Source organism: Peromyscus maniculatus, chromosome X, assembly GCF_049852395.1.
Source record: "Peromyscus maniculatus bairdii isolate BWxNUB_F1_BW_parent chromosome X, HU_Pman_BW_mat_3.1, whole genome shotgun sequence".
NCBI lineage: Eukaryota > Metazoa > Chordata > Mammalia > Rodentia > Cricetidae > Peromyscus > Peromyscus maniculatus.
In genome coordinates this window covers 27,206,773-27,274,259 of record NC_134875.1, presented here as the reverse complement: position 1 = coordinate 27,274,259, position 67,487 = coordinate 27,206,773, and the positions used below count along the sequence as shown (strand labels likewise).

At 41.1% G+C, this 67,487-nt stretch overlaps 1 protein-coding gene across 3 annotated transcripts; it reads right to left on the bottom strand.

Moving 5' to 3' along the window:
* Positions 1-7,049: 7,049 nt before the first annotated feature.
* Zdhhc9 (zDHHC palmitoyltransferase 9) lies at positions 7,050-43,610 on the bottom strand. 3 transcript variants are annotated; one of them, XM_015988555.3, is made up of 11 exons: positions 42,922-43,610; positions 42,485-42,552; positions 40,995-41,274; positions 29,477-29,637; positions 25,555-25,713; positions 17,446-17,583; positions 16,517-16,565; positions 15,682-15,784; positions 13,559-13,662; positions 13,094-13,190; positions 7,050-8,688 (listed from the first exon to the last, which is right to left on the bottom strand). In XM_015988555.3, exons 3-11 carry the CDS (start codon positions 41,159-41,161, stop codon positions 8,572-8,574), a joined length of 1,095 nt encoding a protein of 364 aa, XP_015844041.1. In that variant the 5' UTR covers positions 41,162-41,274; positions 42,485-42,552; positions 42,922-43,610; the 3' UTR covers positions 7,050-8,571. The 3 variants fall into 3 exon arrangements, with proteins under 3 accessions (XP_015844041.1, XP_006995040.1, XP_076418510.1); XM_006994978.4 differs by lacking the exon at positions 42,485-42,552 and having other exon boundaries at positions 42,922-43,136; XM_076562395.1 differs by lacking the exons at positions 17,446-17,583; positions 42,485-42,552 and having other exon boundaries at positions 7,524-8,688; positions 42,922-43,126.
* Between the last annotated feature and the right edge of the window lie 23,877 nt (positions 43,611-67,487).

The window sequence follows — 67,487 nt, the reverse complement described above, 5'->3', positions numbered from 1 at the left end:
TTCCACATTACATCAAGAAAGTGAGGATATGGGGCCTCGTGTGGGCACATGCCTTTAATCCCAGTACTCAGGAGGCAGAGGCTGTGAGTTTGAAGCCAGCCTGGTCTACATAGTGAGTTCCAGGACAACCAGAGCTACATGGTGAGACCCTCTCTCACAAAATAAAAACAAAAACAAAAATAGAAAGTGGAGATAGCAGTATTAGCCTCATGATACTAGTATACGTACTTAACAATGAATAGTGCACCTGCATATCCCTATTTTGTACCACTCTGCCACCTCCATTTCATTTCCTTCAAGGTCTATCTTCCCCTAGCCCCTAGTAAATATGGTGAGCATGAACAATGTTAAAAAGATTTCAAGATCTGGCATCACCACTCACTAGTTACTTGACTTCAGGTAAGTTACATATACACTGCCTTCCTTATAAATGGGAATAGTGGCCTATTAATAGAAGTGGTCTAATAGTACATTTAGAGAACTAAACACAATAACGCATACTAAATTTTTGGCATACAATGTCAGTAAGTTACAATTCTTTGACCTTTTTATGATGTCCAGAGTACTGAGTTCAAGAATAGGCCCAGAAACCGTGTTAATACACGCTTGTCTGTAGACGGACATTCTCACCTGCCATAGCCTAGACTCAAGCTGATCCTCAAATACCTAGGAGATGTTGGGTTTCAAGGGTCGATTGAGGGTGCCGACTCTGATTACCACGGAGGCTGGTGATGGAGATAAGGTCCCTCTAAGGAGTCTAGAGCAGCTAGGGCAGCCCTGAGCTCTGTCCAGTTTGTAGATTTTCAGCCCTAGGCACAAGACTCCTGTCTGCTAAAAGCTAGATGACAGGGTACATCTGGCCAGCTACGGTCCAATTCAAGGGGACAGGCACATTTTTCTTCTTCCCATCAGAGGAAGCAGCTCTTGGCACTGGCACATACCAGCTAAACTACCTCCCTTCTCCCAGACTCCATATCTCATTAACACTACCTAAGACCACTCTAGGCAGGTTCTGACCAGCTGCCCACAGACCCTCACCATTCTCTTTCCCACCTGCCCTCAACCCCCATGGCAATGTGGGTCAACATATGGCAAAGGCCCCAGTCCCTGCTGGTAACCTTCCAACTTCTCACTCACTCTCTAAACATCCCACTCAGACTTTTCACAGGCGCGGAGGCCATATTTGGAGCACAGAACCCAAGGACATTGAATTACAAGACGGGGGTGGGGGAAGCACACTGATAGACCCAGAGTCCCATTATTCCAGCAGGGCCCAACACCTTCCTCCCTCCCAATTCAGGAAATTCAGGATGAGGTATGAGGTTTCCAAGCTGGGAAAAAAAGTGGTTCTCCCAGCTCTCTCTCTCACAATAGAACCTACCTTCACTTCTCACACAACAGTGGCCACATTACATTATTATTTAGCCAAGAACACAATCAAGTGGGAAGGAACTGCCTCCCCTCTGGACTTAGCCAAGACTCCTCCTCCAGGAAGTACTTAAATAAGTGGAATTCTATAGTACTTGATATGTAGGCTTCACCTTTTCCTATAACTTCATAGTGACCAATATAGCATTTGTATACCATTACCTCTGGGACCTGCTAGGGATAGCGTCAGAAAGCCAGAATGAGCCCAAGGCAATGGCCCTCACAAAGGCACAGCCAACTTGATTGTGGGAACTGGCAAGGCAATTTCCTGACTTTCAATACTAAAGAAACCTCACCACCAGTTCAACCTAAGTGCAGGGGTCTGGAGAAAAATCGAACAGATTTAACTTTTAAACAAAAACCAGTAACCACCCCCTTGTCAACCTGACCCCTAAAATGGAGAAAGCATCAATCCTATACACTCCAAATGACAATCCTAAAAACCATTGCTGTGTGTCGAGACGCTTAAGAGAGAATGAGGTCAGCAATGGAGTTTCTCCTGTTAACCCTAGAACCTTCCTGATGCTATGACCCTTTAATACAGCTCCTTGTGTTGTGGTGACCCCAACCATAAGATTATTTTCGTTGCTACTTTATAGCTGTAATTTTGCTACTTTTATGAATCATAACGTAAATATCTGATATGCAGGATATCTGATATGTGATCCCTGTGAAAGGATCGTTCCACCCCAGAGGGATCATGACTCACAGGTTTAAGAACCATTGCCCTAGCACAGACCACACAATACTCAGAAATTACTTTTTAAATGTGAAAACCAATCAAAGGCTTATTTCATTCAAATGCCAGTTGTAGTAATCCAAACTCCTTCTGTTAATACCCACTTAACATAGAGGGAGTGGGTTATACTAGAAAACTCGCTGGATTTTGAAATCAGCACATCTTCCTTTTGGTCTTGGCTTTACTGGTAACTCTTTATGGGACTTTGCATAAGTCTTTGTACTTAATTTGGAGAGAGAAAGATCAAGAATATGAGAGCACCAGCAAGTAGCATGGCCCATGTCATCAATAGACTCCTCTCAGCTATGTTGTTCAACAGAGCCTGCATTTTATGAAAAATAATCATCATGTGTCTTATTTGAACACAAAACTCTAACTCTTTCATCCAAGTTGGAATAGACAAATAACTAGTGGTAGATAGACAAATAGATGGGCAGTAGCTCTCAGAAAAGACTGGGAAGATGGGCATCAAACAGTGGGGGCTAGATTTAAAGTATACCTTTTGTAGAGGACCTGAGTTCAGCTCCCAGCACTCATGTGAGTTGGCTCACAACTCTCTATAATGCCAAATCCAAGAGATCTGACACCTTCTTCTGACCTTTGCAAGCATTGTACATATGTGGGACATACTCATAAGCAAACATATATATACATGCATAATTAAAATATAAAAATAAGTGTGGTGGTATTCTAATTGTACTGAAATGTGATTTTGATTGTATGTTAATAATTAAAGTTGCCCGAGGGTCAGAGCTATTAGAGCCATAGCAAGAGTGTGGCGGTGGTGGCACACGCATTTTATCCCAGAACTTGGTAGAAGAGCTAGGTAGATCTCTGTGTGTTCAGGGATACAGCCAGCATTGGAGACATATGCCTTTAAGACTTGGGGGGCTGTACACACAGACAGTGACGAGGCAGTCATGTGTTTGGGTTTACAACCAATGAGAAGGCAGAACAAAAAGACTATGAAAAGACGTACACACAGGAAGTAGCTCTCTTTTGGAGAGCTAGGACCACCGCAGGAGGAAGGGTGAGATTTTAGCTCTGAGCTCTGACCTCTCAGCTTTCTCTTTTACATTGCTTCTGTGTTTCTTATTTAATAAGACGGTTGGTTACATCTACAAATAAGTATAAAAAAGAAAGCAAAGGAATATGGAGTGTCAAGGAGGTAACTCTAGCCTGTATTCTGGAATTGTAAAACCATTTCTAAATCAAGGGTCCTATCATTTCCAAACCCATGAGGGAGTGGGACCCCAACCTCTGATTTATTTATTTATCAGAAAATGACCTGGTACCAAAAGAACATGGACCACAAACAGATAATTCACAGAAGAACTACAAATGTCCATTAATATAGAGTAGATAAAAATTGCAGAAAATGTCTAATCTCACTATTAACCAAGCAAGCCTATGACACTGAGATTTACACTCTCAAATTACTGTGCTGACTGTGAATGACATGGATTGAAGGAAGCTTTCTGATACACTTCTAGCACCCTTTCCATGTAACAATTTGGCCAAGAGCTTGTAAAAGAGCATTTTCTGTGACTCAATATTTCTGCTTCTAAAAAGATATGGGCATATCTGTGATTACAGCCTTATATATTTCTAGAAACAGAACTTTTGAGTCACTGAGTGCTCTTTCACAACCCACAGCATTCAAATATTCAGTGCACTGTATTATGGAATATTGGCACACAAAAGTCTCTATTTAGTATGCTTAGTATAGATAGATGCAGGATGTTCTTGTTTTGAGATAGGGTCTCACTGTGTAGCCCTGGTTGGCCTAGAACTCACTCACTCTGTAGACCAGGTTGGCCTCAAACTCACAGAGATTCACCTGCCTCTGCCTCTGCCTCTGGAGTGCTGAAGTTACTGCACCACCACACCAGGCACAGATGAAGTTTTTAAGAATATCTTAAATCTAAGGTTATTTTTATCTGTGAATGTGGAACACACAAAAAAAGAGCCTACTGTACTAGCTATACTATAAAGGGAAAAACTAAAAGAAAGTAATTTATAAGATAATGCGTGTTAATAGAAATACTTGGGAATGTTTATGCTAAGACATAAAGTACAAGATCTATCCTACTATCTGTAGAATCAGTGTTGAATGCCATATAAACATTCGCTCACACAGGTAAGTTGTGCTGGCAACTTCAATACCCAAGAATGGCAATAGAGACAAGAAAAGCTAATAGTAAGTTTCCAAACAAAGAAAATACTACCTTTCCACAATCTACATAGTTGCTGCATTCCTGGAAACTCCATCCATGTATATTCACACTATAAGATTATTTTGCATTTATTTATGAAATTATTAGGACCGGTGATTATACCATTTTTGTTTCACCTGTATTCATGTTCTACAGGACATGTGAATGTTCTTCAGATGTATGTGTATACTTCTTATTCCCCTTTCATATTTACCTAAAACATGCAATTCACCAACACTCTTTCTTGTGTGTTGGGCTTGCATCCTTTAAAATTAATGAGATTCAGAGTTTGAGCCTTTGAGGCTATTTTTAAAGCCTATCGCCTGAGAACAGCAAGAGATTCCTAGAATGTATTCTCAAAAGTAACACAAATGCCTTTTGAATTACTGGGAACGTGATTCTTCTTTAGTAGCACCATAAGAAAAAAAATTATTATCTTAGGGGGAAAAGCTATTTACTGTGATCTCTTGGTGATTTTCTAGCCTGGCCCCAGCCTCGAGAGTATAAAATGAACTGAGTTGGAAGAAAGGACTAACAGGGCCAGGCTACAGGGAGTGTGAAGGAGGCTAAGTTGCTAGGTTACCACTTAAGCCAATCTAAGTGGTCCCAGAGGGGTACCAGATACCGGACAGGCATCTCTCTTTCTCTTTCTTTCTTTCTTTCTTTCTTTCTTTCTTTCTTTCTTTCTTTCTTTCTTTCTTTCTTTCTTTCTTTCTTTCTTTCTTTCTTTCTTTCTTTCTTTCTTTCTTCTCTCTCTCTCTCTCTCTCTCTCTCTCTCTCTCTCTCTCCCTCCCTCCCTCCCTCCCTCCCTCCCTCCCTCCCTCCCTCCCTCCCTCCCTCCCTCCCTCCAAGTTGAGGGCTCTCTCAAAGGAAAAGGGGAAGTTTCAAAGGTGAGGGAGGGGCCCAATCACTCACACTAGGCACAAGTAAAGAAATGAGGCAGAAGCACAAAGAAACAGACAGCCCTATATTTCTAAAACCATTCAAGTCTCCTTCATTAATTGGCTTCCCCCCAAAAGAAAGATTTCTTTATTAAGAAATACCAGAGATTGAAAAACCCCAACACATACACATTTGTAGGCTCACACAAAAGTGCAGAGATTTACATATTAAATTGCATTTAAGTTAGAAAATAGATTTAAAAACAAAATATTTTCCCCCAAACAAGGTAAAGAGATTTGGTCAGTAGGAAAAGGGGCCTTAGGGGTAAGGGCAGGATGGTCAGGATAGGAAGAATGGAGTTTAGCTGCTATAGAATTAGAACCCACCTCTAATCCAACCCCACTCCTGGGGAAAAATGGAAAAGGAACAATAATGATCTCAGCTAGGGCCAAGAGGTCCCCAGAGCCAAAAGGACATAAATTTCCCCTTCCCTCATAGGTCTTGGATCAACGCCAACCATCCTGGCCTGGGGAAGTGGGGTGGGTGCATAGGAAGTGTAAGGAATGGAGAGGAAGGGGAGAGTTGGAGAGAGTGTCAGCCATTGAAAACATCAAACAATATAAGGCCTCTTTCCCCAGAGAAAGATCAAGTCTTCAATCTCTCCTCTGATCAGAGCTCAGACTAGGGACAGTCCCAGCTGGTATAAGGTATGAATGGGACAGGTCTTCAGGCCAAGGTCTTAAGTACAGAAGACGTATAAAAAAAAAAAGGAGAAAGAGGGCAAGGGGTGTGAGGGAGCAGATTTAAACAAACAAACAACAAAACAAACAAAACCATTTTGTACTGGAGATAAGAGATTTCCATTTTGATCCTTCCCACCAGAAAGAGAGCGCTCTTCTGACTGACCTAAGGGGCAGCAGAAGAGCAGCTGAGGTAAGTTGAGGGAGGAAAGAAACTCATTCTGGCCCAAGAGTGGAGATGGGCTGAGTAGGGACTAGTAAGGGAGTCCCATGAGGGACGGGTTGATTGGAAAAAAACACTAACAAAAAACCGTGGAACTTCCACACTCTCCATGATTGCCCTAGTTTTGAACTAACTGAAGCCAAACTGTAAGAACAAAAGTGAGAGAGCCATTTAAAAAGTGGGAAAGGAGAAGCAGAGAGAAGAGGAATCTGAGTCCAGCTCTCTGCCAATGACTCTCTCTCCCCAGGAAAATTATTTTCAAATCCTGCAACAACCAACACAGAAAGACACAGAGAAACCTGGGAGCAGCCACATTTCACTAATTACAATTACCTGGAAAGAGTGAGATAGGAGTCTTGATTATAGACCATTTGAAAAGAAACGCATGCCATCACTTGTGAAAGATCACTAAAGGAATATTTCCAAGGGGAGGCCCTGGTCAGCCTGCGGCAAAAACCAAGACTCACTTGCAGATAACAGTGTCCATCTACTTAAAACAATAGCCCCATGAAGAACATGTTCTCTTAGTAAGTGTAATCCCTCTACTCTCCCAGTCGTGTTCACACTGTATATTGCTTGGAAGTCCTGTCTTCAGAGTCCAGAATAAGATCAACTTCAGCCCAGAATTAAATGGATCAACGGAGAGGTTGAATTTGAGAGGTATCTATCTCTTCAACCCAAGGGTACCCTGGAAAATGGAAGTATGGGTAGTAACAAGCAACCCCTTCTACCCCCCCACCCACCCCCTGACCCAACACACAAACACATTCACAACCCCATGGTGGTTCTTGAAATGGAAGGGGAAGGAGGAGGCAGGCAGCTTGCATTAGACACAGTTTAATCGCCTTCAAATAGATTAAAAGTTGTGGTTCACACCCCTCCCTGTCCCCATAAGTCGTCCAGACAAGACCCTGGCTTAGAAAGAGAAAAACACAGGTGCTCTAGGAAATATAGCCACATATAATACATAGATCTTCTTCCCTGAAATAGTGCAGGTCCTGAGCAGAGCTGCCTGGGGGGTCACAGTCCACCCCCAGGATGAAGTGGCTCCGGGACTCTGCCGGTGGAAGTGCTGGAAGAGCAGGGCTCGGACGAAGCCCTGGTGTGGTTACCATTGCCAGAGGTGGGCTGAGGCCTTGGAGTGGAATACCCGGGAGGGCAGCAGTGCTGGGCTTTCCCTCACTCAGCCAAGGCTTAATGGAAGTACTGTTTAGCCTTTTTGTTTGCTTTTTTTTTCTCTTTTTTGTTTTTTTTTTGAGGGGATGAAGATGGAGAGGAGAGGAGAGGAGAGGAGAGGAGAGGAGAGGAGAGGAGAGGAGAGGAGAGGAGAGGAGGGGAGAGGAGAGGAGAGCCTCTCTGTGCCTTGGCTTCCCCATTTGTGCATTCAGGGCCTCTGCAGGCCTTACACAAGAAGTCTGAGGGGTAGTGTTTTAAGTGAGCACTCAGGCTTCCTCTGAGGAAAAGGAACTACCAAAGTGCAGACTTTTATTACTGCTGTTCCCACTCCCAATGGAAGCAGGAGTCAAAGGAAGAAAATTAAAATGGGCTCATGAGAAAAGAGGGGAGATGAGACAGAGAGTGTGAGGAGCTATGCTGTTGGCATCTCATCAATGCTTATTGGGAATAGCACAGGCATTGAAGTTTCCGGAGTCTATGAGAAATGTCAATTGTTATCTCTACTATGACTACTTACATATATCACCTAATGGGGAGAGCGATCTCGGATGTTAGAGAATGGATGGGGGAGGGGTGGGAGGAGAAGCTACACAAATAAATACAAGTGGAAGGTACCTGCCCTATTCCTAAAAGGATTGGCTGGCAATGCTGGCCCTTTGTAGCCAGGAAAATCCTCCAACCTCACTCTCCAATCCTCATTAGTTCTGAAGGAGTCAAGAGCCTAGTTAGGATTCCCTGGCCAGAGGTCTCTGTGATTGCCTCTGGACTCAGGACATGCAGCAGCTGGAAAGGACTTGAGTCAGTCTTGAGAATCTTTACCCAAGAATGAAACTAGTGACCCCCAGCAGGAGAGCTAGGATCTGGAGGGAAGAGAAGGGGAGTCCAAGGACACCTTGTGGCTGAGACAATGGAAAACAAGTGCCATGTCCCAAGAGACCCATTTGTCCAGTTGCCAGAGGTAACTGGCATCTTCTGCCACTGTCATAAGTCCATAAATTTTAAAAAAAGTTTCCAGCAAGAAAACGCCAGTGTGCAATTCGGTGACTAAAGACCAAAGGAAAATAGTAATAAGGACAGCTTATTTGTTCTCTGTCTCAGGTTGATCTTTCCCCTGAAATCTCCCATAGCCCTAATGAAACACAAATAAAAGTCTCTTCCATAGACAGGCTACTTCTCAGCTTCAGTTGCCTCCTGTGGTGGCTCTGGGGGCTCTGGAGGTGGCATCTCTTCCGGGGTGCTGCTGTCTTCCGGCATCTCAGTAGAGTTCATATGTTCTGTTGAGGCCTGAGAAGTAAAAGATACCAGATTCAACACAAAGCTCTCTCAAAAATCTAAATGCAGATAATTCAAAGGCATTGAATTCTTCCTGTGACAACCTGTGACAACAGTGACACTAAAGATATGCATCCATGGTCACCAAACGCAGCCCAAGACCATCGATCTCCTCAGCAGAATGCACCTGCAGCTTATTACAGGTCTATCCTTAACTGTTACAGACAGATGTTTCCACTATTATAAATGCTGATAATAATATATACCATAAATAATTATGTGCAAGCACACCCACCACAATATAATATTATACTGTGCTTGTCTAACAGGGTCTGACCCACCAGTTTTGAATCCTGTTTCTCCTAACAGAAAATGCGTTGTAATAGTAAGCTGAAACCTATGAAAGTGGTTTCAAATGATCCATATGATTTCAAACATCTCCTACGTGAGTCTAAAATAATCCTCTCCTATATTCAACTGAGAACCACTAACCTATACATTGTTATTATTTGGGACCAGACTCATCAGAAAAATGATATTCAAGATGATGACAATAACATGTAAACTTGCTTGCTGTCCTTTAAAAAGCAAATGAAAGATTTAGGGGAGAAGAGAATAATAATTTTAAGTATGTACATAAAATAAGTTTCTATTCTGAAACAGAGTTTAAATCTAAAAATCTATTAGAATGAAAACATGTTTGCTTAGATTTCAGAATATTAGACTGATATACAAAGTATGTTTCTCTACACCCTACTGAGCAATGCAAAAATGAAATTAGGAAATCAACTTCATTTACATTAATGTCAAAAAGAACAAAATATTTATGTAACAAGAGATTCATTTTAAACTATAGCATCAAAGAAAACCAAAATGAACAAAAAGACAGCCCATGCTTTTTGGTAAGGGTTCCCTTCCTCCCTGGCAGAAAGCTACTGTCCCACTATATCATGACATGGCAGCGGGGATAACAGTCGAGGAGACAGAACTGTTCTCTCTCTCTCTCTCTCTCTCTCTCTCTCTCTCTCTCTCTCTCTCTCTCTCTCTCTCTCTCTCCCTCCCTCCCTCCCTCCCTCCCTCCCTCCCTCCCTCCCTCCCTCCCTCTCTCTCTCTCTCTCTCTCTCTCTCTCTCTCTCTCTCTCTGTGTGTGTCTCAATCTCTCCCCTCTGTGTGTATATGTGCATCTGGGTATGCATGTGTTGCAAATACCCTACCACTGAGCTCCATCTCCAGCAAAAGATAGCCATGTTAATGGCTCAGAAAACTTGTGTTACGGTGGTAATATTCCTCAAACTGATCTACAGAGTCAATGTAATCTCTATCGAAATTCCAGTTGTTTTCTTCATAGAAACTAATAAGCTTTAAGAGAATCCTAAGGCCCATCCAGGTTTCAAGGAACCAAGAATAGCCAAAACAAACATGAAAAAGAATAAAGTTGAAGGAATAGTATTGCTTGTTTTAAAAACTTTTCAGTGCTAAAGCACCAGAGATAGTGTACTATAGGCCTAGGAACAGACATATTGATCAATAGAATCCAGAAATGAACTCACATCACACATCTCAGTCAACTGATTTTCAGCAAGAGCGTCAAAATAATGGGGGAAATGAAACAATCTTTCAACAAATGGTAGAAAGATAACTGGATATCCACAGACAAAAATAAATAAATAAATAAATAAATAAATAAAATGTGTACTCCCTACCTCTTCCCATGTATAAAAATTACCCTACAATGGATCAAAAATATAAATGTAAAAGTTCAAACTATAGGGTTGGGCAGTGGTGGCACACACCTTTAATCCCAGCACTCGAGAGGCAAAGCCAGGCAGATCTCTGTGAGTTCGAGGCCAGCCTGGTCTACAGAGTGAGTTCCAGGACAGGCACCAAAACCACACAGAGAAACCCTGTCTTGAAAAAAAAAACACAAAAAAAGTTCAAACTATAAAACTCTCAGAAGAAGCAGAGGAATAAATCTTCACAACCATGGACTAGATAACAGTTTCTCAGATATGGCACCAAAAACACGAGCAATAAAAGAAAAGAAAGAGAAACTGATATATATATAACGATTTAGAAGTACAGAGATAGCTCAGTGGTAAAAAGCCTTCTGTGTAAATATGAAGACCCGAGTTTGATCCTTAGAACTCGGGGCGGGGGGGGGGGGGGGGGGGGGAAGCCAAGAATGGTGACAAGCACCTCTGATCCCAGCACTGGGGAGGCAGAGACAGGAGGATCACTGGAGTTGGATGCGGGCTATCTAAAACTCTAAAAACAAACAAACAAAACCACAAGCCAAACATATGAACAAGCCATCAAAAAAGAAAGCTGGAAAGCACTTAAGGAACAGTAAGTTATCCTCAGACCCTCTGTCCACCTACGCACATGAAGTGGGGAGTGGGAAGGAGGGATGGAGGGAGGAAGCGAAGAAGGGAGTGGGGAGAGAGAGAGAGCATGCACAAACAAAAGATTTGAATAAACATTCCCTTGTGAAGATATACAAATGACTAATACCTATATGGAAAGATGTATGCGTCATTAGTCATCAGGGAAATGCAAATGAAAGCCACAATGAGATAACACTTCACATCTACAGAGGTTAAAATAGAAACGATCAGATAACCTATCAGATAATGCTAGTGGAAATGAAAAATGGTGCAACCACTTTAGAAAGCATCTCAGCAGCATCCCAAAAGATGTAAATGTTTTATTTATATAATTGAGTTACCACTTCTCTCAGCAATTTCACTCCTAGGAATACAGCCAAGAAAAATTAAAGCATATGTCCATGCAAAAACTTGCACAGAGATGTTCATAGTAGCATTGCTTAGAATAACCAAAAGGTGGAACCAGGGCTAGTGAGATGACTTAGCAGGTAAGAGCACTTGCCAGGTAAGCCTGATGACTTAAGTTTGATCCCTGGGACCCACAGTGAGAAGAGAGAACTGACTCTAAAAGTTGTCACCTGACCTACACACACACATACCGTGGCACACACATGCCCACACTCACACACATGTACCACATATACACACACCACAGTAATGCTAAATAACATTCTAAAAATAGAAAAAATGTGGAACCAGTGAATAGATAGATACAGTATGGTATAACCATGTGATGTGATATGAGTCAGCCATATAAAGGAATGAAGTACAGCCACATGGAATACAGATGAGCATTAAAAATATTATGCCAAGGCCTGGGGAGCTCATTGGTAGAGTGCTTGCCTAGCATGTATGAGGCCCTGGCTTCCATCCCCAGATCTCACTGCTAAGGTATACAAGGTTTCTTAAGGCAGAGGAGAAGGAAATGCTTTTCTAATTTGTGACAATCATACATGTTAGCATACTATACTAAGGAATTGTACATTTTAAATAGATATGTGCATCGTATCTCAATAAAGCTCTTAAAATAACTTTTAAGAACATGTTTTACAAGATAGATCTTGACCAACATACCTGGGAGAAGGCTCACAATAACTGTATAATATACCAATGTATATCACTAACTCTAACATGGTCCTCTGGCCACATCTTTGCCTCTATAACATTGTATATTTCCTTAATCAAGCTACTCTTCACTCACTGAGCAATGCTCTGTTTTCTTTATTTTTTATTTTTATTTATTATTTATTTATTTATTTATTTATTTTTTGGTTTTCAAAGACAGGGTTTATTTGTGTAGCTTTGGAGCCTGTCCTGGAACTCGCTCTGTAGACCAGGCTGGCCTCGAACTCAGAGATCTGCCTGCCTCTGCCTCCCGAGTGCTGGAATTAAAGGTATGCACCACCACCGCCCGGCTAATGCTCTGTTTTCATACCCCCACATCTCCACCAGACAATAAATTATTTCAAGGTATGACATCATTCAACTTGCTCACTGGTGTAACCCTCAAACTATGAAAGTGGTTGGCCAGCCAGGAATGGTAGTACACGCCTTTAATCCCAGCACTCAAGAGGCAGAAGCAGGCAGATCTCTGTGAGTTTGAAGCCAGCCTGTGCACCAAAACTACACAGAGAAACCCTGTCTCAGGGGAAAAAAAAAGAAAGTGGTTGGCACAGTATGTATCAAAAGAATTAATAAATCTTTGTTTGTTTGTTTTGAGACAGGGTTTCTCCGTGTAGTTTTGGTGCCTGTTCTGGCTCTCGTTCTGTAGACCAGGCTGGCCTCGAACTCACAGAGATCTGCCTGGCTCTGCCTCCCCAGTGCTGGGATTAAAGGCGTGTGCCACCGCTGCCCGGCTCAATTAATCTTAATCTAGGTCAAGGGCACAAAGATCTGGAGGCACCATCAGGGCAAAGCAGAGACAGGGAATCTGGGGAGATTAAGGATACAAAAGCACACAGTTATATTTTGAAGTTGTAGAGGCAGCCTACATGGTTCCTATCACCAACACAGCACAAGTCTGCAATACTCACTGGACTCTGTGGCAAGAGGCTACTGCTGGTCTCTTGAGTACTTGGAGGTCGACTTCCATTTTCTTCCAGTGGCAAAATACCCCTTCGATCCAGCACACTGACAGAGACAGGAGAATGAATCAAGGACTTGGCAATCACTGTTCTACCAGCTCAGTCCCCACTGAACCTTGTTATGTACATTAGAAAGCACAAACATACCTTTGGCAATCTGTCCTGACCCTAGCACACATCTATCTTCCATTTACTCTTCCACAAACTAGAGGATGTCACATTAACCAGGGAACAAACAAATGAAATAATCAGCCATGGTTTATGGCCCACGGAGATATGGGGCCATGTAACAATTCCCAGGAAGACCTATTTGATATCAAGAAGCTCCATTCAGAAGAATGCAGCAGAGCAGGCAAGAGGATGAGTGTGAGTAGTTCATCTTAGGAGCCCAGGGCATTTTTGTTACTTGAGTACCTGGGGGGCAAGGGGCCACAAAGCACTTCACAGCAGTTCTTCACAATGTTGCCATGACTGTAGGGATTCTGCACACGATTCTTCCCTGTCCATGATCCTTTGATCTGCAAGATAAAGGCCAGGGCTTACATTAAAAAGCTATGTTGGAGAAATACATGCAGCATGGGATGATGAAAACTGTTCAAGAGGTGGATAATGGCAATAATTGCACAAAAACATGAATACACTAAATGTCACTGAACTGTACATTTAGAAAAGTTTAAGATGTTGGGCATAGTATATGTGCTGCCGAAGCAAGGAAGAGGGAGATCTGTGTTTGGTATGTAAAATGAATAAAAAATTTCTTAATAAAAGAAAAGATGTTGGGCATAATTTCACATACTCTGTAATCTCAGAACTTGGGAGGCCAAGGATGGAAGAGTCTGGGTGCTAGGCCAACCTAGTCTACATAGTAATCTCAAAATCCCACAAAAATAAATTAATAAAAAATTTTAAATTCAGCCGGGCGGTGGTGGCGCACGCCTTTAATCCCAGCACTCGGGAGGCAGAGCCAGGCGGATCTGTGTGAGTTCGAGGCCAGCCTGGGCTACCAAGTGAGCTCCAGGAAAGGTGCAAAGCTACACAGAGAAACCCTGTCTCGAAAAACCAAAAAAAAAAAAATTTAAATTGTTAAAACGGTATGTATGCTTTATGCTGTATATATTTTTTTTCCAAAATTAATGACAAAAATAGGGGCCAGGGAGATTACTCAGTGGCTGAAGGCACTTGCCACCAAGCTTGATGGTCTGAGTCAGCAGGACTCACATGATAGAAGGAGAGAACCAAGTTTTCCTCTGAAATCACACAAGTGAAGTCATTCATGTACATACATGCTAATTAAATTTTGTTTTAAAAAGAAATAGTTGGACATGAAGACTGTTCATAAGAGGAAGAAAAAGACAAATGAACATGTACTATTTTTATTTTAAAATACAGTGTATCTTCAAACTCACAGAGACTGTGATAGCACATACAAGACCTGCACTGGTTCAAACCAGACCAAATCCCAGCACAAAGAAGAGGAAATGGACACAAAGTCCTACCACTAACCAAGAAGTTATTTGCAATTGATAGCTGCTGGGAAAGGAAGTCAGCTTTCCCCAGTGAGTGTCACTGGATATAACAACCATACTCCAAGGCAGGCTCCATGCCCAGGAGTAGCTGGCCAACACAAAACAGACTTTTTGTTTAGTGCTCTTTTTGTTTCACTTTGCTTGGGTATTTTCTGTCTTACTTTTTTTTTTTTTTAGTTTGTTTAGAATTTTGCTTTGATATTTTTCTTTCTTTTTAAAAGAGAAAAAGAACATGAAGCCAGGTGGGTAGGGAGGTAGGGGAGATCTGGAAGGAGTTAAGGGAGGAGAAAGAATATGATCAAAATATATTGTTATGAAAAATTTTATATAAAAATCAAATTAAAAATACAGTGTATATGCAAACAAATAAGATCAAATCTAGACAAGCTTAGAAGACTATAAATCATACCATTAACAAAAGTGATATCTAGAAAGTAAAGTTACAGGGATTTCTTTATTTGTTCAACTATATATTTCTCTCTCATTATCCATAATGAATGTGAATTGGTAATTCATTAAAAGTAAATATTTATTTGGTGCAATTGCCCTTCTCTATTCCAAATTTAGAAGCATCAATAGCCTTTTTTATTATTTGCTTGTTTTTAAGACAAGATCTAGCTATGTAGCTCAAGCTGGTCTCTTTGTCACTATGTAGCCCAGAGTAACCTTCAACTTGAGATCTTTCTGTCTGAGTCTCTCTAGCAAGCGTTGAGATTATAAAAGTGCTCCATCGCACTAGAACTTCAACTAGCCTTTAAGGACCTAAAAACAGTTAAAAGATGCCATGCCTATCCAACTTTTCAACCTCTTCCTAATGTTCTACAGGCATTCGGCTCCAAACAAAGCTGTCAGCCTGCTCTTCTACACCTTTATTTAACAACCTCCCAAGCTAGGTTTCTTTTCCACTTGTCTCAACCTTCTGGGTCCTGGAGACATGGTTTCCTAGCAGGGAACTAGAGAATGGGCATGGAGAGAAGAGTGATCTATAGCACGATGAGAAAGTTGACTCACGTCTTCATTGGTTGTCTGGTTGAGAGCCACCAGGAAAGTGTGAAATCCAGTCAGTCCCACAACAGACCAGAGTGTGAAGAAGCAAATGAGGACTTCCAGAACAGTGAGGTTAGGTTAAGGAATGTGAAGAACTCAGTAGGGCACTTGATGCTTCCGCCCATATTTGTGATATCAATTATATCATTTTTACCTCTTGGAACAAGAATCATGAAAAGCCAAATTATGTGTATATAACCATAGATGAATTCTAAACTTCATTGGATAGGTCCTTTATGAAAGTTAATGCATTTTCTGTTTATTCACTATGAATAAATCTCTAGCACCTCTAGTGTGTAGCATTTGACTGTTTGTCATTGGCTCTTAGAAGAGGACATTTAGGAAGGTGCCAAAGCTAAACAATGTTAGCCACCACTGCTAATGAAAATCCCACAAAAATACACTTTATAAATGAAAAACCAGTGGGATGGAAACAAGATGTGGTTTATCCAAATCTCTTCTAAATCTTCTTTTCAGAGATGTAGCCACTGCAAAAAATAAGCCTTCACTGAAACAGGAGGGCAGGGCTCCCAGCAAATAGCACAAAAGTGTATTGAGATAGACGGTAGCCAACTAGAGGCATTAAGGCTGAGCCAAGCAAGAGGTGAGGGGCAAACGTCCCTTAAAGTCCTGACCATTTTCCATTCTAGTTGCTAACAGGAGGACTACACTTGTTAATTTTAGGCTTTGGCAGTCACTGGTGTCTGAAAAACTAGCTAGCAGGAGAAGTGCGGGAAGAAAACAGGCTGGCAAGCGGTTTAAGGCAGCTTCGCAGGGATAAACTGCCAGGGGAGGATATGTTCCAGGAGTTTCTTTCAATGTCTCCAGGAAGCCAATTTTCAAGGATTCTGTGGAATTGGGAAGAGGAACAGAAAGAAAAATTAGTGACTTTAGTCAAAACTATAAAAAGCCCCTTTAGTATCTCCTCACTTCCTCATCTCCCTGTCCTGTCCTGTCCTCTGGCACAAGAGAAGGTCCCCCTGGGGCAAGGCAGAGTTTCCCCTTCACCTGCAAGCTTGTGACTGAGTTCACATTCCCAACACACTCCAGTGCAGCGCTAAGCACTGGAGCAGAGCTGGGAGAAACCAAGCACTAGGTTCCCTTTCCTTTTCCCAGTTCCCAAATATGGACCTGTAGCGGGTCACTCACAGATGAAAGAAAGCAGAAGTATTCTAGAGAAACCTTCTCACCGATGCCCTCCCTTGTGTGCTGGCCAGCTTGGCGCTCCTCCCTGGTCAAGACCACTTGCTTAGCTCCATACTCTTCCTGTCCTGAGCTACTTTGTGTGTGTGCACATGCAAACATGTGGATGTGTATTTTGCATCTCTGGAGTATACCATGATCCACTAACAGGTAAAAGCTCTTCCACCACCCACCACAGAGCTATATATCCTGCAAGACGGAATGAGAGGCTATGTAGAGGCAAATACATACCCAACCTTTTGTATCACTTCAGAACCTCTCAGTACTCTGGATGTGGCTCAGGAATTATGGCCCCATTCTGACCAGCAGATGGCCAGAGAGAAGGCTAGAATACTCAGTAAATACCTACCAATATGAGCTTTGCTACAGCTCAACAACAGATAACAGTACTCACTTCGACTTGCTCCTGGGGTGTCTTCCTAGTGGCAAAAGTGCCACCAGAAATCCAACTTCCCCTAAGCTGTCCTCAAGCCTTTCCCCCACCCCACTCTCATTCCAGTGACAGGTGCTGCCCTGTATACTCACTGAGGGCCACGTAGACGATGTTAAAGGCAAAGACATAAATTGTAAGGAGGGAGAGAGAAAGAATGAAGAGGTAGAAGTAGCGGTAGTTCCTCTTTCCAACACAATTGCCCACCCAGGGGCAGTGATGGTCGAAGCGCTCTGTGGAAGAAAGAGAGTTCAATGCCAAACTCTAAACAGAAGCAACCCTACCAACCACATAGTACCTAACCCAAAGAACTCAAGGAGCTGCGCATGGTGGTACACACCTTTAATCCCAGCACTCATAGAGGCAGGTGTATCTCTAGGAGTTTGGGGCCAACCCAGTTTACATAGTGTGTTCTAGGACAGTCAGAGTTACATAATACCTGTCTCAAAAAAAGAGCTATATACATACCTGTCTCAAAAGGGGGTGGGGGAGAAATAACTCCAGTTGACATTCTCTACTTTATGAAAACGTTTTCGCCACTAGTTCATTCGACCTTGTGATGGCTCATCTTTGTTGTCAACTTGACAATATTGGAAATCAACTAAAACTCAAGCTGCTTGATGAGCCTGTGAGGAATTCTCTTAATCATATTGTTTGAGGCAGGAAGACCCACTAAACCTGGGCTATACCTTCTAATGGCAGCCTACCAAAAAGGACATGAAGAAGGAAGCTTTTGCTTTTTGCCTGTTTGCCCTCACTCTTGCTGGCAAGTTCATCTATCCTGTTGCTGAGGCATTCCTTCACTGTAACCAGTACATACTTCTTCAGATTCCAAAATAGACTAAAGACCAGAAGTTCTCGAGGAATCCTCTGGGACTCTGGTACCAGATTGGGACTGCTGAGACTTCTAGAGTCATGGACTTAACAACTACTTATTGGATTCTTGGCCTTTTCATCAGGAGACAGACATTGTTGGATTAATCAGACCCTAGCCTCTGTGTGTGTGTGTGTGTGTGTGTGTGTGTGTGTGTGTATTCATTCTATCAGTTATGTCTCCTTAGAGAATCCTGACTGAAGAGATCTTCACAACTACACTGGATATCAGTTAAAAAATATTTTCTCACTTTATAGATCAAGAAACAAAGGCTTTCAACAGTTCAACAGTCAGGTTATTCTGTCAGTTAAGGGCAGAGGCATTTCTTTTTTCAGTAAAAATCTTAGCAGGTGGATTTAGTAAATTCAGAAAATAAATTTGAAAATGAATAGTATGAGTTTTTAACCTGTATTTATTAAAATATAAATCTACAATACACTATTCTTAAAACTGTATGGCACAGTTCAATGTAACAAAAAGAACATAGAAATAGACTCCAGAATATATAGGAATTTACCATCTAATAAACACATCATTATAAAAGGAAGTATGATTTCATGAATAACTGTGAGAGAATAGGCTAATTGGTAGAAAATGAGGTTACATTTTTTCCCTTCTATTTGCCAAAATAAATTCCAGATGGATTAATTGTTACAGGTAAAAACCAATTTGGATCAAAAAATAACTACACAGACCAGATATAGGACTTTCCAACCACATAAGTACTGCAACAAAACATAGAGGACAAAGAAACACAGATTTTACTCGGGAAGCAGAGGCAGGAAGATCTCTGTGAGTTTAAGGCCAGTCTGGTCTACAGAGCAAGCTCTAGGACATTGAAGACTAAACGAGAAACTCTGTGTCATAAAACCAAAAAGTCTCTGCCTTTTCAAAAATGACTTTCCATACATTAAAAATACTAGAGAGCCAGTGAGATGACTCAGTGGCAAAAGGCACTCGCCCTGCAAGCCCAGCAACCTAAGTTAGCTGCCCAGAGCTCATATAAAGATAAGAGTGAATCACAAGCCATGATGTTGTCCTCTGACCTCTACACACACACATGGCATGGCACACATGGCATGGCCCACAAGCCCCACCCACATCAAACAAACACACACAAAACATTCTCTCTCTCCATAATAAAAGGAAAAACTAGAGAGAAAAAACATATATGCCTGATTTTGTGAGAAATCTTTCTAAATTGATATATATATATACTTCCTCAAGGAAAGTACCAAAGGCTACCAGAAATTTATTAAGGGAGAAGTTCTCTTTTGTTTTTGTTTTTGTTTGTTTGTTTGTTTGTTTCAAGACAAGGTTTCTCTGTGTAGCCCTGGCTATCCTGGAACTTGTTTTGTAGACTCAAAGCTTTGCCTGCCTCTGCCTCCCAAGTGTTGGGACTAAAGGCATGCACCACCACCACCCAGCTTTGTTTGTATTTTGTAGACATTATCTCACTATGTAGTCATAGGGTGGGGCCTTAATTCAATAGGACTTGTATCCTATGAAGAGGATGAGACACTAAAAATGTGTGAACATATTTTAGAAAGGTGTGAGAATACAGCAAGGAAGAAGCCATCTGCAAGCCATACAAAAAGGCCTTACCAGAAACTAACCCTTTTGTCACCTCGATCTTGGATTTCCCAGTCTCCAGAACCATGAAATATGAACATTCTGTTGATTAAACAATCAAGTCTATAGGATTTTGTTGTCATAACCCAAGAAAACATCCAAGTATATAGTCAGAAGTTCACTTGCTAGATCATACGCTAATGCCATGTTAAACTTTTGAGGACCTAGCCAAATGTCTTCCACATTGGATACACAATTTTATATTCCTATTAGAAATGGAAGGAGGTTCGATCTTCTCCACATTATTAAGCTTAATATAATTTTCTGAAACAGGGTCTTGCTATGTAGTTCAAGCTGGCCTTGAACACACAATCTTCCTGCCTTAACATCTCAAGTGCTAGGATTACAAGTGTAAACCACCAAAGCTAACTGAGCTCAATAATTTTTATTTCAGTGTTATAATAATAATAATAGCATCTATTTGGAGGAGACTGGCTAAATAAACTAGAATAAAACCTTATGATAGATTATGCCACTAAGATAATTTTAAAGATGTAGAAGAGCTTAAGATATAATTTTAAGAAACAAAAGTAAAGCCCGGCATCACCTTTAATCCCACCCTTGGGAGGCAGACAGGTGTATCTCTGTGAGTTTAGGACACCCTGGTCTACACAGTGAGTTCCAGGCCAGACAGGGATACACAGTGAGACCGTCTAAAACAAAATAAAAATGATAAAAGACAAGCTCAAGATTAGAAGCTCTTATCAGGAGCTACAGAGATGGCTCAGTGATTAAGAGCACTTGCTGCTCTTATGGAGGACCAGGGTTCAATTCCCACCAACCACATGGTGGCTCATAACCATCAGTTACTTCAGTTCCAGGAGATCTAACATCCTCTTCTGACCTCTGCAGGCACCAGGCACACACATGGTGCATAGGTAAGCATTCAGGCAGGCAAATGTACATTAAAACTTAAATATTAAAAAAAAAAAACTCTTATCAAGCTGGAGAGATGGCTTAGTCTGTAAAGTGCTTGCCACACGAGCATGTGGACCTGATCTTGGGTCCCTGGCACTCACATAAAACACTAGACATGAGCAGGAGAGAAGGCTCAGTGATTAATAGCACTTGCTCTCGCAGAGGACCTGGGTCAATTTCCTATTATTACCCATATGGTGACTCACAACCGTCTTTATTTAGCTCTAGTCCTAAGGAAATCCAATGCCTTCTTCTGACTTCCATGAGCTCCAAGCATGCACATGGTGCACATACATGCAGCAAAAACCTCATACATATAAAATATAATAAACAAATCTAAAACAAAACATTAGGCATGGTGGCACATGCTTGTAATCCTAGAGGCAGAGACAGGAGAACCCCTGGGGCTCCTTGGCAAGTGAGTTAAGGAGACTCTATGATCTCCAAGTTCAATGAGAGACCCTGTCTCAAAAGAATAAGTTGGGGAGGGGTCAACAAGATGGTTCAAAGGACAAGTATTTGCTGTGTAAACAAATCAACCTCAGCTGAATCCATGGGACTGACTTAAAGGTAGAAGGAAAGAACCACATTAAATTGTGCTCTGTGGCACATAAGCACACATCACACACACACACACACACACACACACACACACACACACACACACAAATTAAATTAAATTTAAACTAAGCAATTGAGGAAGACATCCAATGTTGACCTTTAGCCTCCAACAGCACATGCACACACACACACACACACACACACACACACACACACACACACAGACACACACACACACACACACACACACACGAACATGTCAACACACATACATACTCAAAAATAAAATAAAATAAAATAAAATAAAATAAAATAAAATAAAATAAAATAAACCTCTTATATGTGGAGCAGCCAGAGAATCAGTGTAGAGAATACTCAGAAAACTAAAAATAAAACTATCATAATAGTCAGCTATACCACTGGGTATAAACCCCAAAGAATCTAATATGTCCTCCACAGAGATGCTTGCACATCAGTGTTTACTGCTGCAGTACTCACAATAGCCAAGATAATGGAACCAATCTAGAAGCTCATCAATTGATAAATAAATATGCTATACATATAACAATCAAATTCTATTCAGCTGTAAAGAAGAATGAAATAAAGTCGTTTTTAGGAAGATGGATGGAACTAGAGATGATTATGCTAAATAAAATAAGCCAGAGTCAGGTAAATGCTACAAGTTTTCTCTCAAATGCAGAATCAAGATTTGTGTGTGTGTGTGTGTGTGTGTGTGTGTGTGTGTGTGTGAGAGAGAGAGAGAGAGAGAGAGAGAGAGAGAGAGAGAGAGAGGCAAGAAGGGAACTAATGGGGAAACAGGAGTTGAACAGGAATTATTGGGGCAAATAAGAGCAAGGTTAAATGATATATGTGAATGAACACATCATAATGAAACCTATTATTTTGTACAATAATTAAAAAAAAGATGGGAGATGTAACCTGTGGTCAAGTGCTTGCCTAACATATGTAAGGACCTGGTTCAACCCCCAGTACCACGAAAATCTAATTCAGAAATTAAAAAACTCTTATATTATGTAATGTCTTATGTTACAATCAAAGGGATTAAAACAAAGACAGCAAAAATAGAGTATGAATTTAAAATTGGCTTTTATTTATATTTTTATACCACCTATATTTTCTAACACATGCATATTATTTTAACTTACTTTTAAACAAAGGGGTTGAGGGCTGAAGAGATGACTCAGTGGTTAAGAGCACCTTCTGCTCTTCCAAAGAACCTGAGTTCAATTCCCAGCACCTATAATAACATCTCACAACCATCTGGAACTCCAGTTCTAGGGGATCCAACGCCCTCTTCTGGCCTATGAATCCCAGGTACACAAGTGGTGCACAGAAATACACACAGGCAAAACACCCATACAAGTAAAGATAACATAAAAATAAATTAAACAGGCTTGGAGGGATAGCTTTATCATAGCATTTTCTGTGCAAGTATGAGGGTTAGACAACCCCCAGACTCACATAAAAAATATGAGACATGGTGGCACATCTTATAATCCCAGCACTAGAGAGGCAGAGACAAGGGTATCCCTGGGGCTCACTCGTCAGCTAGGATAACCTAATTAATTTGGCAAGTCATAGATCCCAGAGAGAGACCCTGTCTCTAAAAACAGGGAGGGATGACACCCAAAGTTGTCCTCTGGTTTACATATGCATGTACAACCACACACACATGAACACACACACACGAACGCCTCTAAAGGGGGTTAGTTTTTGAAGAAGAGTGAGCTATGTACTAACCAAAAATAAGACTAAGAATAGTACATCTCCTTGCTAAAGGATTACAATATATATTTTTTTTGAAAAGAAGAAATGTATAAAGAAAACTGTCATGCTCAAGCGGTTAGCATCATGCCTAGAATTATAGATAGAGCCTCATTTTAAGCAAACTTGCCATATAAAAACATTGAGAAAATGTAAATTTATACAGATCTATGTTTTACCATATTTTTAGTGCTGCTTTCAACTTGGTTATAGAAGCTGCCCCCACCCACCCCTGCAGTGGAAGGAGTCAATGCAGACACTCAGACCTGATCAAAGTGCTGAGAATAAGTGACTGTTGAGCTCAGTCATAAATGAGACATCTATATTGACTCCACTAAGGCTCAGGGAACATCATGGAAGGACAGGAAAGAGCACAAGAGCCGGAGGATTTGGAATGTTGTTTTCTGGACATGACAGGACCACTGTTCTCATGAACGAACAGCTTCTATGGTTACCTACACAGGACCAGGCCAGTTAATAATTCCAGCATGAATGAAGGAGGGGCTCATGAGGCTCCACCTTTAGCTGAGGAGCCGTCAGCAATTGATGGCTGCTGGGGATGGACAGTTGTTTTTTCTTTAGGGGTGTGGTTGCCAGATAATAAATGACCCCATACCCATGCACATGCATGCAGCACTAATTGGACTCAGTGGATTATAAAGAATAAAAAGAAGAGGGAATGAAGTTGTGACAGGCATGTGTTGGGGATTTTGGAGAAGGCCAAGACACTTTTTGTATGTATCATGGAATTGTCAAGAAAAATTAAAATACATTTTTTAAAAAGCATTCAGTTTTAATATTTATCTCTGATTATTAGTAGGCGTGGACATATTTTCACATCAATTAGATAATTAAATTTCCTGTTTTATGAACTGTTCATGTTTCTCAGAAAGCATCAGTGCTTTTCAAAAAAACAACTTGTAAGCTGGTGTAGTGGCATATGCCTTTAATCCTAGCACCTGAGAGGAAGAGACATGCAGATCTCTGTGAGTTCTAGGGCAGCCTGGTTTACGTAGAAAGTTTCAGGGCAACCAGAGCTACAGAGAGAGGCCCTGTCTCAAAAAATCAACTTGTACAATTCTTTTATTATTTTTTTATGTGTATGGGTTTGCCTACATGCATGTCTGCAGCACATGCATGCCTAGTACCCACAGAAGCCAGAAGAGGGTGTCAGATCCCCTGGAACTGAAGTTACAGATGCCATCATATGAGTGCTGGGAATTGAACCCAGGTCCTCTGCAAGAGCAGCCAGGGCTATTAACCATTGAGCCATTTCCAATCCCTTATATGAGTTCTTTTATTTTTTCTTTAGTTTTTCCGAAATAGGACTTCTCTATTTATTCCTGGCTGTCCTGGAATTCTCTTTGAAGACCAGGCTTGCCTCGAACTCACAGATACCCACATACCTCTGCCTCCTAAGCGCTGAGATTAAAGGCATGCACCTTTAAAGGCATCACACCTGACTATATGAGTTCTGTATATTTAAGAATATTAATAAAGAGAGGGAATTCTTCGCGAAACCCTCACATCACACTTTAAATATTGTTTGTAGTCCATTTAAAATTAGTCTTTATTTATAAACTCTAACCCACATATCAATTTGGACCATATAAAAGAATATATATCTCCCCAAACTTTGCCTGAAGAACTGGCTAGCAGGAAGAAAGCAAGGTTCTCAGACATGGTACAGAGCATACAGAATATCAGAATTACATCAGTGATAACAGCAATGTGACCTATATACCTATCAATGAGCACCTTTATTATCTGTGTATTATCTTCCCCAGAGTTCAACACAAAGTAAGAAGTATGTCTAAGACTCATATATGCAGATGGCAACATAGACCTTGTATTCTGCACACCTACACACATACAGTAAGAGCAAAGACATAGAAAAAAAAGATGCAGGCTTGGACATCAGACCCGATCAAGCATCATCTCATGCCAATTACACGAACTTACACAAAGGCACTTCACTGTCTTCATCTGTAAAATGGGGATGATACTGGTTTCTAGGGTTGCTATGAGTCTTAATGAGAGAAAGGACAAGCACTCAGCCCGGGGACTAGTACATAGTGGGAATGCAAAGACCACTTTTGCCATAGGCCTTCCTCAATACTGCCCTCCAGTGGACAATGGTATTCTCCTCCTTTGTAAAGTGGGCCACACCTGACATGGATCCAGGAGAGAAAAATTGAGACTTCCCAAACAGGTATTGCTTCCCATTTAACAAAGAGATTTTTCAGACCAGATCTCCATAAGTAGGCTGAGCTGCTGTTGTGTAGGAGCTTCTTTCCTATCTATATCTACCTTGTTTCTCATCAGAATCTGCCTTCCCATTCCCATTGAATTTTCCCAAGAACTATTGGCCACTCACTGTGAGAGAGAGCCCTTCTTCAACTGAGCTTAGCCCTCACCCCCTTGGTTTACTCACCCACACAGTTGTCACAGATGCTACAGTGGGAGGCCCGGGGAGGTCGGAAGATCTTGCATGTATAACAGTATTTCAGTTTCACAATCTGGTTGTTTATCTGGAAATTCTTAATACGAGGAGGTGGTCGCTGGCCCTGTGGCACCGCACCATTGGTGGCTTCTGTAAGTCAGTAAAACAGCTTTAATTCACTGCTATCCTTTGTTTGAGTCCAAAGTCTCACCATCTCCAAAAGTTATGGAGGCCATGAAAGATCAAGGCTCCTCATTTCCAGGCAGCCCTACCAGACTAGAATTTCAACATCACACAGCTTTCTCCACATGTCTACTAAATGTAATACAATTTTTACAAGCGATGGACATGAAAAAAGGTGTTTCTTCAAGGGTATTGGGTTGGGAGGGCAGGTTAATTACAAATGAAAAACATAAAAAGAAAAATGGCAAGAATCTGAAATGAAAGCATCTAACTTTACTAATAATCAGAGAAATGAAACTAAAATATAATCTAGCATGTTGGTCACACGCCGTTAATCCCAGCATTCAGGAGGCAGAGGCAAGCAGATCTCCATGAGTCCAAGGCCAACCTGATCTATATAACAAGTTCCAGGCCAGCCAGGGCTACACAGTGAGACCCTATGTCAAAGAAAACTATTAAAACACAAAAATAGCCGGGCGGTGGTGGCGCACACCTTTAATCCCAGCACTCTGGAGGCAGAGCCAGGTGGATGTCTGTGAGTTCAAGGCCAGCATGGGCTACAGAGTGAGATCCAGGACAAGCTAAAGCTACACAGAGAAAACCTGCCTCAAAGCCCCCCAAATACTATTTCTACCTATTACAATTAACGAATATTAAAAAGAAGATAAATACCATACCTAGAAAAGGTCAATCTTTTATCTTACCAGTGAACAACACATTCGCAGCTACCATAATTTTAAATGTATACACTCTGTAACCTAGTAATTCTACTAGCAAAATTCAAAGAGAACTACAAAGCATGATTATGCAAGAGTATTTTAATAATTTCCTTTTTAATAGTGAAAACTACCAGCATGGCAGCACATGTCTGCCATCAAAGCACTTAGGAGGTATAAGCAGCAGGATCAGGAATTTGAGGAAAGACTTGGGTACAGAGCACATTAGAGACCAGCCTGGGCTACATGAGACCCTGTCTCAAAAAAAAAAAAAAACAATGTCTAGAGGGGAAGAACACGTTCCAAGTACATTATATACTGACATGAAAGTGTCCTTGTGAAACCTAGTGACATATAGAATTAATATATGCCAATTAAAATAATATTTCAAAGGCCTGGAAAGTTGGCTCCTCAGTTAAGAACATTTGCTTTTTTTGCAGAGGTCTCGGGTTTGGTTCCCAGCACCAAAATGGCGGCTCACAACTGCTTGAAACTCTTGTACCAGGGACCTGATGTCCCCTCATGTGCCTCTATGGGTACTGCATGCACGTGGTGCACTTACATACACACAGGTAAAACATCCACACACATCAAATAAAATAAAAACATCTTTAAAAAATTGTTTCAAAACCAAAAAGGTGGACAGGCTACTGAGACTGCTCAGCAGGCTAAGGCACCTGCCGGAAGCCTAAGGACCTGAGTTTGGTTCCCAGTGAAGGACAGAACTGACTCTCAAAAGTTGTCTTCTGACCTACACACACGCACACACCATGATGCATGCAGTCCCCACCCCAAAATAAATAAATAAATGGAATAAAAACAATAAAAATATGCTAAAATAAATTTTCTTAAAAAGGGGATAAACTGGGGCTGGAAAGACGGCTTAGCAGTTAAAAGCACACTGACTGCTCTTCCAGGGGAACCAGGTTCAATTCCCAGCACCCACATGGTAGCTCACAACTGTCTGGAACTCTAAGATCTGATAACTTCACAAAGACATACATGCAGGCAAAACACCAATGCACACAAAAATAATTTTTTTTTTTTTTTGGAGACAGGGTTTTTCCGTGTAGTTTTGGTGCCTGTCCTGGATCTCTGTAGACCAGGCTGGCCTCGAACTCACAGAGATCCACCTGGCTCTGCCTCCCAAGTGCTGGGATCAAAGGCATGCACCACCGCTGCCTGGATAAAAGTAAATAATTTTTTTAAAGGGGGTAAACCAAAAGTAACTTGCTTATATTAAAACGGCTATATTCATATTAAAAAAATGAAACAAGAATATACTAAAAATAATTCTATGGTAGGTTGTTTTAAATATCTGCTATTTCCCCTAACTGAACTCTTAAGGATCCCTTAATCACTCGGACAAAGGGTATGAGTCCGTAAAGCCACTTGGCCTATTGTCAAACTGCTTCGCAGACAGACCACATGAATTTGCATGCCTATCCATCCACAGCAGACGAGAGCGCTGGGCCCACTGCACCTTTGCCACCAAGTATAGCTCGAAAAACAGAGTATTTTTCAATTCACTTTGATTTTAAAAATATCTGCCATATGGAACATTTTCCCTTTTTTGCCGAGTGGGGTAGGTGCTGTGAAATCAAACAATAACAGTGTGCTACAAGTCCCAAGAAGAGGAGGCTAGCTATTCCGAAGATGATGATGTAAGTGCCAGCATGCCGCTTTAATATCTATTTACATGTGCTTTCCAGTAGGGGGTGTGGGGGCACAGAGTTCATGGCAGAATCCAGGGGAGACATGGGGGTAGAACATGGGGTACTTAAGAGCAAGATAAGGGGGAGGGATGGCGAGTACTGTTTTTTCTCTAGCTGGATTACTCTTTCAGAGCTACTTTCTCATTCACATGCGGATTCTGCCTATGTCAGCAGCCCTCGCCTCTACTTTATGCTTACTATTTCCACTCTCACCTTACCCCATGGAGCTTTAGCTTAGATATGTGCAAACCATTTTTTCTTTAGCTCAACGACAACTGGCTGGGTTTTTCCAAAAATAAACATACTATAAAAGCAGAGGGAAACAGTTCAAATAAACAAACACAAAAGCATGGCCAGCCTTCAGAGCAACATCAAAGACCTAAAGGCTAGCCACAGACTGGCACTCTACTAACACAGAGATTCAGCATTCCAAGTTCTGGGTCACAGAACGGGAGATACAGCTCAGTAGTAAAGTATGTGCCCAGCATGCCCAGGGGACTGGGTTCAACCCCCAGTACCCAGGGGCAAGGAGGTGATAAAACAAGTCCTGGGTCCCTTTTTTTCTGTTCTTATCTTGTTTTTATGTGGACTCAAGCTACTGTCAAAACAAAACTGAGAAACACAGCCACTGCTGCTGAGCTAGTGGGCTCCCACTTGCTCCTAGTACTTGCATCATTGACTTTTTCACAGTAGGAACTCCCAGGATATCCCCTTTCTAGCCCTGGGATGTTCTATTTCAATTCATGAAGCCATCATGGCTCCTGGTGGTGTTACATTTCAGTCTTGGAGCTGCAGTCTGTAAATTCTGAGCCTGAAATTGCTTCCTGTGCTCCTCTGAGTGGTTCCTGGTACCATGGTAGCCCCTTCTCACTTTGTGTGACCCCCCTAAAGCAGGAAATCTTGGTCATGGATCCATGAATGAACTTCAGAAGATCTATGAAATCATATCCAAAGTTGTATGTATATGCAAAAGAGAACATTTTATGGAAAGACAGTTTACAGCTTCCCTCAACAAGCAGATGTCTGATGGCCTCCTCCAAAAATGGAAAAGACACTCTCTTGGCAGCAATTCAGCCAGACCTTGGCAACAAATTCTTTCTTCAATGCAACTCAACATGCAGAAAAAGCAAGTGCATGACTTTACAGGCTTACTGAACCTGTCTTACTGAAGTCATAGGTCATCATTTAGGATCTCAGACAGAAAAAGCTGGAATATTAGTCTGAATCTGTAACTACCATGATGATTCCACTCTCCTACCCAACAGGACCACCCACTGTATCACAACTTGCAAGACTCACCTATTTCCATTTCTATGAAAGCTGCTTCATCTGGTAGTGCTCGAGGAATCACTCCAGGGTCACTGAAACTGGTCCTCAACAGTGTGGCCATCGAGAAAAGAAAGAGCATGGCAGCAAACACAGGGATGGCAGGAGACAGCTGAACAGCCAGGTAGCGACACCTGAAGAAAGGAAGCAATTTTACTTTAATGTAATATATATCCAGTCATTGCAACCATGTCAATCTGGTCTCCACAACTAGAACAGCAGATCTCCAGGGCAAAAGACTATGTTATTTACTTCCTCTGAATATTCCAAACCCTTAAGATGTGATTCTGAACACAGTGTAACCTCAATACATACTTAATAGATTGAGGTCACCTATGGCATATAAAAACAATCTCAAGGGAACTCCCTTATGCCTAAGATAACCCATGCCTCTTATAACTCATGCCTCTTATCAGGCCTCTAGGAACATTTTGTCTGCCTCAGAAAAGGTTGACACTGGCTAGGGACAGAGAAGCAAGAGCCTGGACTTGTAAGCACCATAGGGTACTTTTGCTCTGGGAATATACAGAGCTTTCATATCCACTCATCTGGCATTAGGACTGAGCTTAATGAGGAGGAGAAAAAAATAGGATCAACCAGGAAGCAGGCTCACAGTGGCACACAGAGGGTATCTCAGCATGCTTTAAGACCAGTGAAAAGCTTCCAGGCTGCTGATTGACTCTATAACATCCATTCCTTTTGTCTCCTCAAATAGCTCAGCTAGTGCGTGATGAATGACCATCAGCAATGGAATAAGAAAACTCCTTAACACCACTTCCCAACACCATGTACACTTCTGTCTTTCCTCATAATGCACCTTTTCCTCTCCATATCCCCAATGAACTTATATTTCAGGTCCTAGAAACATCACTGTCATCATGGCAACTACAATTTACCAATACCAGGCACTGTGCTAACTACCTTAAATACCTGATTTCATCCAATTCTCACACCAAAGCTACAAGGTAGGACCCCTTATATTTATTGATAGATGAAGAATTTGAGACTTAAAGAAGTCTCATCTCCTCCTAAAGACCTATGGGAAGCAGCATTCCCCCTTTCCTCCTGCCAATAGCTTCACTGTGAAAGCCTTGCATTATTTCCTAGCTCTTTATCAGTATGTTGATTTTACCTCCCTCAACTAGACTTCTTAAGAGCAACAAACTGGTCTCACAGGACCTTGGGTTCAAATTCTGGTTCTACCAACTCCTGACTAGGTGATAGCTAATATCAGTTTCCCCATCCGTAAAATGGAGACAGTAGTAGTATTTCGGGGGGGGGGGTGTCACTATGTAGACCAAATGCACTAGTATAAAAAGTGCTTAGAAGGATACTTGATGCATAATGGACACTAAATAAATGATCTCTATTAACATTAGCATCTGATTGTATATTTGCTAGATATCCATTCAAGTAAGGGAACAAAGAAGCTATCAATAAATACTTGTTGCTCTGAACTGACTATCAAATCGAATGAATGAGAGTATGTGATGTGCATTATTACTGACCTATTTTTATCCATCTCCTCCCAAGGCACATTTCTCCTTGAAAACAGAGATCATCACTGGAGGCAGACTATAAGTGGATGAGCAAGGAGCAGAGGGAGAGCAGAGAAAGTAAGTGGAGAAAAAAGCTTACTTCATCAGCCTGGAGAGTAAGCAAGCTGCAGTCTATTCAGGGCAAATGTTTAACTCCAGGCTGTATGTTTGCTCTAGTCACAGAACAACCCCCATGAGATACTCCCCTGTCTCCCCTCCACAGTATAGGTGCACAGTGTGTGTGTGTGGGGGGGGGGGTGAACACACTGTTATATTAGGCTAAATAGTATTTATAATGGAAGTGAGCATATGTATTGAACTTGCAAAATGATTTCAGTGCTTTTTGCTCATTTTAAAATATAATTTGTAGTCTTAGTTTTCTTTTAAACAATTTACTTCCTTCTTCTAAAAGTCAAAAGGGCATAGGGGGAGCATGTCAAGAACTGAAGGACCTGGCAAAGGGGTTCAGGGTAACTAAGGGTCAAGCATATTACTAGTTTGTAGACTAGTTTCTTTTCCATTACTCCTTTTGCAGGAACAAATAATCAAAAAGTAAATTCAGGAACAAAAGTCACTACCACTTGCCAGAGACCCAAAGGACACAGAAGAATCATGAATCTATGTTTCATGAGCAAGTCAAGTGCAATCACTACACCAACAGAAAGCAGCTATCTTCCTAGTCATCGATCATCTGTAAGATTGCTCTTCAAAACAAAGAAGCAATGTCTCTAGGACTAACTGCCTTGAGTATAGTCTCCAATCAACACGGAAGAGGGAAATCTCATGGGGCACCACCCATAAACAAAGAACTACAGGCAACTAGGGAATGCTAAGAGCAGGAGAAATAGCCCCCATCCCAGGGAAGAGCCCTCTAATTGCCCAGGGTAGAGTCCTCTAATTGGTTATCTAACACTAAACAGACTGAGCAAGGTGTGTGTGTGTGTGTGTGTGTGTGTGTGTGTGTGTGTGTGTGTGTGTGTGTAACAATTAAATAAAAAGAGGCCATAATTTCTAGAGGGAGCAAGGGGGGCTCATGGGAGGGGTTGGAAATAAGAAAGGGAAGGGGAATGATGTAATTATATTTTTTAAAGCTTTAAAACAGCAGAACTATTTGATTATCTACCAAAAAGGATGTTGTTCCTTTTTTAAGATTTATTTATTTGTATTTTATGTCTATATGTTTTTTTGTATACATGTAGATATATGCACTACGTGCATGCCTGGTGCCCTTGGAGGTCAGAAGAAGGTGTTGGATCCCTGGAACCGGAGTTATAGATGGTTGTGAGCCACTATATGGGTGCTGGGAACCAAACCTAGGTCCTCTTCAAGAGCAGCAACTGATTTTAATCACTGAGCCATCTCACCAACTCCAATTCTTTTTATTTAAGAGAAAAAATATGGAGCTACTAAGACAACCACCAAAGGAAAAAAAATCAAATCAATGCTGGCCTCTGCAAAGAAGGACCAAAGCTTAACTAAGTCCAATTCCAACACCTGCTGTAGACTAGACAAAAGACAACTTCGATTTGAATTGTACTACACCATCAAGGATAAAGGTCTCTGTAGTCTCCATACAGACTATCTTCTGCACCTGCTAAAACAATCCACTCTGTATGTCAACAAGCACACAACAGGCTCATTGTATTATTCTCTTTCCAGAGATGAGGCTAGTGGGAGCCAGTTGTCCCTAGTAAATGGGCGTGGTTAGAAAGGCAGATGGGAGACCAGAAGGCCTTTCTACTCCAAGTAAGAGGAAATGTCAAAACTAAGACTATTGTAAACTACAACCTATGGTGTCTCTCTTCTAAATAAACATGTTTAAATAAAAAACAGCATCCTAAGCAGGGATTGGTGATGTACGCCTGTAGTCGCAGCTATTCAAAAGGCTGAATCAGGAGGACTACTTGTGTTCATGAGTTCAAGACCACCTTAGGCAATACAGAGAAACATATGTTTAAAAAAACTCAGTGTGGAAAGGTTGGGAATATAGTTGTCAAAGGTCACATAATTTCAGTAAGGAAGAATAGATTCAAGAGATCCACCACACATAACAGTGACTATAGCTAATAATAATACTTGAAAATGGTTCAAATTAGATTTTAAATGTTCTCTCCACAAGAAAAGATAAGTACATGAAATGCTACATATGTTAATGAGCTTCATTTTAACCATTCTACAACATATACATGCATCAAAATGTGTTGTTCACTATCAATATAGTGTGCATTTGCCACTTCACAAACATTTGAACCTTATTTTAGTTCCATGACTGCACTAAGCTGGAAGTCTATCTTTGACAGGAATAAGCTCCTTAAAAATTTAGTAGTAACTCCCTAAAGTCAAGGTAACCTCAAACTTCACTAATTTGTATTAGAGAAATACTTGACCTGTCACCTACAAACTAATCGCTTTTCAAATTCCCTTCTACTTTCTGTCTATATCATTTATTGGAATAATGATATCCACACTCTCATGGAAACAGAAGTCTCTTTTGTCTTCCAAGTACCAGGAGGCTGTCCTCCTTCCAGGGGTGAAAAGTTCCTATTCTTACTTTATAAATAAGCCACGTGCCCACTAAAGCATTCATTTCTGATACCTGAAAGGGCATTATCATTTTAAAATATCCTCTCCCAACTCCTTCACTGACCTCAGGCTTCCATCGCTGGGCTAGAATACTGGATTTCCATATGTTCCCATGAGCCACATGCTGGTACTGACCAGCAGTATCCAGCAGTGCCAGGCTAGGCTAGTGCATCATGCCCCATGCCCCACCCCCAGCATGCTAGTTCATTGGAGGAATGATAGTAATGGCACAGACTTCAATTCACTTGAAAAAATTCTCAAAATAGATTCATGAGTGGAGCTGGTAAGAGACCAAATAGATTCTATGTTAGGGCTCTGCCTCGCAGACTGCAATCTTGGATTGTTCTATATAACATTCTGCCTCTAAGTCCCTAATAGCTTTCTTCCTACATTTTTAATGCTTTGTTTGTTCTTTTATCAGTGCAATCAATAAGCCAACATGTATTTATTGGTCTAACAACTGAAGAACAAGAAAAATAGGAGCTAATTTTGTTGTGGAAAACATAACTAACATATGAAACAGCTACAGCATAAGATGAGACCAATAATCAAGTGTTAGAATGGTGATTCAGACTCTCTGGACTGTAAGTGGTCAGGAAAGAGCTCTCTTGGGGAGCTGGTGGCTGTTGAAACTGTTCCAATAGCAGCTGTTAAGGATAGCTTTAAGGAAGAGCTGTGCTTTTAACAGCAAGAAGGGCCTAAGGATCTGAGCCCAATGATGCCCTTTTATCCAACATGATAGAAATAACACTTCGCTTTAATTCCTCCCAGATATAGGTGGTTAGTTGTCTCCTTATTCACTACTTAGGGCATACATTGAACGTTTCTGTTTCCACAAAATTCATGCTGAAATTCCAACCCCCAATTCAATAGCATCTGCAGGCGGGGTGAAACCCTTGGTAAATGATTATGTCACCTAAGTCTCCATCTTCACAAATCAGATTAATGACTCATATTAACAAGGCTCCCTTGCCTTTCTATGATATGAGAAGACTGCAAGAAGACAACCATATCTAAGCTATGAAATAGGTCCTCATCAGACCCTGATTCTGCCAGCACTTTGACCTAAAGCTCTCTAGCCTCTAGAATTGGAAGACACAATTTTCTGTTGTTGTCTATAGTAGTTTGTGATGGGAGCCCAAACAGACTAGCAAGACTCTACCTCTAGAGCAAAATAACCATGTTAGAACTATTACCCAGAACACAGTTTCAAGGTTATCATAGCTATACTCAGAGTCTGTTGAAAGGGAAGAAGTCCCTTTTAACACTAAAAACTTAATTGAAAATTAACCTCCAGACATTTTGCTACATAAAGGTCAGAGGAAAATGCATAACCTTCCTTTGCTTCAGTAGAAATTTGCTTCAGTAGAAATGGAGAACATTAACTAAATGGGCATTTTCTATTCTGTGGTGATACAAATTCTCTTTTGAGGAGATACATAATCTGTATCTAGGTAAATCTATTCAGTAATTGTCAAATGTTAGTTGTAATGACAATTTTTAAACTTCAATCATAGTTTACCCCTGCTTAATAACTTGGTACTGCTGCCAACTATGTATTTTATATATATTCCCAAAGTCCACAGACCAGTATTCCAAGGCCTTCCATTAACTAGCCTTATCTAATCATCATCACAAGGCTCCTGTCTTCTCATTGCTCCATTTCAGAAACATCCCACTAATTACACTGAATTACCTAGCTTCCTGATTTGGCAAGAGACACAAGGTGCCTCCTTTGTTCATTCTTAAACAATACTAGCTCTGACATCTCTGAGGAGGAAGACTTCTGAGGTCTCTTTTCTCCCTCAGTAAGCACCTCAACTCATGTCAGATTGCTGAGAACATCTTTGTTCTTTGTGCTCACCTTTTCCAAAATAGTGAATCGCATACTTAATTAAGATTCATTCTAAACTGGCATGGTGGCTCAAACCCACTATCCTAGCACTCAGGAGACCAGGACAAAAAAGATCACTGATTAAAGGCCAGTGTGGGTTACCAAGAAAGTTGCAGGCCAGGCTGGACTAAGTAGACCCTTTCAAAAACAAACAAACATACAAACAAATGACTGGCTCTCATTCTTGGCTATAGTTCCATATAATTGGGAAGCTGAAGTAGGAGGGTTCAAAGCCTTTTGAACAACATAAAGAGATTGCCATCTCAAGAAAGGAAAGACTATAATCCTCTGGGGGGTAAGGGTATAGCTCAATAGGAGGACACTTGTGAAGCCTTGGGTGGTACAGAAAAAACAATATTCATCTAGCTGAAATTTTAAAAAATATTTTAAAAGCAGATTGACAGTAAGTAAGCCATTACCACAAAAGATGAGGAGAGAATAAAACCATACAGAGGAATTCTGGATGACAGAACCATTAAGAATTATTAAAGAAAATAAAACTGTTTTGGAAACTCATCTTCAAAGAGCATACATTATCAATAGTTACAGCTAGGGATGTAGCTCAGTTGCTATCCTGCCTGTCTAGCATTCAGGATGCCTGAGGTTCCATCCACAGCACCACATAAAACCAGACATGGTGACACATGCTTGCAATCCCAGCACTCAAAACATAGAGAAAGGAGGATCAAGAGTTCAAAGTCATCCTCAGCTACATAGTGCATTTAAAGCTAACCAAGGCTACATGAGACCTCTTCTCAAAGAAGGAAAAAGTTAAGTTTAGCTAAGCACTGTAGTAGACTGATATCAAAGAGGCCATTGGCCATTATAGCATTCTAAAACTTCCATTTGGTTGGTCAAGTACAGAACAGCTGTAACCCACATAAAATGCAAGAATGACCTTCACAGAGCAACTGGAAAAGGAACACTCTCTTGGTCAGAGATCATGATAGTCACCTTTACAACTCTTCTCAGTCTCAGTGAAGGATGCTCTTTAGGATAGGAGTAGATTTCTACTATGTCAAAGTGTGGCTTTGGTCTCTGTAGTTCTGTATTTCCTTAAACCTGGTTAACTGTCATCAGATCTGTCTTTTCTACTGAGTCACGAGCACCCAGAGTGTCTAGGTAAGGAGCACATCTTGCTCTATTTCTCTCCCAGCAATTTTCATCCTGGTATTCAGACCTAGGAGTGGCAATATAGGCAATGATCGTTCATGAACTCACAAAGCATCTTACATTTAAGTGCTCACATAAAGACAGGCCACTGTGCTCCTGCAAGAATGCCATGCCAGAATGCTGTCAGTTTTCTATAAAATACTCCTTGGTTTCCTAGGAGCATGAGTTTGGGAGATTCTAGCATTTAATAATCTGAATGTCTTCAGAACCGTATAGTCAAAAGATAAGCATTCAACAGATCTTGAATTAGCTCACTTCTGTGGGCCTGATTTCCTAAACCACAAAAAGGATGGAGAGAGTCTCCAGAGCCCTTTATAACTCTACCATGCTGTGAGTCAAGACTGGAATTTTAAATGCATCCAGAATGTATTCTCCTGGCAACATTTATTGACCACCCACTCCAGTGCAGATCACCACAAGGGGTTACAGACACAGGAGATAACACCTGAGCCTGAAAGAGCTTGAAGCTATACAGGACAAATGAAGAGTGTATGCATAATAGAAACAGAAAAACAGCCAGGTTGGATGTGGTGGCACAGATGCATAATCCCAATACTCAGGGGGTGGAAGCAGGAGGATCAGGAACTCAAAGTCATCATTAGCTACACCGGAAATTCAAGGCTGTCCTGAGATACATGAGAACCCATCAAAGTAAGAACTCAGAAATGTAAGACATGTCACATTATTTGGTACAATGAGCGAATGTACAGTTAAAGGAACTTGAAAGAGGAGGAAAATTTGGGTGTGCTAGGAGAACTGAGATAATTACTAAGCAATAATATAAATCTCTTTTCTGGTTTATCCAATTCAGAGACTTCTCTTCTAATATGCACATCCAAAGAACCCATGGGGACCAGTTTGACAAACACGGGTCTGAAAGCACCTGTATTCAATTTCCTCCATATACAGCACGCAGAGGGCATCAACACCAATCATAGCAGCAAGACACATCTATGTAGGGCTCAAGAGTCATGCAGTCCTTCTTGCCACATAAAAAGTCTGGGGACTTTGATCCCACTAGAAATCCGGTCAGACAGTTAAAAGAGAACACTTATAAGTTCATTCCAAAAACAATGTGTTTGATCCTTTTCCCAGCTCTATACTTCATCAGGAAGTTGAGTCAAACCAAATATCACAAAAGCTTTTCAGTAGTTGGACAGCTCACAGGTTGTCCATGTCATTCTGCTATAATGTTCTGGCATAAGCTGGACAGGGTTTGAGCAAAAGGCCTTAAATGTCGTTCCTTGTGCTGAAAGCTAAAACTGGCATCCACATGCACATTTCCTAAATACCTCACCCCTAGAATTAATCAGAAAACCCTTTGTCTTTATGCATTTTACACTTTTCCCTTCCCTTTGAAATGTATATATACTTACCACAAACACAACGACCTATTGGTAATCTACACTCCCCCTTTGCACCTTCGTGTCCTTTCAGACAGAGCTCCCAGAGGTTTAACCACTTCGTACTGAATGTCCAAGCTGTGACAGCAACCTTGAAGGATGACCACCTAACTTCTTCAGAAACCCTTCTAACAGTTTGGTGCTAGCTCCTCCCAGGTGAGTGATCTTTTAGGTTGATTTATGTATTCAACATACAACCTGTCCACTTAAAATTACAGCTCTCTCCTTGGAACACCCGAGATTTGTAAAAGAAACTTGTCAAATGTCAAAGTGCAAGGCTGGCACTAGGACCAACACTGCACATTTTTTTTTCATGAAGGGGCACCCACATGACTGACCAGACTGCTCAAGCCATCTGGCTGCTCCACAGCTATGCCAAATACAGCCATGAATCTGCTCACACTTGTTCCTAAGCACCTGCTGCCAACAGGACCTGGTTGATAAAAAGCACATCCAGATGTGTATCAAGATTTGAACTCCCTTCCTGGGTGGTAAAAATGAAACAGCTAGAGGATATGGAGTCTAGACACAGATAATTTAAGAATGAAAACAGACAGCAATCTGTGAATTCAAATATGCACTCCTACCACGTCTTGGTCTTTTGGCTAAAATCAAGTGCAATGTCAAATGTCATCATCACCCACCTGAAATTAGGGACTGGATCATCTGGTTTCCTTAGGTTTCATTGCATCTTAATACTAACATTAGAGCCCCAACTCTGTCCTCCAGAGAGTAAATTATAGACTAGTCAACCAGAAAAAAGACTCAATTCCGCATTGTTAGGTGGTTGTGCCATGTACAGCCTACCATTAGATAGATACAAAGTAGCCACCATTTGATTATCCATGTGCCTGCATGTGACACACACACACACACACACACACACACACACACACACATACACACACACTACCTTTCTTATTAAAAGCATTCATCACCTAAAGCATTCATCACAGGAGTCCTCTTTTCTTTGTTCGGATTTACACTTCCCCATTCCACTACTAAGCTAACTCATTTACTTCCTCCTTCCCTCCCTCCCCCAGCCTTTACTTTTGAAATATTTACTCTTTCAAACAGACAGCTGGAACTCGCGGCAGTTTTACAAAACTTTGTATCTACAGAAAAACTCCAAGAAATAATTGTGAAATGGGAGTCATCTTGGAAGAAAACTGATAAGCCTCTGTTGAACAGCAATTTAGCTAATTAGAAGCTTCATCCCATGGGCAGTTTTTTTTCAGAGGCCTTCAGGGGCCTAAGTGGAACAGATCCAAGTCACAGTCTCTTTAAGCCTTCCAGGTACAAAAACGAGTAAGGCCATGTTTCTCTGATCAAACCAGAGGTTTCCTGGTCCCAGAACTACCACCTCACTCAGAGCCTGGAAACAAGTCTCATCTCTGTCGTGAAAAATTCCAATCATAAACATCTAAGTGCAGAGATGAGGGGACCAAAAGGACAAGAGAGAAGGAGAATGACAGCAGAATTCAACATTGTACTTCCATCCAGAAGAAAAAGAGGACCAAAGCAAGGAAAGCGGAGAAAGAAGAGTGAGCTGAAGGAAAAAAACAGTTTTCTGTTTTCTGCCTGGCTGCACATGCTCACTTGTAGCACACATAAGCACATGGTCATGTACACACACACACACACACACACACACACACACACACACACACACACACTGAGCTGTAAAACTCAGAATGTAAACCAGGTAACAAGCCTTCAACAGCCTACCTAACTTCATGGAAAGCCTCCACAAAGTCAGCAGCAGTAACAACAAAAGGACCTTTAACGAAGACTTCATTTGATCTTCTTTTACCAGCCCTGTTACAGAACATTAGAACACTCTTCCCACCGCTGTTACCCAAGCCAGCTGCCAACATCAAAAGTCTAGCAAAGGAGCCCCCAAATCACTCTGAGCGGCACAGAGAACGCCTGTAACCCTTACAGCAAGACAAAAGTGAGTCTCAATGGACTAGAGCTCATTTTAATTACCTACTCAGTTTGGCCAAGGAGCCCCCTTGGCATCTCCCGGCCACACCCCAGCATGGGAACTCTTATTTCCAGGTCACCCATGAACACAAGCCATGGCAGGCTCACAGCAGGTGTGGCCTCAGTATGTACACCTCTTGTTTCCTCAAGGTCCTCCTTAATACAGTAATCCCAAAACAATTAGCACGGCTCCCATCCCTAGAGTGTAGAATCATTCTCAGCATACCCAGTAGTCATCTCACGGTGCACTAGATAGACTCCAACTGGCCACCTCCCTGCAGCAGTGACCTACACAGACTTCAAACAGTGTCTCTAGTACTAGGTGTCACATCACACAGAATGTTGATTTTTTTTTTATACTGAATGAGTTTTGAGGAAAGAAAGAACAGCTCACACTTCAAGAGCACCTATCCGGCATCCCCACAGTTCCTTTGTGGAACAGATGACACTGGGACCAATCTTCAGGTTCCCAATTCAGTTTGTTTTTCAACTTAACAGCTAGGTAAGAACTGGGGCTTACAAAAATCGGACCCAAAGTAGCAGATTAAGTGGATGTTGTTGAGTGGTGTTGTAATAATGAGGGTTACTCCCAGACTTGGGAGGGGTAGGGAAGAAGCAATTTGTCACTAAGTTACAATCAATGAAAGGAGGTGAACAATTAAGACAAACTCCCTTGGTTGTCAGGGGTTCTCCCCACCAGTGCCACGAAGCTGATGCTAACGTTCTTGGTCTTTTTATGGAATATACAGCCTACTATAACCAAAAACAGTGAATTCAATAGACACAGCCTGTAGACATTGTTCAACAAAAGAATAAAGTCAGGCAAGAACCACCACAAATGGCCAGGAAAGACCATTTCACTCCTGGGACCCAAATTAACCATCACCAGACAACTGCATTCAATGAGAACTCACTCGAAGGCAAAGAAGAGTGTGCACGTCCCCAGGATGAGGAAGAGGGTCAAGTAGAAGATGCCCTTCTGCCGGGCCATCATGACGCGGCCATCACAGCAGAAGGTGTTCCTGCCTGGGAGTTTCTCCCACTTCCGTGTCACCTTCTTTCTTACCACCATCACAGACATGATTGGAGGTCCTGGTCCAAAACCGGGCGACTACACAAGAGCAGAGACAGAGCTCGGCTTTGAAATCACGTCGGGTACAACTGCTGCCACTGGGTCAAACATTATCAAGAGTCCTGAAAAAAGCAAAGGGGAGGAAACGTGAGACAAGAAGAACGAAATGCAACTGAAATCTCATTTCCCGAAGACAGAAAGAGTAACACTGCCTGGAAGAGTGGGAAGGGGGAAGTTTGAAATTTCTAATCTGTGTTTGCTCTCTAGAGAGGAAAACAAACGAAAGAAAAAACAGTTCTCCAAAACGGGAGGGAACTAGTATTTCTTAAATAGTCAATCCCATTTCCAAACTAATGCTGATGATTTGGTTAATCGTGAGTCTTGGAAGTAAGTAGGAATTCTGTAAGTGGCCACCCTAATTACTATACTTTACCAATAAGTAAACTGAGGCCCAGTGAGACGCGATAACATACCCAGGGTCACCCAGCAACAAAGCTGACACGAGATAACATGCCTACTGACTTCCAGTCCCTGGCACATTCCACCCCACCACAATATTCTTTAGTCCTCATTAAGAGACTTATAAAAAGAATACTAGCAGGTTTTCTTGTTTTCTTGTTGTTGTCTGTCCCTAAGCGGCCCTTCCCATCCCTCATCTACTCCACCTTCTTTCAATCAACCATTCAAAATACTAATTACAGGAGGGAAAAAGTAACCCTCTGGCTGGGGTAGGATGTTCTGAGCATTCTGGACACATACACACATCATATTTACACAAAACAGATTTCCCCGAATCAAACCTTCTGTAACTTCCTGAGTCCCAAAATGAAACAGTCTGGCTGGTTCTAGCTTAGCATTTGTGGGACTCTTAATAAACCACATCACCCTGTAGATAAAAGGCTTCCTTTAACAGGAGGGATTCTGGAATGGTTGGCAACTGATGATGGGGTGAGGGGTGGCTGAGGGCGGTGGCAGCAGCTAAGGTAAGTCCCTTGAGGGCTTCCTGGGACATGTCACCAATACCATTTCCAGTCAGCATCCTGGATTTCCAGGCCTCCCTAGCCTTTCCCAGTCACTGTCATCCTTCTCTTCCTCTCAGGTGTGGGGCTGTGTCCTCTATTTACTGGCACCACATGCCCCATGCTGGCAAGAACGAGGCGGAAGCCTGCAGCCTGATGAGCAAGAAACCAGCCAGAGATCATTCTCGAGCTAGAGAGGGCAAAGGTCCAAAAGAGGACTAAGAGCCGAGCTGCGAGATGGAAAGGTGTCAGGCTTGGGAAAGGGGAGGGGGCCCCAGAGGTGCAAAGATCACTTCCTTTGTGTAAAACTAACCTGGCAAACAATCTCCTCCTCGTCAACTGACCCAGCAGGAGAACACAGACTAGGAAGGGGAGCCCAACCTGGGAGCAGAAAAAAGGAAAAGCCTTCGGAAAGCAGCGACCGACCGGCTTCAGCCGCCCAGTGCCAGAAGCCGGGGCTGTGCAGCGGCCCGGCCTCAGGAGGCCCGCCCTGCCTCCGCCACGCAGCCGACCACCGCCCCAGGCTGACTGGGACGCGCGCCACATCCACACGCACACGCGTCCACAAGCTCGTACACACTCACACACGCCCCGCCACGTGTAGTCACCCCGGGCCAGGGGCTTGGCGGCTGGCGAGCCGAGCAGGGCGGTGCCAACGTCCCTGGGTCCCAGCGGAGCTGAAGGGGGGCATGCAGCCCTCCAGACAGCGGAGCCCCGGAGACCCCCCACCCCACCCCCACCCCCTCTTACCTGGATGAGGGAGACCGAAGTCGGCCGGCAGCGGAGGGCAGAAAGTGCACTGTCCCCGGGGATCGCGTCGGCCGCCAAAGGTGGTAGCGACTTCTCCCTGACAGGGAGGGTGCCTCCTCCTGACAAGGGGCCCCAATGGTCGGGGCCCTAAACCAGCTGTGGCAACCGCCCACCGCTGGCGGAATGGAACGCTCCTCACGTCAGCAGGTCGCTCCAGCAGTTGCTCATCCTCCATTGGCTAACCGGTCACAGGGCCTCCATCCCGCCCCTGCCACGTACTGCCATTGGCTACTTCGGACGCCACTCCGGAGTGACTCCGCCCACTCCCCCACCCATCTCCTGCTACAAGCCCACCTGCCAAGCCACAGCCAGCCTCTCTCTGGGGCCCGAGCGCCAGTATGTGAAGTGTTCCCTTCTATTAATATAGTTACGCAAAAGCGGAGGCGAAAGGTAGTGTGGACTGGGCAGGGGAGGAGCCAAGAGCAGCCTCCCCACAAACACACGGCGAGATGCTGAAGCAACACTAGCTCACAGATCCGGACGCTCACTCGGAATTAGGTCTGCCCTGGGCCTCTCCAGTACTGTTTGCCTTAAAATCGACCAAGGTCTGGTAATGGGCATCTTTATGTTAAGTTCTCTGCTTCCCGAGTCCCATTCAGGAGCCAGGGACTCCGACGCAATCTCGAAGGCTTTCAGAAGGAAAAAAAAAAAAAGGTGAAAAAGAATAACCATCACTGAGAGCATCGTTTTGTGATATTGAAAATAAGTAATTGACATTAAGGGAGTTGGGATAACTCCACTGAGACAACGTAAATACTTCCAGGTAGATAATGAGGTAAAGATTGCCAAAAGGTGGTTAATTTCCATTAGAACTTGAGATCTTGTTGGGTGTGGTGAGGCAGAAATAAGTAGGTTTCTGTAGATATGAGGCCAGCCTGGTCTACATTATGAGTTCCAGGCCAGACAGGGCTACATAGTAAGATCCTGTTTCAAAAGAATCAAACAAAAGAACTGGAGATATTATGATAATTAAGGGAGGGGCATCCTAGGCACAATTTTCATACATCAATCAGATTGGTTCTTTCCTTCTCTGCCTCCTCTGCACTTACTGCCTCGGCTATCAATCGTCGTGAATAACATCATTTAGAAATTTGAAACTGGAGTGAGGAAAACAGCTAAGAATCACAGCATTATATTATAGGATGGATGTTAAAAGGCACCAGGTCTGCTTCCACCAGTATGGCTGGTTCTTGCCTTCCAAATAATATGAGGGGTGATTTAAAGTGGTCTGTCCTTGCCTACCACACTGTCTATGTTACCAGCCCAGGTTTTCCAGAGCTAGACCCAAGTTTCCCTAGGGTCACCACAGTAGTTGAATTAGTAGAGAAGGGACTGCCAATGCTCTCCCAAAGGCAGCTTTGTGATAGTTTTCATGAAGGACTACATACATGGTCAAGAATTATTCTTCCTTTGTAGTATTTTGGTCCCATATAATAGAAAACAAAAATCTTTATAACAATAATTATTCTTGACACATTTATGATGCCTTCCAATCAAAAAATTAAAGGATTTAGAAAGCATGACCCAATTGTCTTACAAGAGAGTTGTGTTATAATTAATTTGTAGTTGAAAGCATGTCTTTATAAACCTCCTGTTATTCCTGAGTACTCAGGCTGACTATAATCATTGGTTTATTCCTTAGGAAATGTCTGATCAGCATTATTGCCTCCAATTCCTGGAGGGTACCGGTATTGTTACACACTTGGCATGGAAGGGACAGGAACTTCTCTTGGCCCTGTCAACTCGCTGAATTCCCAAGCCTGTGCATATGAGATGCTCTTAGGAATTGCATGCTCAGCCTAGCTGCCATTCTTGTGAGTGTAGAGCCATCAGAATGAAGTGACCAAAGAAAAACATGCTTTGGTCATCACTCAGATGCAGGTGAAGCCTAGGAAGTTCTGGAATGAACATAACTTAGCAACTCATTCCTGAGCTCTGCCCCTCCCTGATCTGGGTCACATTCCCTCTGGGATTAAATGGTTTTGTAAGTCAGGCTTGTTTTATTACAACTTGTTACTAGTATTGCTCACTGAAAGAAAAATAAGGAAATTTTACATGGCTAAATATTCCACAGCACTTCTTTCTACACAATTACATCATTTTACATAGTCCCGAAGGTCTTAGTAAAAAGTATAAACTAAGATGGGTTTTCCTTTCCTTTTCTTTTTCTTTTCTTCCCTTTGCTGTTTTCGACGAACTTCCCTACTTTATGCATCCAAATCAGTGTTGGCTCTTTTGAAGGGGAGTTGCAGTCATCGAACAAGCAGGGAAAACACTACTAGAATCAAGGGGTAGCTGTCCCTTTTATAAGACAGCTCAAGATTTAGTGGTATATGTTCTAGCATGCTATTTTTTTTAAAGAATTTGTCTTCATATTTATGGCATGTGTGTATGTGTATATGCATGCGTAGGTGTAAAGTAATGTTGAAGGTATTCAGACCCTGAATGCCATCACTGGATTGGACACTGCTTGTCAATGTTGTTCCAGAGACCATCCAGAACCAGGGCCAAGAACAGACACGTCAAATTAAATCCTAGATCACATTGGAGCTCATGATAACTCCTTTTTTCCCCTCTATACTCAACCCAATACACACATGCCTCTCCTCACCCCACTTGTCTGACTTACATTCCTCTCCCTACTCCCTGGCTGCAAATAACTAATAGTAAACAAACCATGAATGCCCTGCCCACACATGACCAGCTAGTGTTACTAAACAAGATCTGCTTCTGTGGGGACAATATAGAAGAAGAAGAATGGTATTCAGTAGAGATAGAACATAAGCTTTATGATCAGGGAGATCTAAGTTCAAATTCAGGGTACTTAATATCTGGGGTAATGCTGGCAAGCAAATTATGTATTCCGTACTTATTTTCTCATCTATAAAATAAAGCTACTACAGATAGCCCTCCATATCATCCAACTACAGACATTTTTAAAATGTTGCAGGAAAAAAAATACCTCTACTGAACATATAGAAACTTCCTTTTGTCATTATTTTCCCAAACAATGCAATGTTAACATCATTTACATAACACCTAGAGTGCAGTCAGTATCATAAGTAATCTGGATTTAAAATACATGGGAGAAAAAAATTAAAATACATGGGAGGATTGCAAAGGCTATATGCAAGTACTATTCCATTCTACATGAAATATTTGAGCATACATGCACTTTCACATTCATGTGGGTCCTAGACCATCAATCCCCTTTGGATAATGACAGGCAACTGTATCTACTTTATAGAATTTTAAAGATTATTAGAGATGGTGTGTTCTAAATGTTTGGCATATAGGAGAAAGACGACACATGTCAAATGTCATAGTCATGTCAATTCAACCTCCCATCTCCCACCACCCTCCTTCAGTCATGCTGCTGACTAGGGATAGAGTTCAGAATGAGACTTGCTACCGTGTTTTCATACTCTCTACATTCACCACTGAATTTAACCCTTATCTGGCAGGTTGCTTGGTTTCCAAGTCCCACATTTCACTTTAACCAGGTAAAGTTTGCCCAGTAATCTTTGTCTAGTCAAATGTCTGTTCTTCAGGACCATCTTCTCCATGAGCCCTCAACACTGCTGTTACAATCTGTTTCAACAGATGAAAGAGAAATGGAAACTGCTTTCATTAAGCACCTGCCATGTTTACAACACTACACTTAACTTGTTGGCTCTTCCCTGAGAATAAGCAGCACCATTAAGATGTCCACACATATATACAAAAATCCAACAAAAACTGCCTGGGGTGTCAGAGATTGAACATCTCTTTTGGATTGTAGAAACTGAGCCTCACTCCATGGCTTTCTTCTTCATTTTTGTTGGTTGTTTTGTTGTTGTTGTTGTTGTTGTTGTTGTGACACAGGGGCTTGCTGTGTGATGCAGGCCATATTCAAACTTCAGATTCTCCTGCCTAAGCTGAAATGCCAGGATTATAGAACTACACCACAATGCCCACTCTCCAAACCCGTTTCACCTCTGTCCCTGGCTGCTCCTGCTGGTCCTCAATTTGTTTCCATTTCTGAACTGTGGCTTTCTGACTTTACCTGGAATAGTTTTAGGTGCCACACTTGAACCTTCAACTCCCTCTAGTACTACCCTCTCTCATTAAACAGGAATCACACCAGCAAAAGAGAGGTCTTTTTAAGGAGCTTCCCTGGGCCAGGAATTGTGCTAGGTGCTTGATACAGATAAGGTTCCCAGATTAGGGTCTAAACTTGTCCAAGTGAGAGCAACTGATACTGACTTGGCACATTTCTAGTCTCTGACTCTGCTCAGCCCTCTCATTCCGGAGCTGACCTCAAAAAATTGTGTAGCCCACAAATATAAACTGGTTTATTAGTCATTCATTGGCTATGTATTGATCACCAACAGTTTGCCTGGGCTGTGCTGAGCACTATGGGAAATGCCAAGGAAGTGTATGGCATGATCTCAACCTCCAGGGAACTTAAAATATTCTAAGGGAGAAAAGACTAGCATCTGAGCAGTCATTAAAGATAAATACTAAACAGTTCAGAGTCAAATTCTCAACTACTTACTGCTGAGCCTCCAGTTAAAGAAAGCTTGACTCAAAAGAGTACTCTCTTAGAGATGGGGTGTAGCTCAGGGATTAGAACACTTGCCTAGCATACATGTGGTCCCAGGTTCCATCCATAGCACTAAAATAGAAAGTTTGTGGGCTGGAGATATAGTTTAGCAGTTAAGAGTGCATACTGCCCTTGTAGAGGATTCAAGTTCAGATCTCAGTACCCATGCTGCGTGGCTCACAACTGCCTGTAACTCTAGCTCAAGGGGCATCCAATGCCCCTGACCTCCACTGGCACATGCACTCATGAGTGCACACACATACACACACTTAAAAATAATAAAAATGAACCATAAAAAAGTAAAGCTGTACCCTCTCAAATGCTAGAAGAATAAACTGGTTTTTAAATTAGTTGGGCTACATGGCAAGATCTCCCAATATTTATGTATTACCTAACCATTGATCCAACAACCCTGCTTCTATCTAGAAAAGAAAAATAGTAAAAAAGTTTGAAGAACAATGCTCAAAGACAATCACTAGAACATTGTATGTAGTTGCAAAAATCAGTAAACAAAAATCCACTACATATTTGTACAGAACTGCCCAGCTGTTAAAAATAATGAGATTATCTGGCTACTCAGTAGCCTGAGGCAGGAAAATCACTGGTTCAAGGCTAGCCTGGACAACATGGCAAGACATCTCAAAAAATAGTAGTAGGGATAGGGATATAGCAGTTTGTCAAAATGGTTGACTTATAAATGTGAAGATCTGAGTTCAATTCCTAGAACCCACATGAAAAAGTCAGACATGGTGACCCATACTTGTAATCCCAGTACTGAGGAGGTGGAGACAGTTGGAACTCTGGGACTCACTGGCCAGCCAGCTGATCCTTCTAAGTGTCCCAAGCTAGGGAGATTAGTCTCAAAAAGCAAGGTGGATAGCATCCAAAAAAAAAAAAAAAAAAAAAACCTTGAAGTTAGCCTCTGGTCTCCACAAATACAAGCATTCATGTATATGATACCTACACACAAGTCCTACAACACAAACATGCATACATACACTGAAAAAATAATAGCAATTATCCCCATAGCTTAGAAGATAATGACATTGGCCACTAAGCCTAACAACCTGAGACCTAAGTTTGATCCCTAAGACTCCTATATGGAAGGAGAGAACCACACACTAACTAAATAAGTGTAAAAATTAATACAAAATTAAAAATAGCAATGATAATGAAACAATAATAAACATACAAAAGAGTAGAACATAATTTGTGTGTCTGTGTGCATAGTTCAAAACAAAACTTACATTAAAGAGCAGCAAAATGGCTCAACGGTTAAGTCACTCTCCTCTTAGGCCTGGCGACCTGAGTTCAATCCCTCGAACTGCATAAAGGTAGAAGAACCAGTTCTACAAAGTGGTCCTCTGAGCTCCACATGCAAACCTTGGCACACATGCCTCCTCCATACACAATAATACTGTAAAATAAAACCAAAAAACGGTGTGATGGGAGATTCGAATAGGTGAGCTCATCAATGGAAATGAAGATCAATATCCTAAATTTACCTGGAAATGAAGGTCATTTCCCTCGAATGGCCAGAGGTTTGCTAGTAATTCTCAAGTTCAGGAGAGCCTTCGAGGTCAGATGAAGTATGATGTCATATTACAGGCTCCAGTGGAAAAGGGGAGAGTTCCGTTTTTTAAAAAAATTGAGCACTCGGGAGGCAGAGCCAGGCGGATCTCTGTGAGTTCGAGGCCAGCCTGGTCTACACAGCAAGATCCAGGACAGGCACCAAAACTACAGAGAAACCCTGTCTTGAAAGACAAAACAAAACAAAACAAAATTGGTGTTAGGCTGGGTGTGGTGAAATGAGCCTTTAATCTCAGCACCTAGAACCCAGAGGCCGGCAGATCTCTGTAGTTGGAGACCAGACTGGTCTATATAATGTGCCCTCTTCTAAAAAAAAAAAAATGGTGTTAAAGTTATTGAATAGAGTTGAAATTATATAGCAGAAAAACTGTAAGTAAAAAGTTTTGCATTTATTATAATATTACATGTGTCTGCATGATGGGGGGGGCGGTACTTGTGTGCCACTGCGTACATGTGGAGATCCCTGTGGAGGTCAGAGGACAACTTTGCAGAGTTGGTCTTCTCCTTTCAGGTTATCGGGTTTTATGAGGCCTTTATCTGCTGAGCCATCCTACTGGCCTTATTTGTTTATTTTTCTTTATTTATTACATTTTTTATTAGGAAGCATTTCTATTATAGCACTCCTGTAGAAGTCAAAGGACAACTTGAAAGAGTTGATTCTCTGCTTCCAAAAAGTAGGCCTAAGGCTTGAACTCTGTTCCTCAATCTTGGTGACGGACATCTCTCCCACCTGAGCTATCTTGCTGATCATCATTAGTTCTTTTTTTCTTCTTTTAATATATTTTTTATTAAATTTTCTTTTTCAGCTGGGCGGTGGTGGCACATGCCTTTAATCTTAGCTCTCGGGAGGCAGAGCCAGGCGGATTTCTGTGAGTTTGAGGCCAGCGTGGGCTACAGAGTGAGTTCCAGGAAAGGCACAAAGCTACACAGAGAAACCCTGTCTCAAAAAACAAAAACAAAAAAATTTATTTTCTTTCCTTTTACATACCAACCCCTGCTCCCCCTCCCTCCTCTTCTCCTGCTCCCACACCTACCCCCATGCCACCCCCATCCCCTCCTTATAGAGGGTAAGGCCTCCCTTGGGTAGTCAACACAGGCTGTCATACCATGTTGGGGACAGACCTAGCCCCTCCCCACTACATCAAGGCTGAGTAAGGCATGGCACCATAGGGAATGGGCTCTAAAAAGCCAGTTCGTGTACCCGGGATAAGTCCTGGTCCCATTGCCAGGGGACCCACAAACACATCAAGCCACACAACTGTCCCCCACATTCAGAGGGCCTAGTTTGGTCCCATGCAGGCTCCCCAGCTGTCAGTCCAGAGTCCATGAGCTCCTATTAGCTTGGGTCAGCTGTCTGTGTGGTTTTTCCCATCATGATTCTCACCCCCCCTTGCTCTCACAACCCTTTCTCCCTCTCTTCAACTGAACTCTAAGATCTTAGTCAAGTACTTGGCTGTGGGTCTCTACATCTGCTTCCATCAGTCACTGGATATAGGTTCTATGATGACAATTAGGGTAGACACCAATCTGAGTGCAGGGGAAGGCTAGTTCAAGAATGCTCTCCACCATTGCTATGAGTCTTAGCTGAGGACAATCTTGTGAGTTCCTGGGGTTTTACCTAGCTGCAGATTTCTCCCCATCTCCTTACTGGTACACTCTGTCAAGGTATCTCTTTCATTGCCCCTTCCCAGGAGGCTGAAGCAGAAGAGCTTCATGTTTGAGTTCAGAGTCTAACAAATTGTCAAAATATATGTTTAATGTCTCATAAGAATTATGATTAAACCCTTTAATTTTTTTAATCAATCTGAGTTTTTCTATACTGTACAACCAGACAACCTGAACTCAAACATGAAGCTCTTCTGCTTCAGCCTCCTGAATGCTAGAACTACAGGTGTGTACACCTTACTGTATCAGAAACATGATTGTATTATTTCCAATTGTAGCTGGGTAGAGATTTGTTTAAAATCCAAATGCTGCAGTTCTATATAGCATACTGACACAAAAATAATATTTTTGCATATCTAATATATGCACATAGAACAAAATCTTAAAGTTATATAAGGATATACACTGACAATCAGGCCTCCTGTTCTCCCTCATCTCAAATTCACCAATTTCTCCCTTTGAAGAGACTGTTGGCAGTCTCATGTGTTTCCTTTGATAGGTAAATCCATGGTGTTTTGATTAGGTAACAGAGTAATTGCCTTTTCCCTAGCAAGCTCTTAGTACCTGGCAATGCAAAAATGAAGTGGGCAAAACTAATGTTCTAGGTATTGGGATGGAACAGTGTCTTTCCTTGAATTTTCTCAACTTCATCTTCAGAAAACATATTCTCAGAGCAGGTCACAAGATATTTGTTGCAACTACTTCTAGCTGGACAAAACACTAATGGACACACTGATTGTGAACATACAATAGCCAGCATACCTCACAGATCCAGACATTTCAGTAAATGCTTTGGGTGGATTGTTGAACAAGGAGAGAGGTGTGCTTTTATGCAAGATGGAATCAGTGAGAAACTGTTCAGTATTTTCTAAGTAGCTAGAGAAGATTTCATCAAGGAGGTGTTGTGTAAAAGACAGAAAGTTGGCCCCTGGCTCAGTGATGTACAGAAGGCATTCCAGCAAGATCTGTGGTCCAAGGGAAATCCTGGAATTAAGATTTGGGATAAAGGGGGGGAGGCAGTAACTGATACTTATTTATGAAGAGCAGAAGAGATAAAATTAGAATGCCAGTGAGAAGCAATGCTGTGAGTGTGTGGCAATATGAGCTGAACCATCCATGGCATTTATAGATAATGAAGCCTTATGTAAACTTCTGTATAGAGAAGTCAATCTCCTTATATTTACTATGCCTTCTACATTCCTGGAGCCGTCATGGGAATGTCATTCACTTCTGAATTTCTCTCAGAAGCACGAAAGAATGAATTGTGGAGAACAGCAGCAGATTTTCTACATTGTAGCCATCTCACAAGTTGACCCTATTTACTAAATGGTCATGACTTTACTTAATAAGTTGTTGCAGCTATTTCATTTGCACATTTATATATAAATGTGTTTTTTTTTTTCTGCAGGGAGCTATCCTGTGCCTTTTAAGATGTCAAACGGTGTCCCTGGTCCCAATAGGACTCCCCTGAAAATGTCCCTAGATATTGGCAAATGTCCCATGGAGAACTACTAAAAGCTTCATGAATCTTTTTTGTTTGCTTTGGTCTTCTGAGACAGGTTCTTGCTTTATTAGCCAGGCTGGTGTGTGGTGGTAATCTAATTGTATTGAAATATTATTTTGATTTGTACTGAAATATTAATTTGATTGTATGTTAATAAATAAAGTTGTCTGGGGGTCAGAGCTATTAGAGCCATAGCAAGAGTGTGGCGGTGGTGGCACACGCCTTTAATCCCATAGATATCTGTGTGTTCAGGGTCAGAGCTATTAGAGCCATAGCAAGAGTGTGGCGGTGGTGGCACACGCCTTTAATCCCATAAGATCTCTGTGTGTTCAGGGATACAGCCAGCATTGGAGACATATGCCTTTAAGACCTAGGGGGCTGTACATTCAGACAGTGACGAGGCAGTCATGTGTTTGGGTTTACAACCAATGAGAAGGCAGAACAACATACTTTAAAAATACGAACCGAGAGGAAGTAGGTCTCTTTTCGCGAAGCTGGGACAGCAGGAGGAAGGGTGAGATTTTAGCTCTGAGCTCTGACTTCTCGACTCTCTCTTTTACATTGTTTCTGTGTTTCTTATTTAATAAGACGGTTGGTTACATCTACATCTGGCGCCCAACGTGACAAGAATCCATTAAAAACTGCTTGGCTTGGCGGCAGGTCCGCTTTCCCGCAAGGGCGGCAGGCGGCGGTGGCGGCGGCAGCGGCGGCACACGGCGGCCAGCGGCGATCGGCTTCTTAGTCCGAGCTGCTGGCGTCCTAGTCCGGGTAGCAACTTCTAGCCCGGGCCTAGGTCTGTGAGCAGCTTGCCTAAAGCCGGTGCTACAAACAACTCAGACCTGCCCTGCCGAACAGGGCCCTGCCTGTAAAGCACGTGGTCGGAGCTTAAGGAAGCCAGACCCAAGCCTTGACTCGGCACAAGAGGGAACACGTGGCTGCATTTAAGCTTTAGTCGGCTACGCTTTCTTGTGCGTTCTCTCTTTCCTCTCTCTCTCTCTCTCTCTCTCTCTCTCTCTCTGGATTTACACCTGGGACACTAGGTGGCTGCTTTGAAAATCCCCTCGGATTTCTACTGTTCTACGCAGATTTGGTAAGTCATAATATATCAGATATTTTAAAGGAAACTATCTAAAAGAGAATTTTTTTCCACATTAAAAAACAAATGGGTTTTATGTGTACATTGGAAGAAAATTGGTTTTTGTTCGAAATTTTAGGCAGTCTGGCAATGGAACAACTATATAATATTAGTATTGGTGGAATTATGCACCTCATCACTATAATAATCCACATTTTAATATTTAAAAAGATAGTCAATTTAAGTGCCAGGATAACAGCGTTAGAAGAACTTGTTAAACCTGTAAAAATTCAGACAGAAGAAATTAACAGTGAAGTTGTTTCAAGTCGGGATCATAAGGTTGCAGAAAGAAAGCCTGTTTTCACACAGTCACCCTTAATTTATCCTGTAACAGTACAGCAGATGCCTGATCAAATGGCTACACAAAATACTTGGGCTCCAATTGAAATGTTGGATTTAAAAAGGTTTAAGGAGGCAATAGTATCTTATGGCATGCATTCCCCATATGTAAAGCAAATGTTAAACACTTGGTCAACATATAATAGGATAGTACCACAGGACTGGCGGGACCTCGCACAAGGTGTTCTGGAACCCAGCCAGAGACTTCAATTTCTGACTTGGTTTAAGGAGGAGGCTAAAAACATAGAAAAACAATGGAGGGATAAAGGAGTACAAGTTTGCCAGGATCAGCTTATGGGCGAAGGCCAATATGCTTCAGCACAAGCACAATGTTTATATGATGTCCAAACCCTAATTTTATGTCGAACGGCAGCCTTGAATGCATGGGACAAAGTTGAGGAACCAGGAAAAAAATCTGAGTCATTTACAAAGGTGAAGCAAGGCCCAAAAGAGTCTTTTACAGATTTTTTACAAAGACTGGCTTCAGCAGTAAAGAGAACGGTCTCGGATTCAGAAGCTGGTAAGGCAATAATTGAATCTTTGGCCTTTGAGAATGCGAATGCAGCATGCAAAAGAATAATCAGGCCATTAAGGGCAAGATCTGCACCTATGGAAGATTGGATTAGAGAAACAATTAATGTTGAAGCTGATGAGCATGATGATACATGGGTAGGAGAAGTAATTTCAAAAGGTTTGAGGAGTGTTAGATGTTTTGGATGTGGAAAGCAAGGACATTTGAAAAGGGACTGTAGACAGGTCATTTCCAGAAACAATGTTTCTTCAAGGAACAATGGCAACAGAATGCCCCTTCCTTCTGGAGTATGCAGAAGGTGTGGTAAGGGAAAACACTGGACCAACGAATGTAGATCAACAAAGGACAGACAGGGTAATCCTTTGCCTCAGTCTTCGGGAAACTCCCAGAGGGGCCTCAGGCAGGCCCCCAGTGCAAATCCAGTTCAAACCTTTCCGGCAGCCATAGAGGAAATGCCTGCTCTGGAGAGCGATTAAATAACCAAATGCCTATTGGAATAAATCATGCTGGTCAGAATGATGAAACAGAGAGAATAGAAAATTCAGGAGAAAACATAAAGAAAATTTTTTGGCAAACTTCTATTAATGAACAAAGACCAAAATTAACGATAAAAATAAATGGTGTTTTGTTGTCTGGTCTGGTAGACACAGGTGCGGACGTTACCATAATTGCACCAGAATTTTGGCATCCAACTTGGCCTCTTCAGGAGGTAAACGTTCAACTGTTAGGAATTGGGACATTATCTCAGGTGAAACAGAGTGCAAGATGGCTCGAATGTATAGGTCCAGAAGGACAGAGAGGAAAATTAAAACCATATGTGGCTAACATAACTATGAACCTGTGGGGTCGAGACTTGTTGCAACAATGGAATACTCAGATTAACATCCCTCCAATCTCAGAAACAAATCATAAACTAGCACATGTTACTGAGAGAAATATTAGAAGATATTGTTCTAATGAGTGGTCACCAGCCATCCATATTATACAAGAACAGGGCACAATAACTGATGATCTTCCAAAGACACCAACAGCTCTACCTTTAAAATGGTTAACAGACAAGCCTGTATGGGTCCAGCAATGGCCTTTAACAACAGAGAAACTCCAGGCTTTAGAAGAGCTGGTAGAAGAACAGTTAAATGCTCAGCATATTGAAGAATCAACCAGCCCTTGGAATTCTCCTGTATTTGTTATTAAAAAGAAATCTGGTAAATGGAGAATGGTAACAGACCTTAGGGCAATTAACAAAGTAATTCAGCCAATGGGTTCTCTACAATCTGGGATGCCTTTGCCTACTCTGTTACCAAAAGGATGGCCTCTCATAGTTATTGATTTAAAAGACTGTTTCTTTTCAATACCCTTACAAGAAAAAGACAGAGAAAGATTTGCTTTTACAGTGCCTACTTATAATAATTCTCAACCAGTTAAAAGATTTCAATGGAGGGTCCTCCCACAGGGAATGTTGAATAGCCCAACTCTGTGCCAATATTTTGTACAACAGCCATTGGAAGTGATACGTAAAAAATTTCCTAAATCTATAATTTATCATTATATGGACGATATTTTACTAGCTGACTCAAATGCAGATACTTTAGAAATAATGTTTGAAGAAGTAAAGAAAATTTTGCCTCGCTGGGGATTACAAATTGCTCCTGAAAAGATACAAAGAGGAGATTCTATTAATTATTTAGGATATAAAATAGAGCTACAAAAAATTAGACCCCAAAAGGTGCAAATTCGGAGAGATAGACTACAGACTCTTAATGACTTTCAAAGATTATTTGGAGATATTTCTCATCTACGAACTATTGTTGGGGTAAAAAATGATGAACTGACTAATTTGTTCAAAACCTTAGAAGGTGACAAGGACTTAAATAGTCCAAGAGAATTATCACCTGAAGCTGAGAAAGAATTAGCCTTGGTAGAAAAGAAAGTGCATGAAGGACACGTGAATCGTATTGATCCAAAGCTGGATTGCATTTTGGTTATCTTACCTTCTAGGCGTTCTCCTACTGGAATATTAATGCAGAGGGAAGATATTATATTGGAATGGATATTTTTACCAAATAAACCAAATAAAAAATTAAAAACTTATGTGGAAAAAATCTCTGACTTGATTTACAAAGGAAAATTGAGACTTCGTCAATTAGCAGGCATAGACCCAGCAGAAATTGTCGTACCATTAACTAAGGAGGACATTGAAAAATTATGGACAGAAAGTGAACCTTGGCAAAGAGCTTGCAGTAATTTTTTGGGAGAAATTAACAGCAAATATCCCAAAAGCAATAGAATTGATCTTATAAAGAGAGCTGAATGGATCTTGCCTCGAATTGTACGGCAAAAACCCATATCTGGAGTTCGTACATTTTATACAGATGCCAACAAAGAAGGAAAGGCAGGTTACAAATCAGAAAATTTAAGTAAAGTGGTTCAAAGTCCGTATAATTCAGTGCAAAAATCAGAATTGTATGCTATTCTGTTGGTATTAATGGATTTTTCAGAACCTCTCAACATAGTAACTGACTCTCAGTATGCTGAAAGAGTGGTGTTACATATTGAGACTGCAGAATTTATCCCTGATGCTTCAGAATTAACTTCACTATTTATTCAATTACAAGATACAATCAGGAAAAGGAATCATCCTTTATATATAACTCACATTCGATCCCATACTGGTCTGCCAGGCCCTCTAGCACAAGGCAATGAAGAGATTGATAAATTATTGATAGGAAATGTGCTGGAGGCCTCGGAATTTCATAAAAAACATCACGTTAATAGTAAAGGTTTAAAAAAGGATTTTTCCATAACCTGGCAACAAGCCAAAGAAATAATAAAGAAATGTCCTACTTGTTCCTTCTACAATCAGACGCCATTACCAGCAGGATGTAACCCAAAGGGTACTCAGAGAAATGAAATCTGGCAGATGGACGTGTTTCACTTTGCAGAATTTGGAAAATTGAAATATGTACACCACACTATCGATACTTATTCAGGATTTCAATGGGCAACTGCTTTGAGTTCTGAAAAAGCTGATTCTGTAATCACTCATTTGCTAGAAGTTATGGCCATCATGGGTATACCTGCACAAATCAAAACTGACAATGCTCCATCATATGTCTCTGTTAAAATGAAACAGTTTTTTGCTTATTACAATATAAAGCATATTACAGGCATACCACATAATCCTACAGGTCAAGCAGTTATAGAAAGATCAAACAGAACTCTAAAGGATATGCTAAATAAACAGAAATGGGTAACAAAAACCCCCAGAAATAGACTGCATAATGCTCTTCTAACTTTGAATTTTCTGAATGCCAATGAGAAAGGAACAACAGCTGCAGAGAGACATTGGATAATAGAAAAAACTACAGAATTAAATCAGCCTATATACTTTAAGGATGTGCTGACCTCAGAATGGAAACCAGGGTATGTATTACATTGGGGACGTGGTTTTGCTTTTGTTTCTACAGGAGAAGATAAGCTGTGGGTACCATCAAAATTGATAAAGGTTCGATTTGAACAAGAGAGACCTCTTAATTAGAGGAGGTGATAGTTCATCAACCAGCATGAACATCCAATTTAAACTAACTTGTATCAATAAAACATGCCTTTTCATTTCATCAGATAATAACTTGCCAAAAAGGAACATCCCCAAAATTAGTCTTGGGGAAAGGTTTTTGTTTTTGTCTTTTAGGAGAATGAAGGTTAAGGAATCTGAAGAACACTGGACAAATGAGACAACTGAAGAAAAGGGACAAATCATCTATCCCAAGAAACAGAGTGAAACGGTGTATGGGTATATATTATCTAAAAAAATTTTATGTCTTCCTAAATGTTTGTTTCTGCTTTTCTCTAAAGATTTAACACTCTTGGTTTTCTAATAGTCCCAGTTCAATTAAAATTTAAAGCTGACTTTGGAGTTGGAGAATGGCTCTCTCCTTCTTTAAAATCAAGCATGTTGTTAAAAGGAAAATGCAAACTCCCTGTATCATGCCAGAATAAGAGCCATCTTCTGCTATGGTACAGGACAAAAGCAAAATTAATTAAGGGACTATTCTATTACTAATCTCAACTCTTTGATTCTATTCTGATTCTTTAAACTTTTCTCAAAGTATAAATTTTATATCAAAATTTACAAGATTAATATATATATATACATTTTAAACTTTGTTAAGATATGAATGGTCACATAGAGTACTAACTAATTCTAGAAAAAAGGCTAGCTGCATATATATGTTTTTGTGTTCGAGTCTCTTATCAGTTTTCTGCAGGAAATCACGGCCAGGCCTAATATCAACTGAAGTCTCCAGAAAGAAGATGGGGCCCCACAACAACAACAATTCCACGTGGACAATAATAATATCATTAAGCTGACAAACATCATCCACAGATCAGCTTTGAACTACAAGGTGCTCAGAGCAATTTTGAGATGACTAGCTGAGATGATCCAGTCTCAAAGACTACTTGAATAAGGACTTGAGATAAACCCTGAACTTTGGCATTATACACAGACTGGATAGTGAAGGATATAGTTACCTCTCTTAGAATTTGACAATTAACCTAAAATTTTTCTTTCAGGATAAAGAAAACTTCGCCCATACCCAGCAGGAAGCAATTTTAAGAATACGACGCCCACATTCCCAAAGAGGTGGTGTGGGGCGGGTGGTTTTTTGGTCTTTTTAATGGGTTCTGGGTCTGGGATAATTTTCAGTATTTAGGGGGGTTGGTTACAAGTTATTGTCAAGGGTTAGGAAAAAGGCTAAGCAAAGGAGATTAGATTTAAGGTTCTTGTTTAAAAAAAAAAAAAAAAAAAAAAAAAAAAAAAAAAGAAAGAAAAGAGAAAGACAATTACTAGTTTTAAATACTTTACATTGGATTGAATTGTTTTATATTGTACACAAATTTGAAACTGATATTGTTAGAAAATGCTATATGTATATTTCTAATTGTATTTATTCCATCCATTTAACAATGTAATGCAAATTTCTGATCCTTGAATGTTATTATTATCAACTATTAGGATATAAAGAAATGAAAGCTAGTAGTTAGACATTATCATAGAACTTGTAGTCATATTGGATATGTTTTAAAAATTGAGCAGAGATGTTTTAGACAGGTCATCTTCAAACCCTTCAGAGATCTACAGAATATGGCATTTAAAATGTTTTAATAACTTAGAAAATTTTTCTTTTTTGAGACATGTCGGCTCCTGGCAGTACCAATCTACTTTAGAGAAAATATGGGCATTGAAGAAACTGCATATGGAGTCAACTTTCATTCTGGCAAAAGTTAGCCACTGGACAACAAAGTATCCTCGAATCAACAGGACAAAATGGACAGACAGATCACGAAACAAGGGACTACTGATTCTTGCCAAAACAAGTGTGGTTATGGCTTTATCAAAAGGCATCTTCTGAGGCCAGGACAATATGGCCCCATCCCTGAAGTGGCCTTCGCATCCGGAAAAGGTACGGTGCCCTTTTCTTCGAAGGCAGCTTAACAGGCAGAGGGCCGATGGATTCTGTTGTACAATGGAACAGCAGCTGAAAGCTCATGCCTCTCAAAAGTAGACTGGCATTTAATAGAGGGATGTGGAGAAGAAGGGGATGCTGAGATGAAGCCATATATACACAGCCAAGAAGAATGGACAGCTGAATTAAAAAAACTGTCAACAATTTCCAGAATTTAAAATCCTGAATCATGACAGGACACTAGTGGAATTCAGGTGTTTCTGGTACGTGGACTGCTCTCACCCAATGTGAGGTTGAACTGTTGACCTTGTGTACATCCTACTTTACAAATGAGTCTGTCAGATACACTAAGCCTATAGGCTGAAGATGATGCCCCAACACTGCGGAGAAACCTCAGGTGACTGCCCAGGCAGCTGGCTGTTTCTGTCAACTCACAAAATTTTTTTGGAAGTTGCTTGCATGCACTTCCTGTTTTTATTTTTGTTAGCTAATATTATTCCCTTCTTGGGTCTCTGAGGGAGTTGAAGATTAGTTAGTTATGGTTGAAGATTAGTTAGTTATAGTTGAAAATTAATTAGGATAGAAAGTACATTAGATACATCTTGGAATTATCAAAATAGGATAGATAATGGAATTATTTTCTCTGATTCGTCAAATACCTGTTTAGGTATTTATTACTTGTATATATTGTATATAGTTATTGTACTTTTGTATATAGTTTTTCTTTTGTTAGTCATAACCTCTTGCTTTTTTTCTTTTTATTAAAATAGAAAAGGGGAAATGTGGTGGTAATCTAATTGTATTGAAATATTATTTTGATTTGTACTGAAATATTAATTTGATTGTATGTTAATAAATAAAGTTGTCTGGGGGTCAGAGCTATTAGAGCCATAGCAAGAGTGTGGCGGTGGTGGCACACGCCTTTAATCCCATAGATATCTGTGTGTTCAGGGTCAGAGCTATTAGAGCCATAGCAAGAGTGTGGCGGTGGTGGCACACGCCTTTAATCCCATAAGATCTCTGTGTGTTCAGGGATACAGCCAGCATTGGAGACATATGCCTTTAAGACCTAGGGGGCTGTACATTCAGACAGTGACGAGGCAGTCATGTGTTTGGGTTTACAACCAATGAGAAGGCAGAACAACATACTTTAAAAATACGAACCGAGAGGAAGTAGGTCTCTTTTCGCGAAGCTGGGACAGCAGGAGGAAGGGTGAGATTTTAGCTCTGAGCTCTGACTTCTCGACTCTCTCTTTTACATTGTTTCTGTGTTTCTTATTTAATAAGACGGTTGGTTACATCTACACTGGTGTCGAATTTACAATCCTCCTTTAGTCTCCTCTGTACTTGGATTACAGGTGTATCCCTCCATACCTTGCTGAATCTTTTTGTTCTATAGAAACTTTTCAAATTAATATTTAAAATGTTTATCAAAAGATATTCTTAAAGGTTCAATAATGACATTCATATCTTGGTACTACCAAACCAGTTGTCTAATTGGACTTACAGCTTACTTTAACAGGAGGAAAATCATGCCTACTACAGGAAACCTAGTCAGCTATCCAGGGCTAGTGAGGTATTGTGCTGACTGCCTTCTCAGAGTCAGCAGAGAGCATGGTTCCCAGATCTGGCAGTGAATTACCTCCACCATGTTGAAAAGCTGAGGTGGGCGGGGTCAGCAGCCCATGCTGCTGTAGTTTAGCAGTTTAAAATCTCTTCTGGTCAGAGAAGAATTATAGTCACAATAAGGCAGATTCAGATGGAATAAAACTTTAAGTGGCTTATAGAATATATAAAAATGTACATAGGCTTGGAAGAGAGAGGAAAAGGAGTATATCCAGTTATATAAAGAAATAGTTTTTAAAAATAAAGTCTTTTAAAGAGACAGTAAAAGTAATATAAAAAATAAGCCACATAAAGATGGAAATCACACAGAGTCTAGATTATATTGTCTCCGGGACAACTGCAGAAAGACATTTGATTGTAAAGGCTGCTCAGTTAAACTAATATGTATATTTTAAAGGTATCTTGACTTCGAGATACTTGTGTTTAAGGATATGTTGCTTTGGAAAAGAGGTTCTGCTTTTGTTTCCACAGAAGATGAGAACGTATGGATTGCTTCCAAGCTAATATGGCTTGATCAAGGAAGACCCCCTGAAAGGTCTCCAGATGTTCCAACATCCAAAGCAGCTTCAAGACAACTGGCTCAGACAATGCAGTCTCACAGACTATTCCAGTCAGGATTTGACCATAATTTTTAATTTTCTCAGGATCCTCATAAGATTGCCAGCACACCCAACTAGCAGGAAGTAGTATGAGAAGCTATGCCCAAATTCCCAAAATACTGTTTATAAATGTTTGTTTTTATTTAAAGGGGGTTGATTATAAATGCAATCTCTTTCTAAAGAAAAAATGGTATATTATAGATATGATAGGATACAGAGTAACAACTTGTTTAAAATGTTTTATGTTGCTATGAATCTTAGTTTATTGATACAAATATAATTTTGTTATATTGTGTCTACATTTCTACTCTTGTTTAAAGTATTTTGTTTGACCTGTCAGAATGGCTACGATCAAAAACACCAATGACAGTCAATGTTGGCAAGGATGTGGAGCAAAGGGAACACTCCTCCACTGTTGGTGGGAATGTAAACTTGTACAACCACTGTGGAAATCAGTATGGCGGTTTCTCAGAAAATTAGGAATTGAACTACCTCAAAACCCAGCCATCCCACTCTTGGGCATATACCCAAGGAATGCTGATTCATACCATAAAGATGCATGCTCAGTTATGTTCATAGCATCACTATTTGTAATAGTCAGAACCTGGAAACAACCTAGATGCCTGTCAACGGAAGAATGGATGAAAAAAATGTGGTACATATACACAATGGAGTACTACACAGAAGAGAAAAACGATGAAAGCATGAAATTTGCAGGCAAATGGATGGAACTAGAAAAAAATCATCCTGAGTGAGGTAACCCAAACCCAGAAAGACAGTCATGGTATGTACTCACTCATAAGTGGATTCTAGATATAAAATAAAGAACAATCAGACCACAACCCATAGAACCATGGAAATATATATATAGCATGGAGGTCTCTAGGACGACTGTGGCTTATAATAAATTTTGGTTTTACTCAATTATTGAAAAAAAATAGCCAAATTAATGGAAACACATGAACTATGAACCAAAGTTTGAGGGGCCCCCAGCTGGATCAGGCCCTCTGAATAGGTGAGACAGTTGATTGGCTTGATCAGTTTGGGAGGCAACTAGGCAGTGGTACCAAGTCCTGTGCTCATTGCATGAGTTGGCTGTTTGAAACCTGGAGCTTATGCAGGGACACTTGGCTCAGTCTGGGAGGAAGGGACTGGACCTGCCTGGACTGAGTCTACCAGGTTGATCGCAGTCCTTGGGGGAGGATTTGCCCTGGAGGAGGTGGGAATGAGGGGTGGGCTGGGGGTAAGGGAAGGGGGTGGGAGGGGGAGAATAGGGGAACCTGTGGCTGATATGTAGAACTGAATGGTATTGTAAAAGAAAGAAAGAAAGAAAGAAAGAAAGAAAGAAAGAAAGAAAGAAAGAAAGAAAGAAAGAAAGAAAGAAAGAAACGCATTTGAAATTGTAGTGTATAGTTGAGAAATACAGATTAATAGTCATCTATGATAATCAAACTTATAATCATGTTAGTTAAGTTTTCTAGGTATACATAGATATATTTCAATTAGGTAGGTAATCTTCAAACACTTCAAAGACCTACATAATACAACATTTAAAATGTTTTAAAAACTTATACTTTCTGGATAGTGAGACACATCTTCTTCTGGCAGCACCGATTTACTTCAGAAAGGAAGATGGGAATCAAAGATACTCCATAGGGAGTTTATCTTCTTCTTGGCAGAACTGGCCATTTGGGCAAGAAACTGTTCTTGCCTGGACTGCTTGACAAAATGTTGTATCAACTGGACATGCAGGACCCATGGGAAAATGACCATTAAATTTTGCCAAAATAAGGCAAGATGGTCCTTCGGGTTCCTACTTCAAAGAGGAGACTGTCAGATATTCTACAGGACACAGGGAGAAGTGACTAAAAAATTCTAGGCCTCTGGGCTGAAGATGGATGCCCCAACATTGCAGAGGAACTTTGGGTGACTGTCCAGGCAGGCAGCTGTCTCTGACATTTCCAGAATTTTCGAAGTTGCTTACAATGCATTTCCTGTTTACTAGGTAATATTATATATCCTTCTGGGATCTTTGATGTAGTTGAAGACTAGATAGTTATAGTTTTCCTTAGTAATGATAAAAGATAAATTAGATATGAAACTTTATATCACAAATACAGGATAGATGGAATATTTTCTTTAATTTTGCCAAATACAAATAGACTAGATATTGTAACTGTAATTCTTGCTTGATAACTGTTCTATTACATGTAATTTTACTATGTTAAAGTTAAAACCTTCCTTTTTGATTGGACAGAAAAGGGAAGGTGCTGTGGGATGTCTTTCTGTATGCTGTGAATATGTGTTTCTTTGATTGGTTGATAAATAAAGGTGTATTGCCCTATGGCAAGGCAGCTTAGAGGCAGGCAGGAAATTCAAGCAGATAGACAGGAAGAAAGGAGAGGCAGAGAAGAAATGCCAACCGCTGCCAGGAGAAGCAAGATGTGAAAGTACTGGTAAGCCACAGCCACATGGCAACTTAAAAATTAATAGAAATGGGTTAAGTTATAGGAGTTAGCTAGCAAGAAGCCTGAGTCATTAGGCCATACAGTTTATAAGTAAGATAAGCCTCTGTGTGTTTACTTACTGAGTGGTTGCAGGACCAGACAGGACACAGGAAAACCTCCTACTACAGTATTAGATCTTAGAGGACAATCTACTAGTACAACTTGACTAAACCAGTATAATTCCTAACTTCATTCTAAATACTTATTCTTATAGCCACAGATAAGTATAGCTCTCACCTTTCATCAAAGAAGCTTCCCAGTGAAGCAGACTGCAGCCATTAAAGAAAACCATAACTGATCAAAATGCAGAGAACAGCTGATTGTGGGTTTTTTTTTATCCATAACTGATACATCCACAACACAACTCCCATACATAAGGCTCAGGGAACATTTTGAAAGAGAGAGTAGAAGGATCATAAGAGCCAGAGAGCCAGAAAAATCTTCTGTGAGATTGTGTCTCCAAGAAATGCCTGGGAAGCATCACCCATGATACCTTAACAATACAGTTGCCTAAACAAGACATGAACAATGACATATAGACATGTTAACACAAAGGGGGAAAATCTCATAGGGGCTCAAACCTAGTCAAAAAAACTATAAGCAACTAAGGACTACTGATAGAGGGAGAATTAATCTTCCCCAGGGATGAGCCCTCTAATTGGTTATCCAATATCAAGTGGTCAGCCCTGAAATCACAAACATACAAACAACACCAAACAAACTCAACAGGTTGTAGTTACAGATTTATGCAGATATGAAGCAATAATAATTAAAGAAAAAGTGTTCATGAAAAGGAACACATGAGTGGGGAAAAATTGGAGTGAGGAGGATGGAGGAATTATGTAATTATATTTTATTTTAAAAATTGCAAACAATGAAATATTTCTAGATTATAGAAAATGTAGATAATACAAAAATCCCACTATGTAAAAAAACTTCATCATTATAAAAAATTATCAAAATACTGCATTTATGTACATAAAGAGTAAATAGTACCAAAAGGCTTAGAATGAAAAACAATATATCTTGCCCCAGTCTTCCATGAAGGTAGTCTCATTCTCTAAAGGTTACCACAATTGTTTTTGAGACAGGGCTTAATGTAGCCCAGGCTGGCCATGTAGCTGAGGATGTAATCTTGAATTCCTGATCCTCCTGTCTCTGCCTCTGGAGTGCTGGCTTTAGACTTGTGCCATCACAACAGGTTTTCTGCAGTACCAGGGATTGACTTCAGAGATGTTTGCACACTTGGCAAGCATTCTAGCAACTGAGGTTTATCTTTAGCACTGAGCTACCACTTATAAGCATTTCTGACTTGGGTTTTTCTAATGGTTCATGCCATATCCATTAACTTGTGCTATAATTTGGATATGGCTTTTCTTCCAAGTTTCATTTGTTGGTAGCTTTGTCCTCAGTGTGGTTGAAGCTTTGTTGAAGCTGATGTTGTATAACCTTGAATAGATGATTGTCATTTGTGCCATACCTCTTGGGAGAGATTAATGTAGTTTTCACTGGACTCTAATTAGTTCCTATGAGAACATTGAGATTGGCCCCTGAATCTCTTTGGCTTCCCTTCTTTCCATTTGATCCCGCTCATGATCCTGTAGATGTAACCAACCGTCTTATTAAATAAGAAACACAGAAACAATGTAAAAGAGAAAGCCAAGAGGTCAGAGCTCAGAGCTAAAATCTCACCCTTCCTCCTGCTGTCCCAGCTTCCCGAAAGAGAGCTACTTCCTGTGTGTAAGTCGATTTTCCAGTCATTCTGCCTTCTCATTGGTTGTAAACCCAAACACGTGACTGCCTCATCACTGTCTGAATGTACAGCCCCCTAGGTCTTAAAGGCATATGTCTCCAATGCTGGCTGTATCCCTGAACACACAGAGATCTATGGGATTAAAGGCGTGTGCCACCACCGCCACACTCTTGCTATGGCTCTAATAGCTCTGACCCCCGAGCAACTTTATTTATTAACATACAATCAAAATCACATTTCAGTACAATTAGAATACCACTACATGATCCCACATGGTACCTTATGATAGAGCTAGAAGGTCCTCAACAGAACCCAGCATCTTGAATCGCCAAAAAAAAAAAATACATTCTGTATAAAGCACACAGTCTCCGATGTTGAGTTATAGCAATGGGGACTAATATATCCTGTTAATGCACTAATTTACACAAACAAAATATTTTTAAGCACTGTGTTTGTTTGCTAAGGTTACCATAACAAAATACCACACCTCCTAATCCTTCTAATCCTATCAATGCATTCTATTTCCTAGTAACATTCAACTATGCGATCCACTGGGGGCCATTCTCAGCCATGCAACGCAAAAAATATATGCAGTAAATGAGGAGATGGCTCTTGAAAAGGTCCCAAGTTTCGTTTCCAGCACCAGTGACTCAAAACTGACTGTAACTCCAGCTCTAGGGGATATAACAACCTCTTTTAGTCTCTGTGGACGGACACACACACACACACACACACACACACACACAGAGACACATATACATGAATAAAACTAAAAGTATTTTTAGAACAGTAAATGAATGCTATGGAGGAAAAACCAAAGAAAGGAGATAGACAGTATTCAGTCAGGAGGCTGCAATTTCAAATACAGTGGCCAGAGCAAACCTGAGAAGTGGGTGTTTTAATAAGCACCTGAAGGAAATGATAGAGTGAGTCACAATAATATCCAGAGAAAGATGATTCCAGGCAGAAAGCATAGCTGGTTTTAAGGTCCTAAAGTGGCAACAGGTATAGATCACTCAAAAAAAAGCAAGACTGTTGCAAAATGAGCAGGAGGACTAGCAGGAATTGCAGGGAGAGGGAATAGTGCGGCAGACAATTGTGTAAAGCTTAGGTAGCCATTGCAATCACAGTCTTTTGTTCTGAGTGAGCCATGGAGACAGAGTTTAAGTTTTAAGTTTTAAGAAAATCTCTTCAGCCACTGTG

Coding starts and splice junctions, on each gene's coding strand:
- Zdhhc9 (XM_015988555.3), bottom strand. CDS start 41,161: ATGTCTGTGATGGTGGTAAGAAAGAAGGTGACACGGAAGTGGGAGAAA. Junction 29,638..40,994: donor ACACTCTTCTTTGCCTTCGA/GTGAGTTCTCAT, acceptor TCCTTTCTTCAG/GTGTCGCTACCTGGCTGTTC. Junction 17,584..25,554: donor CATCTGTGACAACTGTGTGG/GTGAGTAAACCA, acceptor TTTCTTCCACAG/AGCGCTTCGACCATCACTGC.